Raw genomic sequence first — 70,745 nt, forward strand, 5'->3', positions numbered from 1 at the left:
CACTGAACTTTACCTCCAGTCCTCCAAACTCCATGAAGGAAGGAAGTTTCACTCCCATTTTTATGAATGAGAACACTTTGGATGAGAGAAATTCGCTGACTTGCCCAAGGTCATACAGCTGGGTATTTGGGGACATGCGCAGGTCTTGAAAGCTGAGTCTAACTAAGTAAATCCCCTGTTCCTTCTACTCTAATAGTCTTTGGAGTTACCAAACCCAGGGATTCAAGAAATGTTCCTCCTGGGTCTGTGAGTAACATACTGATGATTTCCGTAACTAAGATTTCCCTTCTTAAACTTGATTCATTCATTCACGCAGCAACGATTGAGTTTCAGCTAGCTCTGGGCATTGTTCTAGAAGCTGGAGTTCACCTTCATGGGTGAAGGGTTCTCCTTCCATCTATGTCACATGGACGACTCCTTGATAGTCAATCTCAACTGCCCCTTTTCAGGGGGACAGTTGACCAGGCCACCTCAAGTGGCCCCTGGCATCCTTTCCTAGTGACTCTTGTCTAATTTTCCCATAATACATAAGACACCTGAAACAATGTAAGTCCTATCTTTATCCACTATTTTACTGCTTGTCTTCTCTCTAGGAGACCAGGTCTTTCAGAGCAAGGACCTTCTCTTATTCAAAGCTGTCTCTCCAATGCTTTGAACAGTTATTGCCCATAATAGATGCTCAATAAATGTCTCCAATAAACAACAATGAAAATCACAGAGAGCTTTTTCCAGTGCCTACTATATGTCCAAAGCAGTATGAAACTGTTTCCATCAATCATCCCATTTAATCAAGATAACACGTGCCAAAATAGAAAATATATGAAGAAGATAAGGTTTTAATAATGGCGGAGAAAGTGCTTGGAAGAATTAAAGCTCAGTTTGAAATGCCCGTACCCTGTACCACTTAATGCAAGAACAAGGGCCATCTTGTGACATTAAAAGGTAACAAATTTAAAATGAATAAAAGGAAATACTTTTTAAAACAGCATATAATCCACCTGTGGAATTCACTGCCGCAGGATATTATTGAGGCAAATAGTCTAGCAAGATTCAAGAAAGGATTAGACATTTATATGAATAGGAATAATATTGGCAGTTACACTAACTAGGTTAAAAAGTTACAAGGCATGTCCGTCCTGGGCTCCAGGGCATAACTGCTCACCAGCTGGAGTGAGGAAGGAATTTCCCCCCCGTGATAGAACATTGCATAATTGGCCAGATGCACAATGGCTGGTATTTTTGCAGTCTTCTGTAACAGAGGTAGAGACCGCTGCCCAGGGGAAGTTTCTGGAGAAGTCAGACCGATGACCTCTTAACATGGTTATTTCTGTCTTCGTGTTGTACAATCCTAAATAGAAGGTAGAGAGGACACATAAATTTGGGGGGATTTGTACCTGAAAATTATTCAACAGCAGAAAGGGTAAAAATAATTTTCTTCTTCCTGATGATGAAAATATTTCACAGAATGAAATCATACTCTAGCTGTAATCTTATTAGCAGCATAGCCAATAGTTCCAGGAGGCTACCTGTGCAATTCCAAACCTCAGCATGCTAAAGTCCTGGGAAAATCTTATATAAGGGCATCATCCATCCATCTTTCATGTCCATCTAACACTATGCCTTCTGCATGTGCACTTAACAAATATGTGTTTAATGAAAGTGCATTTTTGCAGGTGTGGCAAGCAAAGCTGCTCATAATGCAGTCCACTCACATTTTGAAGCTTTTCTCTTTGTTATAGAGTCAGGCACTTCCTTTGATTCTTAGTGATGCATATCCTCCTTTTTTTTCTTCATCCCAACACGGAAAACCAGAAAGGCAGTTGTTAGCCACACATCGGAATACAAGCGTCCATAATAACATGTGAACATATTAAAGAAAACATCAAAACTAAATTATTCATTATACTAATTTACTTTACAAACCTTAGTTATCCAAGTGTAGATAAGACTCTGAGGAAACTGTATCAGTGTTTGAACGATTTAGGAAAGAATATCCCCCCAAATTGTGGGACAAAGAACACTATGAGAGCCAAAACATAAAGGGGAATTTTAATTTAAATCCTCAAACCATCAATGAACCCAAAAGAATTCAAATTAGATTAAAAGTAGATAGATATGCAATAAAATGTTGTATAAATACGATGGGCTCTTGTTAACCACGGATTCCTCATCTGAATGTTCAACCAACCAAAATTGGATCCGCAGTTGGATGAATCTGTGGATTCGGAACCTGCCGCTAGGGAAGGCCAATTGTACTACATCATTTATACAAGGGACTTGAGCATCCGTGGACTTTGGTATCCTCGGAGGTCCAGGAAGCAATCCCAGATGGGTACTGAGAAATGACTGGAGAGAGAGAAACAGAGACAGACCATAGTTATCATTAGTATTTTCAAATATGTTCTCACACAAAGTAAGTTAAGAACCACTGGTCTAGGACCCAGTCCACCAGAAAATTCTCAATTCACCCTGGACAGAGTCTTTTCCATCTACGTACAAGAATTGCTCTCATTAAGATTTGCTTCTTTAGGGACTTCCCTGGTGGCGCAGTGGTTGAGAGTTCGCCTGCCAATGCAGGGGACACGGGTTCGAGCCCTGGTCCGGGAAGATCCCACATGCTGCGGGGCAACTAAGCCCCTGTGCCACAACTACTGAGCCTGCGCTCTAGAGCCCGTGAGCCACAACTACTAAGCCCGCGTGCCACAACTACTGAAGCCCATGCGCCTAGAGCCTGTGCTCTGCAACAAGAGAAGCCACTGCAGTAAGAAGCCCACATACCGCAATGAAGAGTAGCCCCCACTTGCCGCAACTAGAGAAAGCCCGTGTGCAGCAACGGAGACCCAACACAGCCAAAAAACCAAAAAATAAATAAATAAATTTAAATAAATAAATAAAAACACTTGCTCTGAAGAAAATGTAAATGAATATTTAAAAAAAAAAAAAGATTTGCTTCTTTAAGTTGGCAGAATAATATTACTTAGATTCTCTTAGTAAAAGATCAGACATGTCGAGGGGATATGGGGATATATGTATAGGAATAGCTGATTCACTTTGTTATACAGCAGAACCTAACACACCATTGTAAAGCAATTATACTCCAACAAAGATGTTAAAAAAAAAAAAAATGTAGGATCTAATTCCCATCCAGAGGAAAGACCTTAAACATTTAAGTGTTGTTTCAGATAGCTACCTGTCATTTTATTAACTGGTGGAAGATGAGTCTTTTCAAGTTTGGCTGTTTTCTCTTGGTTTAAGCTTTCCTATTTACTTTTCCATGTGATTATCATAAGAATAGAGCTTGTCAGATGTTTGTTTATTGGTGTTGGGTTGCTTTTAGTTTGGGGTGCTTTTCTCTTTCTTTCTTTCTTCTTTTGTGGTTGATGATTGTTTTTTTACTCAAAATTAACCACATAGCATGAGGAATTGCGTGTTGTGTAAGGCCTGTCATCAACCAGGATGGGGTTCAAATTTCACCCTAGCAGTGTTACTCTAGATAAACCAATTCCTGTGACTCTCTTTCCTCATCGGTAAAATGGAGATATAATAAATTTGGCTTAATCTGGTAAGCAGATTAAAGGAGAAATGACTATAAAACATTTGACACATTGCCTTTTATATATTAAGCAGAAAATAAATTTTATCTATTATTATAATTCTGCATATTTTGCCTGTGTATTTGTAATCATTAAGAGTGCATATCCTATTTCAATATTATTACAGCAGCTGCATAACAATGAATATCAAGAAAATATTTTATACTTGCATTTCCTGTTCTAACTATTATAAGCAATAGTTTGATGAACATTTTAGAGCATAATCTTTTTGGTACTGAGAATGGATTCCTAGAAGTAAAAATTAGTTGGTCATGGGTTATAAAAAAATCTCATGGCTCTTGATACACATGGTGAAATGAGTTTCCAAAAGGGTTTTGCCAACGTACCCTCATCTCAGCTATACAGAGTATCAGTTTCACTGCTCTTTGGTGAATAATGGGAATTCCTATTTACCAGTAATAAAAAGAAAAAAATTTAAAATAATGAAAAGACTCTGTACAAGTAAGCCATTGTGTTTTCAGATCTAGGAAAAAAACATTCTTTGAATGGTACACATTTCCATTCCTTCAACATCAGCAAGTTTCCGTCCAAGTGTTTTCTCAAACTGTTATATTCAACCTCTCAGGAACTTTTCATCCTACAGTCACACACCTTGTAGTTTTCTGGCTGAGCGAAGTCACAGAAGGGAAGGAGAAGTTTCCTGGTTTCCTGCCAGCTGTCCAGTTGTCCCATGAAGACCAGCGATTCACTGCCTGCCGCTGGCATGAAAACACTTCACACAGGACCATTCCCAGAGGAAATGGGACCTAATGAGACTCATACATAAATATTTTCTTGCAAAGTGGAATACTATAGAATGACACAGCCCACATCAGACCACAAAGCATGGAAGGTATAACCCAAGGAGGCATATCACCTGAGCCCTGAAAGGGATAATCTGAGGAGGAACAGTTGGTTTGTGCCGCTTTGCAAGAGACCTAAATAAGAGCTGGTTTTGTGGCAAGAGAGAAAAAAAAAAAAAGGAAAGAAAAGAAAGAGAATACTTTGGCCTTTGGTAGTGAATTTACTACACGTGAGAGGTGAGGGATTGACAATGTTGAAATGGAAATTTTCTAACTCGAGGTGACCAAGTAGAAGCTTTTTCTTCCCTTTCCACATCAATGTCCTGCTGACCCCCTCTTTCTCTTTAAAAAAATCTTGAGGAGCCCAAGAATTTCATTTGAAATCTACGTGGGCATTGTTCTAATAAGAAAGCATCTGACCACCCTCCACACCAAACTGTCCGATGAGAAGTCTCTTTTAAGATGCTATCACTTAGAAGGCTAGTTCAACGGCTTCTCCTGGCTCAGTTACAATGCAGTATTCACATAAGGCGCAAATCACAGTTGGGCTCTTTTGACATTTATGGATGGTGTAGCATTATTTATTAAATTCCAGAATCTGGTGTTGGTTAAATAGGCTAAAATGATTAGTGACTCCAAAGATGGAGACCATTGGCATGACATTTTATCCTGGCTCCATGGATGTCTGCACATGTGGGTATGAAGCACACCTAAAAGCAGGCAACAGGGTAGAAGGGATAAAGACTCAGCCTCCTATCGCTACTACCTGTGTGACCCTAATCAAGCAATGAACCTCTCTGGGCCTTTGCTGCTACTCTGTTAAATGGAGATAGTAACACCTGCCTTGCAGAGTTATGTGAGGAAAGCGCCAGTTCCCAGCACAGCGGAGATTCACTGTTGTGGCCTCTTCCGTTGCGGAGCACAGGCTCCGGACGCGCAGGCTCAGCGGCCATGGCTCACGGGCCCAGCTGCTCCGCGGCATGTGGGATCTTCCCGGACCGGGGCACGAACCCGTGTCCCCTGCATCGGCAGGCGGACTCTCAACCACTGCGCCACCAGGGAAGTCCCCAGGGAAGATTTTTACGTCTACACACATGAGCGCACACACACGCATATGTGAATATGTGTGCGTGCACTTGAGTTTTTGAAAATCAATTACACCTCTCCATTTTTATAGCTCACAAGGTGAGTTTTGAAAAGTCAATCAAGAAAGGAAGGAAAGAAACAGATTTTCCTTTCCAACAAGAAAAAGCAATTAAACGTCAAATATGAACTGTTCCTGGGAGTAAATTTTTTTAATGGGTTAAAGGCTTGGCCATTATAGACCTCCAATATGTAATTTCTAAGAAAGGACCAGGTAATATATATTTTTTTTTAATTAAGTGGAAGATAAAACGCTAGAACCAGTGGATCCATTCAGAAACCACTTTTTTAGCCATTTTCCAGAGCTTCCTGATTGCATCATGCCTTTTAAGAGGCCCGATTTATTTAACAGCACTTTATTTTAAACCTTCATTTGTGAAAAGCATTGATTTATGATGGGCTGATTAAAGCAATGGTATCAAGCAATAATTATTTCAATTATTGGACTTTCACCAACATGCATTATTCTGGCTTGCTCTCCATTCTTTCCCCATTTTGATTCACTATAAGAGAATATGGTAGGTGACTTAATTTTGAAAAATTCCTGTACAAATGTAACATGAGAAAGAAAGGTATAGAGAGATGGACCACTGTACCCTTTTTGATGATGTGAGGGTATGGTATTTTAATATGCTCTGACAAACTTGAACAAGTCCCTGATGGGCTCCTACTCAATATCATTTGGATTATTCAGAGCTCCAAGCCTGCTCTAATTCTCCCTGGAGCACAGAGGAGTCATAGGAATGTACATACTAAAGATGACCCCTCGAAGCCTAGTACTTAGAATCTTGCCTTCTCTTTTCATGGACCTGGAGAAAACAGTTAAGCTCGCACTCAGATCTTTAACTCAATTCAAAATTAGCACTGTTATAATGCAGACCAGATATTCTCTCCTGATCTGAGAGCCTGTCCCGTGGACCAGGCTGGTAAATAAAACAGTGAAATTGGCCTGGAGTCATATGCTAGGGAATAGTGGCAACTTGGAAGGGACACTGTATAATGGGGGCAGCTGCTTCTGGGCCCCAGCTAATTGTCACCAGCTGTGGCCCAAACGGTCCCACATCTTTAGATTTTTCAAAAGAATCCAGAAATCCATACTGTTGTGTGAAGTTGAAGTTTCTCAGTTTCTAAAGTTTAGAAAAGCACTGGCCAAATTTAGCCGGTAGGCCACCTCTGCTCTACTCCCTAGTTGGTGCACAAGTGGTCAATTCATCTAGTTATTGGGGAGAAGATATGCCACACATTTTTTAAATTAACAAAGTATTTTTATTCCGCTATTTCACGAACATTTAATGGAAATATATTATGTGCTAAGAACTACATGCTGGGCACTGGAAAAGCAAAAAGAAAGTAACACCTAGTATCTGCCATCAAGGAATTGACAGTCTAGCTTTTATGTATATGAACTATGAAGGACTTGGGGTTTAAAATCTTAAGAGGAAAAGCAACCTAACATTGGGGCTCAATCTATCACATTGCTTTTTTTACATAGCTCCTTTGTTATCCTTCAGGTAAGTTAGTTTGTCCCTATGTTCTGCTTTGAAGCTCTCTTTTAATTTCAGGACTACTCCCATGAATATTAAAGTCCACGTCACGCACATTCCCATTAAAACCCCCAACAGCAATTGGAAGGGAAAATTCCATTTGTACCTTGACAGTTTATCTCCATCAAATCAACTTTACAGATTTCTTAGTTTGGTGCTATTAACTAGACTCTTGCATGATTTGAATCTAGTTATTCTATGCTGCTGTAGTTTTTATAAGAGCTGATCAGCAAATGCTTTATGTATTAATCCCTCTGGAAAATCACCTTAATAACTTTTTTAACTTTTGGGGGGGAATTATAGAAGTCCCAAGACACAAATGAAAGCGTTTGGGTCCAGCCATTAGAATTTTCAGTTTAACACTTGAAAAATGATGCACCTAATTGCTTTACAGAAAAAAATCAGATCAAAGTTAAGATTCTTTCTTCTTAAACTCTGTAATTATTTCTCAGACTCCTACTTGAAGTGCCTTAAAGTACTTCCATTGAAATGTATATGGGCTTTTTCCCTCTTCCTTTTAAATATGCCTTGACTTTGCTGGGTCGCTTTTCATTGCCCTCTTTGATGGCACGACCTGAAAGGAAAGTCCTCAAACATCACCATCACTTGCATGGTATAGAAACAGACAAAACAGGTGGGGTGCAGTGCTAAGAGCCAGGCATTGCACCAATTTAAAAACAGCATTTGATACAGTCTGCAGCTCAAAAACAGGCAATTACAGGTGGTCTCATTTCCTTCTTTGCGTACAGTTCCCAGTCAACCCTTTGCATATAGATCCCCTTCCCATCCTCTTTTTCCCAGCCCATCCCCATAGCAAGCTCATGTATGGCTTCTCAGGGAGCATTGAATCATGGGTAACATGCTCTGACCGCTGTGGGTACTGGATGTTGGGGGACATTTGACGCTTCTCGTTTGCTTAACACAGCAGGCAATTCTTACAAGGTCACTGACTTTCTTAGTTGAAGCTACTGTGCTGATTCATTGCCAAACCCAGTATTTGACAGATGAAGGAGAAGAGACTGAGAGAAGGCAGGTGACTTGCCTGGGGTCACACAGCTGGCCACAGTGACTTCCGTCTAGCTCTCTCCCCGCTGCCACTCACGGCCACGGTACTGTACAAACCTCGCTTCAAACAGAATTTTACTTAGGCTTCACAATAAAAACTAATGGATGATAAAAGCACAGATGGGCTCCTGTTTTGTGCCAGAGCCTGCCCATCACCAGAGACTCAACAATGAATGGGAAGCAGCCTAACCCTGATTCAATCACCTGCTGATGATTTGTCCCCCCTGAATTGATGAACAGAGGGATCAGTGACTGAACACTGCCTAGATTGTAAAAGGAGGAACCTTAGAACTTTCTTCCCAACTTTTGTTTTACAGAGGAGGAAACTGAGGCCCTTAAAAACCTTAAAAGCTAATTCACACCAGAGGCAGGTCTAGAACCCATGATGCTGATCACTGAGCCATGTTCTCTTCACTTCCGTGCATCCATCTAATTCCTAATGCAACCTGACTTGGGGGTCCAGCCTATCACATGGATCCCAGACATCTCCTTTGTTATCCTTCAGGTAAGTTAGTTTGTCAAGTGCTCTGCTTTGAAGCTCCTTTTTAATTTGAGAACTAGTCCCATGAATACTAGAGTTCATGTAAGGTACATTCCATCAAAATCCCCAACAATTGGACAATGGTTCCTGGGACCCAGAGTTTAGCATGCAGTGACTGGCACAGTACACATGGGTCCCAAGGGGCAGAGATTGGGGACATCTCAGTAAAGAGGGGCAGGTCATGAATAGAGCCTCCATTCCCAGCTAGGGGCTCTTGGGTTCTGCCAAGCTCTGGGCTTAAACGTGAAAACTTTAAGTACACAGAACAGCACGTACCCATAGCTCTGACATATTCAAGACAAACCCAGAGAAGTGGAGTGATAAGCCAATGTCCACTGAGACCCTGGGGTTAGTGTTTGTACCTTTACCAGACTAATGGGCTTTTTAGGCTTCCCATAGTTATATTTAAAATAGTAGCTGCAGTTTATATATATTTTCAATGACCTTGTAAATCAACAGTATTCAGTAATCTTAGCTGAAACTATAAATGGCTGCTGGACCCATTAAAGAAGAAGTAAGTTAGATCTTCTATTTTTTTTAATATGGTCTTCCAGGAAGCTGCCTCTGGACATAAGTACAGAAAATTAACACAATAAGTAAAGCATTATAGAACAGCTATTAACAGATTACACTAATAAAAACCAAATGGGGGCCTTAATGCTGCCCCTCTGGGAGAGAAGGACAGATAAAATAAACAACAGGAAAAGAATATGGAATAAAGGAAATTGATTTTAAACACTAATAATACAGAAACCTCCCACCACGTTAAAAAAAAAAAAATTAGATCTCCAGCTTCACTTTGGGAAAGATAGAAGGAAATTTTCACTCTGCCTTGGTAAGACTTAAGTTTGATACTAATAAGCGTGTTCTCCAGGCTAACAAATTGGAAAAATGAAGACGTGCTGACAAGGAAGTTCTTAAATGCCAGGCACATGGCCACAAGGACTATTTACTGTAATATCAAAATGAGAAGCCCTTCCGGTCTCCTTCAGCAGAAGAGGAAATCTAAACATTTGGAGCTCATGGTCCGTCACGGTAGGACGAAAAGTCGGTTCCAATGATACTTGGCATTCACAGCAAAGGCCACGCCACACAGAGGAGTAAGAGTTTCTATCTCCTTGGGAGGTGTTCATGGGGGTGTGTAGTTTAGAACTGCACACACACACACACACACACACACACACACACACACCCCAGGTACTGCACTGCCTGTTGGCTAAATCCTAAAATCCTTGAGCGTGCTCGGGGTTAACTCTATGTAGAAATTTATAGTAGAGAAGGGTCTCTTCTTTCCATTTTGTTACCTATAACATGGCCCATATCCCTACCTTCAAACCTAGCCGGAAGCTAACAGTTCGTCTTTGTGAGTGCCTGCTAGTTGCCAAGTGTCCTCCAATATGCCTTACACATGTCTCTCATTCCTGTATTTTGCTTGCAAGGCAGGTAATGATCCACAATCAGAGTTGAAGAAATGAAGGGTCAGTGTGATCCAGAGACTAGTTCCATTTCCCACCTTGTAGACACTCACCCTTCTTCCTTCCCATAGGTAACCCCGGCAGGATCCCTAACTGTCGCTGTTACTCTTTTCCTCACCCTGTCTTCACATATTGTTCTAACCAGCTGAACCCATGGAGCCAATCCTTTTTTGCATGGCATATGCAAAATCCCGGGTTATTTTTACTTTTCACTGGCAAAAAGTCAGCAAATTCAAATGAAATTTCTATGTGAGAAAAATAGTTTAGCATTTTCTTAAAATGCAAACTTAAAAAAAAAAATCTTACACAAGACTCTAACTTTTAACTTGGCAGAAAATAGCCCAGTGGTTTCGTGGGATACACTAAGTAAAACAATAGTAGTTTAAATGTGTTGGTCTGAGAATTGAAGGTGAGCTTTACCACAGTGAAATGTGGGTGTTTCAACTAGAAAAGAAGCGTCGGTAGGTAAGAGATGGGGTTGTCTGTATGGAGATAGACCACTCGTGTATTAAAAGGGGATGACTTGTTCAATACTGGGCAGAGAGGGGCTGGGAGGTATACAAGGGAACCAGTGAACAGAAGGTTCAGGAAGGGAGATTGAAATTTGAAGCTTTGAACACATTCTAAAAGCTGCAGCCCTGCAAAAATACATTGTATTCAGGCCACCACACATGGTAGTAAAATATTGGAGTCATTCCGAATAAAGAATATTTTAAATAATGTGGAAGTTTACTCTTTGGTAATAAGACAGGGAAAAAATGAAGAAATTATATAATTTGAAGGAAAGGGACAAAATTATCATTATCTACAGATGATAAGATTTAATTAGATAGCTCAAAAGAATCCACTGGCAAACTCTTTGAATAAGAAACCAGTAAAGTGGGAAAATACAAAATAAAAAAGCAAAAAATACAAAATAAAAATCACTTTCCTCAGAAAACAGTTATAAGATTTAATAGGGAAACTGTATTCACAATAGCAATGAATAAATTTGACACCATGCACATTGAAAAATACATGAAGAAACTACAAATTTAATAGGAGTTCATACGAAAAAATAAATTAGAAGGCATGCTTTATTCTAAATGAGAAAACTCAGTATTAAAGACCTCAACTCCTCACACAGTAATGTATCAATTGTCTTTTCTTACATTTTGAACTTGATGAGTTCTTATGGGATAACAAATAAGGAGGCATAACCCAGAAAACTAATTGTAAGGAGAAAAAAAAAAACTTGCATTACTGGATATGAAAGCATATTCTTAAATTGTGATAATAAAAATGGAGGGTTTTGGCAAAAAAAGTGATGAAGACAGAAAGATAATGAATAAAATTTTAAAATACAGAGATAAGCCCAAAAGCATACAACATTTAGATCAGTGAGGAAATAGATTCTTACCACACAGACCAAATATGCGACAGATTTAAATCCTTTAAAAAGAGCCACAAAAGCACTAGTAGAAAATATAGGTTAACATTTCTCTGACCCTGGGATGTGCCTTTCTAAACATAAAAGTAGAGGAAGAAAAGTAGAGGCCTTTCTGAACATAAAAGTAGAGGAAGAAAGACTGAATGAAAATAATTATGTATTTAAATTCATAAACATATACATTAAAAATCCATTAACAATTAAAAATTAAGTGACAAAATGAAGAAATGCTTGCAATGGGCAATAGTGAAAGGGTTAACAAATTTAATAGGCAAAGAACTTTTACAACTTTATATGCAAAGAACTAACACAACTGAAAAATTGAATAGAACTTCTACAATTTTAAATAAATAGAAATTAGAATAACAGACAAATAACATACACACAAGACAGCCAAGAAACATGAAGAAGCTAGAATCACAATCAAGGAAATACGAATCACAGTAGGTTCTAAGTTTCTTATCTTAGTTTGGAAAGAATTAATGATGGTTTGTGAATTCTGTATTCTCATTCACTGCAGGTGGGAATATAAACTGGCATAAATACGTTGGAGGGCAACTCTGCAAATTTTAGCCCCAAAAAGACTTTGACCCAGGAATTTCGCTCACAGTAATTTCCAGAGGGAACAGAGATGCACACAAACATTTTAAAAAGGCAAAAAGTTATGTGAATATCTAACTAGAGGTCAAATGAATTATGATACCTTCAAATAAGGAAATATGATGCCAACATAAAAATCATGTTTTATAATAGTTTTAACAACATGAGCAAATATATATAAGGACTTGTCAGATGGGAAAACCGGATTCCAAAATAGTGGATGACAGCAAGGCGTCAGTCTTACTTTTCCAACATACAAATATATGCGTGTAAAAAAGGAGAGGAAAAAGATGAGAAAATGCATATCAACACGTTGACAATGATTATATACAAGCGGTGGGACTAGCAATTTGTATTGACTTCTTTGTGCTTTTCCATAATTTCCAAATGCTCTGCGATGAACGTGTATTATTTTTGCAATCAAGAAAAACATTGTTTCATGTGTGTTTTAAATCCTAGCTGGCTGGAAGCGTGGAACTGTGAGGTAGGCTGTCCAGAGAGAATGCTGCAGGAGTATAAAGGGAACTTCTCAACCCTGTGAGTCTATGCCTTTACCTTATCCTGGCTTTTTTTTTTGCTCTTTTTTGTCAGTTCTCGGAAAGTTTGCAGCTTCCAGCACCATTTTGCATGCTCCTCCTGTGACTGACAGAGCAGTGTCCCAACAATACTTAATGTATTTTGGGTCAGGGGCCCGTGGGTCAGCAAGGTTATTAATAAACATCGCCTCTTGTTCTAATTTGGGTCCCTTCTCTCCTTCTTGTCTCTCCTCCTGCCCTGCTTTTCCTTTCACATCTCTTTCTGTCTGACCCTTTTCCCCTTCTCCCTGATCTCAAAGATTCGGCCTTCATTTTAGCTCGACTTCTGGCACTTTTACCGTAACACTTTTCTGATGTATTTGTTGGTCCTGTTAAGTTTTCATAGGGAATTTCATTTTTGAGGAAAGATTTCGTGTCCTAAATCGATTTGACGTGGGCTGATATGATTCTCTGATCTGACATGCCTGGGAGGTGGGGGGATAAGTCAAATTGAGGCAAATGTGGATGAGCAGGGGAAGGACCTTGTTTTTGAAAAAGAATTTTTGTTAAACAATATTCACTGACCACAGAATTAGCCAGATTTAAGAGGCCACTACTACGATCAGCTCTACACAAAAAGAAGAGAGCTGGAAGGCAGAAGTCAGCTTAATTTTATTATTATTTTTTCTATTACCTTTGATGAGACAAAAAGAATTTAAAGAATTTATCCTTAATTACTCATACTTTTCAAATTTACCTATTGCACTTTTTCCTGTTCAAGAACACCTTCTTTTTTAAATGTGACCTAGACTACCCTTTTTAGAATGACTGGAAGTCTTTTAGAGTGATATAATTTTTTAACACATGATTAACATGATTAATTCTACTATAAACTAGGGTCCTCATATTGAAAAAACTGAAAAAAAAAAATGAAGAAATGGCGAGGAAGCTAAATTTATCCAGAAGAAAGATAGTTTTCTATACCTAAACTTATTAGCATGAAACATACTAGTTTTGTTGCATTACCAGAATTGCACCTGAGTTTGGTCTTTCACAAACTAAGACAATCTATGTGAACTTTGAATGAATTATGCATTCCGCTTCTTAATATGGTCACCCCTCACCACTGTACATTAACAGTCAGACAGGCAGGGATCCTGAACTCGGTTCAAATCACCATTGGAAGTAGCCATTAATCAGACTTGACTAAATGTCTAATTTGGTTACTTGCTTACTCTTTAGTTTTTGATTTTCCTTTTGAATAGATTATTCTTATCTGTTCTGTAACAACTATCAAAGGATGAGAATAGCTTTAAATGTGCTCTGTTACATGTGTGGCCATTTGTCACACATGGGATAATATTTATTTTCTTTAAATGCCGTATTTTTCTTAATAGACCTAGGTTTGCATGAGCAGTAACTTATTAGGCTGTCTTGGGTAAGAAGAGAGGAAAAAGAAGGAGGAGGAAGCTTTCCTTGAGTGCCTACTATGTACCATACAGCATGACATGTGCATCCATCCATTCGATGGAGCTTTTACGTTGTGCTAAGTGTTTCACACATCTTTTCTGGTATTGCCTGCACAGCATCACAGTGAAGAAGAAATTGTTAACCTCAGGATACAGATGAGAAAATTGGGGCTTAGAGATGTTAAGCCACATGTCTAAGACACACAATTAGGGTGACATGAAGCACGGATTAGCACCCAGGCCCTGCTCGCCAAACTATGGCACTTTCACTGATTATGAATAGACTTCATTGTCTGCAGTGGCAAGGGCTCAGAATACAGATTAAACCCTGGAGTTTATTGCAGGCTGGGCTTGAGGTCAATGACACCTGATCACTTATAAGGTATGACTTGGGGTTGTCTGAAAAGCCAAGAAAGACCTTCCAAAGAATTACATTAGATAACATGGCAAAAACGTTATGAAAGGACTAAAAATAAATTCTCATATTAGTATGAAAAATATATATTATAACACCCATGACACCGTCTGACTCAGACTAGTGGCTTTCAAGAGGTGGGCATCTAAAAAAAAAAAAAAAAAAAAGAGGTGGGCATCTATGTACCTTTGTTGTACCTATTTTAAATATTCTCTATTTAAAGAGGGTCACTGGTTCCAAGATGTTCCTCGAAATTTTGATAAATAAATGTTCTGAGGATCATCTATGTATGGGGAATTTTTCCCTCACATAATCAGGTTGGATGCAAAGCACAGTTTTATGCCCTGTAATAGGCCTTTTTTTTTTTTTTCCTGATCTCTCTGTTTCGGCTGCTTCCAAGTCCCAGGCTGGGATCCGCAGGCTGTGGGATGAGGGTGGTGTGGCAGGTGTTAGGCTACAGTTCTTCATGCTCTAGAGGTAAGATTTCTTGTGAAAACAGACAGCTTTTTTGTTCTTCTTCAGCCTTTTTAACACACAGCCACATCTCTGGCTGCGCCTGCTGTGGTTGTGACTGTACTGAGCTAAATTTATGCTGCTGACAACTCGCACTGAAGTACATCGGTAGCACAGAGTCAGTGGGAGTTGTGTGAATATAAACTCGGGCAGCCCTTGGCCCGCTGAGTGTAATAGCATCTCTGCCTTGGTAGATTATGGGTATGATACGGGTGATGCGTAATGGATGGGGCAGTCTGTGTACAAATTTCCAGTGACTTGCTACACCCCTTTACGATGGTGGCTGTCAAAAGTGTTAGCAAGGCTGCCCTGGTGGCGCAGTGGTTGAGAGTCCGCCTGCCGACGCGGGGTACACGTGCCCCGGTCCCGGAAGATCCCACATGCAGCGGAGCGGCTGGGCCCGTGAGCCATGGCCGCTGAGCCTGCGCGTCCGGAGACTGCTCCGCAACGGCAGAGGCCACAACAGTGAGAGGCTCGCGTACAGAAAAAAAAAAAAAAAAGTGTTAGCACTTTACACCCACAACAACCACGGATCCTATTACCTACCGGTGGCCCCTGCGCTCACAGACCGCCTCTTCCTCTGCTTCTAGTAGGTAATTGCTGCAGGGGTACCTATCGAACATATACAAAGAAGGAAACACGGGTGAATTTTCTTCCTTGAGCTCCACTGTATTAATAGAGAAGGAGGAAAATACGGAAAGTGTTTGAATTAGCCTGGACGGAAGTTCAAAGGGAATTCCATGTAAAAGATATCTCTGAAAGATTTCACATACAGAAACTGAACCAAGGCGGGCATTATGTTGCTATGCACTTAAATCAAGACCTACCCTGATGTCAGCGCTTCATTTGGGGTGTTAATGGAAAGGTACACAGATGTGGAAACTTCCACGCTGTGGATGATGTTTAAAACATTTAAATTGTTTATCATGTCTTTTTGAATGAGTCTGACGATGGCTGGGGAATCTACAAAAGTTTAAACATGAAGATCTGACTAAGGAACGCTAGCATTCTTGGGTTAAGAGACTTTTCATGCTAAAAATAGACAGTGTCACCTCTCAGATTGGGGCAGGCAAACTAAGCTGTATCCTTGCTCTTTTTCTGAGCTGAGACTAAACTTCGTAGTGTGATTTTTCTGGTCTTCCAAGCTAAACTGAGACATAACAGATTAGCATCAATAAAAACACTGGTGACAATGATGATCGTTCCTAGAAAAATTAGGGGCAAAATAACCATCCCGATGATGGCCTGAGATTGAATGTGGACAACTTCTTTTTTATAATAGTATTGAAAATCTGTTAGCATTGGAAATCATAGCATTGATTATATTATCTGTCTGCATCTAGCATCTAGAACACTATGGAAACTCACTCATCCATATACTCAATTTACTAGCCCTAAATATATTCCAGGCACAGTGCTAGTCTCTGGAGACACAGATACAAACGTGAGACTGTCCTTGTCCTTAGGGACCCTGTCTTGATTTATTTTCATTGTATAATAAATAGTGTATGCTATGTACCTGTCACTCGTCTAAGTGCTTTACATATATTAACTCATTTAATCATCAAAACAATCATAGGTATAGTTATATTATTATCCCCCATTTCACAGATGAGGAAACTGAGGTACTAAATCAGCAGGCCCAAGGCCACACACCTGGTATGTCAGCAGACCCAGGATTTAAATCCAGGCAAATCTAGTTCCCAGAGACCTTACTATTAATGGTTGCTTAGGGGCTAATTAAAGAAATAAAGCTTTAACTATTTTCAGCATAACTACTAGTGACATCAAAGAGCCTAGAAACCCCATAAATCCTGGCTTCTGCAATATTCAGATCAATGATTGGGCAAAACTGTAAGAGACATGCTAATGCAATTTGTAAAGGAACAAAAGATGAGAGAGATAGACTCTAAAAGCCACCAAAAGCCAAAACAAAATGCAGTTTAATGGGGATAAACATGAGACGTTCTTAAATGCAATAAATCCCCCATACAAGCCGTAGATGACTGAAGTCTGACTCCACAGTATGGGGGCTCCTCCCTGACCAGGGCTCTGATTAAAGTCACGTGATCTGATAGAGAGCACTGGTCACGAGACTTCTGAATATTTTATTTTTTTCTGGATTCTTCTTAAGAGACTCTGGCAAACTAAGGCCAACGCAGGAAGACAAAACTTCTGTGTCCGTGTCATATGGGGCACTGGGGAACTTAGCCAATAAAACAAAAGCAGTGGCTTGAAGGGGTGGGGGAGAATGAAAGTTACCTTCAAGGTTTTGAAAGTCTGCCATATGATGTAGGGATGAGGTGTTTCAACTCTGTTGCTTCTGAGGACAGACTCCAACTCTGTAGAAAGATGCTCCAGGGACACCGTTCTGGTTCCCACAGAAGGAAAAAAACTTTCTAAAAACAAAGCTCCCAATAGTGGTAGCCTGGGGGAAAGGGAACCCTATCCTTCCCATCTGTCTTAGGTGGCTGGCCAGGGCTAACTGGCAACCTTCGCCCAGACCTTCACATATTTACATTACCTGCCTTGAATTTACAACTCCTGAAAATGCTGAATCGGTGTCTGCCTGACCATCTGCCCATTTCCAGACCTCTGGCTTCAGTGGGAAGTTGGACCAGTGTCCTCCAAGCTTCCTTCCAAGGGAGCCGTTCATGACTTCTTGATTCCATTATGGAGCCTTGAATTCCACAATGTTTTAGAAACCGGTTATCCCTGTTATATAGATGAAGAAATATCAGAGGGCTTAGTAACCAGCAGAGTGAGAGGCAGATAACATCTCCCCCTCACACATAGATTCCTGCTCACACTTGAATAGCTACTTCTACACAACCAACCTTAGCATTGTTACAGAGCAACTTAGCCCTAACCTTATTCTAGAAAATTGGTCTGGTCCCCAGTGGCCACTATATCATTTAGCTGAGAGCTTACTATCATTTCTAAGTTAATTTGTGAGTTAATTGTAAATGTCAGGAAGCTCTGACACTGCCAAAAATGGTAAATTATTGAGATAGACCAGGGTCAGAAGAATCCAAAATTGAATAAATTTGGTTGTTGATCAGTTTTTATCAAAAAAATATGTTGACATCCAAGGGGACTGGAATGCCCTCAGATATGAGTTGCCTCAGAAGACAGCCCTCCATGAAGTGGACCCTGGATTACGGGGTAAAAAATGTTTTCCAAAACAAAACAAAATGTTTTCTGATCCTAAGATTCCCATAATACTCCACAATCACAATGCCAATCACGTTTTCATCTAAATGACTGTCCAACCTATAGAACTTTAAAAAGAGCTCAGCCCCTGCCTCTGGATACATCCAGTTTGATGGTCTAAATGTGGTATTGAAAGTGGTTAAATTCTAAACCTCTGAACACGTGCATTCGGCCATTGGTAAAATAATGACTCGTCTTTTCCACACCACTGGGTTTGGCAGGTCTGTGCTTCAGGAATAGATATGCCTCCCATTCTTCTTGCCTTCTGACCTCTGTGGTTCCTTTTCCCCCGGCAAGGTCAAGCCCTTAACATCAGGATTATGTTGAAAGAAAGACGAATATTTTCCCCAAACTTCTGGAATTATCAGGGTTATATAAAGTGGAGGCTGGCCTCCTTAGTAAAGGGAGAAAACGAAATCTCATTCCCAAATGATTCTGACCCGTATTGGCCTCCAAGTTTTGGCCAAATGATGCCTCTTTTTCTCCTACATGGCTGTATGTACCATAATCTGTGTCTCTCCATTCTCAGCAGTACAGTCCTCATGGTAGTGATGCCACTAACTCCCATTTGTTACTGATTAATCCACAGCATATTGGAAAACGGAGTTAAACTGGAATGCAATGGTAATTAAGCAAAAGATGTCAGAGAGCCTTTACTTTTAACTTCTTTTGCAAAAATTGTTTTTGAGGAGTGGCAAACTGAAAAACCACATCCTGACACAGCATCCACAATTAGCCCCTTCCTTGAGTGAGAAAATGCACGCTTTCCTTGCAGAGGATCTGTGTTAAACATCTTACCTGGAAGACAACATTCAGTTCCCCATTCATTGACATTTTAAGGCAAGTAACAACAGGGTTTTTCTAGCTGCTTTTCTCTACCCTCAGACACACAGGTCAAAAGAGAAGGCAATGTTAGGCTGAAATTTCTGTAATTTACAATCTCCAGCTTGTGGGCCAGAGCCAAAGGGCTCTTGGCTACAAAGTGTAAACAGAGCATTGTTGCCTCTTAATCTGGGTAATTGGTCCCAAATGCTGTTGCCACTTTTCAGATCAGATGCTTTACATACTTTTTAAAGAACCTGGAACTTTTCTCCTTTGGCAGAGAAAAGTTTGGTGCATTAACTCAGTCTTTTCATCAGCACTAAGACTCCTATAAACAGCCATGTGATTTCATTTGGGGGCCTGTAAACACAGGAGACTGGGGGCCCGCTTGGAGAGTTCCAGTCCATGTTTGAATGTTCATCCATCTATCCTTTGCTCCCCCATCCAAGCCAACTTCAGAGTGTTTACTTAATATACATAGCTTCTGCAAAAGTTGAGCAGACAGGCCACCTCCTAGAGGGTGCCCCCAGTTATCAGAAGCCAGGTTATGTCCCATTCCAGCAGAACGTGTTCTTATCAGTACATGCCTTAAGTGTGATGCACCGCAGTAAATTTGGCCTAAAACCAGTTGTTCTATGACATCATCTTCTGGGAGAAGTCCTGGGGATGCTGTGGGAGAGAAGACAGTGTATGGTGTTCTGGGAGGAGACGAGGCTTGGGACGATGCAGGGGGACCACAGGCTGCATGACCCTGGGCAGGTAACACAACCTCCCTGAGCCTCGGTTTTCATATCTACAAAATGGAGCTAATAATATAAACTTCACAAACTCATTATGAGAATTAAATGAGAAAGTGAATATAAAGGTTATGGGGGCATTCCACATACTATTATGATGTAAAGTAATTTTAAAGCCATATGGCTTAAAAAATACTTTACATCATAATAGTATATATATTAATAATAGTATAGTATATATATTACTATCATATAGTAATATATGTAATAGTATATATTATATATATATATGTGTATCTATCTATATGTATAATATATATGCCTATCTTTCTGCTTCAACCTACACAAGGCAGGGAACATATTTTTGTTTTCCTGTGAAATCTCTGATTTAGGCTTCAGTATTCCAAGAAAATATAGCTTTCATTACTGGTCTTGCAAGAAAATGACAAAATCTGAGTTCCCTTAATTTGTTTTTCTCTTAGACCTTCCTCTTTACCTATTTCCAATCTCCCTGGTGACATTTGTAGGCCTTCATTTTTCTTCTAAATATTTCTAGAGTGCTATTGAGTTCTATATTAACTATTGCTTCTCCAAGTTTCCCTTATTTGGTTCTTCTGATCTTTCCTCCCAAGTCAATCTCTCACCCTGTCATTTTTGTACTTTTTTTCTTTGAATTCCAGTCCATTTATCTCTATCTCTTTGGCATTAAGGTATTCTACATATGTAGCATTCCAAGTAGACACTCAGCAAAGACTTCAGGGAGATTTGGGACTTCGACTCCCTTCCTACTTCTGGGTTAAGAAGATTAGACAAGAATGAGCTTTCTCGACCTTGGTTTCTGCCATTACATTTACTTCTGTTCTCGGCAGTTAAAAATGGGAAAATAGGGGCTTCCCTGGTGGCACAGTGGTTGGGAGTCCGCCTGCTGATGCAGGGGACACGGGTTCGTGCCCCGGTCCGGGAAGATCCCACGTGCCGCGGAGCGGCTGGGCCCGTAAGCCATGGCTGCTGAGCATGCGTGTCCGGAGCCTGTGCTCCGCAACAGGAGAGACCACAACAGTAAGAGGCCCGCATACGGAAAAAAAAAAAAAAAAAAGAAAAAAAAAAGGGAAAATACTTCTCCTGTGTATACTCTGTAGCAGTTTGTTTTCCAAACAACATTGCAATTATATTTTCTCTAGGGAGGCAGTATAGCATTGTGCTTAAGTACAGAGATTCCAGAACCAGGCATCCTGGCGTTCAAATCCCTTTTAGGAGCAGTGTAACCTTGGGCAAGTTATGTAATTTCCCTGTGCCTAGTCTTTCTTATCTGCAAAATGGAGATAATTGTGTTTGTTTGGTACTGTTATGGTCAACTAAGTTGAGTTAATACATGCAAAGTACTTAAAATTGTGCCTGGTTACAGAAAGCACTCAAGAAATGTTGGTTACGGACATTTCATTTAGATTCTCCTTTTTAAAAAAATCGTATGCATATTTAACTGTCAGTTTCCCCTCTGGTCTCTCATATGTGGTCACATTTCCACATATATCATTGAAAATGGGCTTCATATACTGTTCTTCCCTACTTCAGAATGTTACAGGAAATACAAAATAGAATAGGACAAAACAGCAATTCCCAAAACATCTAGCTCTCTTCCCCAGCCCATCATCTCTTCATCATTAGCTAAAGTGGGATGAAAGTTTTATTATGAACCCAAAACACAACTGTAGTTTACCCCAAAGTGAGTGAATCTGGGTTAGCTTTAGGAAAATCTGGTTTGAATTTTAGGTGAACCTCCTTTTTACTCTCAAATGCCGAAAGAGGATTTACAGTTTCAGGTGGATACCAAATGAAATTTGGTAAGTTCATCTGAGTTTTACTTTGGGTTTGTCATTTGAATGAACTCAAATTTCATGCAGCCTTAATCCTTATATTTATGGTTTTCCTGCCATTTTCACCTCAGTTGATAAAAAACATTTTTAAATAAAAATTGAGACATGCTGTTCAATATTTCAGCAAATTGCAATATTTTAGAGCATATACATTTCTTTGTCTCAATAATATATAACTATGAGGAAAATACAGTTTTGGTAATATATGCTTTAATGAGTCATGTTATTTTTGCAAATATTCTTCTTTACTTCATACTGTGTTTATTAGCCACAAAATTCCAAGTTGACCAGACATTAATTAACAAGATTATCTATTTCTGTCAACATTTAAAGATCTGCAGCTGCACCAATTTTTAATCCCTGGCTCAGGTAAACCGTGACTTTAAAATCAAATTTGTATAATATAAGCTTTCTCCATTTTTACATATCTTCCCCCCAGAAGTCAGAAGCCCAGACTTTAGCTAATTTCCTCAAATTATATGCTAGAGGTTTGAGGAGATTTAAGGATAGATCTTTTATGTCAAAATGATAGGTTCACAGTTTGTGACTGATGATCTTGGACATATAAATGATATATGCCCATTAAATAAAGAGGCCTTTGGGATGAGAAGATTAGGCAAAAGTGAGTTTAGGGAAATTTCCAAATCCTACATTTGCAGAGATATGGGCAACATGCTTACAGTTTCTGTTTTATTATAAGGCAAAATAATCTTAAATAACTTATATATTGAGACTAATATATCAATGAGATTAAAAAGATGATTTGCCTAGAAGTGCATTTTTCACTCCAATAGTTAAGTAGAAGCTTTGCAGTTACATTACTTTGAATACCTACTTTTTTAATGGAACTAAACAAAGTTACTCTGGGATTTAAAAATAAAAAAATTCTCTTAAGAAATGTGCATTGGATAAAATTTCTCCCAAATACTACCGATACTTTTTCATAAATTAACCACACTTTATATTATTTAAAAAATTAAAACCTGAAAACACACACAAAAAATGTCACACGTTTTTTCTTCTAATCTGTAGTCCCCAAATGACTGGCAATAAAAATAAACTTTACAACATCTTTGAGAATACCAAAGAACCCCAGTCAAGATTATTTTGGCTAGAAAAGAAAGCAATTTTTATATTCAAAAATGTGGCCTTCGGACATATATACGCTACCAAACGTAAAATAGATAGCTAGTGGGAAGCAGCCACATAGCACAGGGAAATCAGCTTGGTGCTTTGTGACCACCTAGAGGGGTGGGATAGGGAGGGTGGAGGGAAGGAGATGCAAGAGGGAAGAGATATGGGGATGTATGTATATGTATAACTGATTCACTTTGTTATAACACAAAAACTAACACAACATTGTAAACCAATTATACTCCAATAAAGATGTTTAAAAAAGTTTTTTTGGCCTTCCTTAGTCAATTCCCAAAAGGGAAAAAATCAGCTAATCTTAGAAAGGTGGTAAATTTAAGTGATTCTGTAATCCAAGTTAGTCCTCAATCATGTTTTGAAATATGATGAAACAGTAAGGACTGGGAAAAGACATAGAAAGTTTCAAAAGTAACTCCAAATAGAAACACCGAGCATTTCTTTAAGAGGCTTTCGGCTTCTAAATTAGAGGATGAATAGCGTCTAACTGGAAAATAGCAGCAAGTTTGTGCTAGCGTGCCCGCTTCATGGTATTCATGGCAACCAAAAAAGAAGAAAAATACTCTTAACGTATTCTATTACCGGATCATTTAAATCAGCATGAAACATATTTTTGTCGGTCACGTATTCCAGGTATCACCCTAGACAGCAAGTCAGCTAAATATGGACACATCCATACACAGGTTCTAACACTCATACAACAAACAACTGGGCATGCACGTACACTGGCATACGCATGCGCACACACAAACATATACGTCCGAAACCTGCCCAGGCTTCCCTCTGGGTCCTTGAAAACTCTGGCATATTGTAAACCCAGGAAAGAATTTTAATCTACATGGTTTGAAAATAGGAGCCTTTTAAATATGCTGCATACAATTTGTGATGGTCATCTCTAAAATGCTGCTCCATTATCCTTTTCCATTTGGAATGAATGAGGCTAATTAATTTCAGGCCATACTTGATGAGGTCAGCACCATACGAGGGGTGCGTGCTAGACATTGCTAATCTCTTTCAGCTGAGAGTGATGAATTAAAGATGAAGCATGCCTTTGCAGGCCTAATTTAGAATGTATATCAAAAAACCTACAGCCAATAATACTATACCCTACAACAAAGAAAAACTGGTTCACTCAAACTCCCTGAGTTGTGTTGATTTTAAAGACATTTTCAGTCCTCTTTCGAATTCCATCTGTGGATGGGTGAACCATATCAAGAAAATCAAGCCATCTCTCACACATAGCCATGTGGACAAAAAGTGGGATTAAAGGAAAGAAAGAAAGAAAACAGAAACAAAATACAACAATCAGGGTTTGATCCCTTATGTATTAAAATTCCACCTACACATTAGACTTTTTTTTTTTTCTAGAGCTACCGGACTGACAAAGATCCCAAATTAGCAATACCTGTATTCAAGCAATGACCACCCAGCTCTGCTGAGACATTTCAAAGCAACATGCTAAATGAGGCAGCCTGTTGTTTTTAAAGCAGGTGTCTTAATGAAGCTTATTAGGTTTTTCCATGTCTCTATTTTGAAAGCCAATAGAGATTGACCAGGTAGATAATGTGATACCTTTTATAAAGCCAAGAAAGAAATTGTAATACTGATGCCTCCAGGCCAAAATGTACTTATGAAGTTAATGCTAAGCCAACTTCCGAGTTGTGAAAATGGAGATACTCGCTGATCTAAACTCTAAAGAGAAGAAGGAATTAGTCTAAATTTCTCAAAGGTAACTACTCCCAGTCCCTAAGGGTGGCAAGAAAGGTGGTTCAGCCCAGAGAGTAGAGAATACACCTTGAAAAAAGTATTTCAACATACCTAGCAAGAGAAATCCTGACATTCTAATGAGTGGGCATTTCCAACTGGTGGCCACAATAACTCCTGCCTCTGTATCTCGGTAGCCTTCACTAGAAAAAAAGCTGCTTCGAATTAGGTCCAATCTACATGCTGAATCAATCTTTCATCCCTTTGATTGCTTCTGAAAATATTTATATTTCTTAATAATGCACATTTTGTCTTGCAACTTCTGATTAAACCCAGACGGGGTTTCCCAAAGCAGCCAATGTATGTGGAAGGGTGATTTGGGACAGGAAAAGGAAGATAAAAAACACAGGTTTTTCCCATTGGGGAACCATTAGAGAATATAAATCTAGCAATTTTGGTTATGTAAGCATAAGAGGAGGGTTGTAATAAATACAGATTGGAATATTACAGTGACCTAATGGAGATTACAGAATATTTTTATTATTGTGTGATTCTTCATTGCAGCTTAAACTCTTCGGCTGGTTAGCTTAACAGATTTTATGAAAAATTATTGTGGGAGAGATTTAGGAAGATTTCATATTACAACCGGTAATAACCCACACAAATTATCATATCAAAATAATTAGAGCAGCAAAATAGTTAAAATAGGGACACGACGAGATCATCTAAAATTTTTTTTTTTTTTTGATGAATAAGGAGCATAGTTTGGAAGATATTGGGGGAGGGAGGGTGGATTCCTGGTTTGGAGCCCAAGAGAAAAGGGGTCTAATTTCAACCCTGTCACCAATCAGCTGGGAGAACTTACAGAAGTCACCCAACCTCTCCAGACCTCAGGTTTTTCTTCTTGCTTTTATCTGGGAAATAAGGGAGGTAAATTTCTCCTTGTAAGTTTTAAATTCTATGGTTTTGTAAAGAACTATCCTTGTCCTTAAGCATTCCGTGCTCTCTGAAAGCAGAGAGGAAGAAAAGAGACTTCGTTCAATGCTGTGTCCCCAATGCCAGTCTCTGAGAGATGGCAGTCACAACTTCTCAAAGTACCTCATTTGTCACTGGTCCCTGCTCGCCTCCTCAGACATGGCTGTCACTTTTCTGTTCCTTACTTCTTCTCTCTTAGAGACCATGACAAAAGGAAGCACCCAAAAGCAATGCCCATAGTTTCATTTTACCCAACCACCCATTTTAGAGATGAAGAAAATAAAGGCCAAAGAAGTGAAGGTCACATACTTAGTAACTGGTAAAGCTAGAATTTAAATCCAGGTCTATTTCCAAACCAGGATCTATTCTGCTATGACACACTGCCTCAGAGTCTGAGGGATTTTTACATTCCACAGATAAGTGGGTTTCTTGTGACCACTCAGTGCAGTTGAAGACTCCTTGCAATTGGAAACGGGAACATAGGATAGGGAAGTGGCTTTGAATGTAGACTTCCTGGATTTGAATAACATGTCACCAACTTACTAGCAATGTGAGTTTCAGGCAAGTCCCTAACCTCCATAAGCCTTGGTTTGCTTTTTATTTTTCTCTTGGATAATGGAAAATAACACCAACATCTACCTCAGAATTGTATAAGAGATTAAATAAAGTACATGTGTATGTTTACCATAGTTCTGGTATATAGTCAATGTTGGCTGATGTTAGTATCACCACCCTTTTCTTCTTCATTTACATAGAGAAAAACCCTGAAAGGATCCTAGGAAACCTAGGTATGAATTCTGACTGTGCTCCTGTTAGTTCCATGGCCTCAGATAAGTCTTTGAGCCTCAGTTTACTCATCAGCAAAATGGGAATTTAAAATATCAACCTTGCAGGATTTTAGTAAAAACCAAATGAGTTATGCATGTGCGAATAACTTTCATAAATAGGTAGAGTCCTATAAAAATACAAGGGTTGATGGTTTTATTAAAATGTTATTATTCCTAGGTCAGAAAGCCTCTGGATGCTTAGAGCTGGTTAACAGATGATAAAAGAGATAACGCCACTGATTTGTTTCTCAAATAAATCACCTTAGAAATGAGATACATGCAACACCATGTAATCATAAAAGAATAAATGCGTTTCCTCAGTTATCACTGTTATCCATTTAATCCTATTCTACTGCTCTCTACCTAAACTTGCAATTCTCTCATAATTTTATCTTACCAGGGAATTAGAAGATGATTAGGTTGCAGGAACAGGGTTTAGAACAGGAAAACAGCACTCTCTTCTTTGCCTTCCAAGTAATTAGAGAAAGAAATATCTCAAAGTAAAGAAAACACACTTTATGAAATATTCAATGACAGCTTCCAAGAAGTCTTCATACCTTGTTAAAATACTGTCAGACTTTGCCATTGACTAGCTGTCCATTGCACGTGAACTTAAAAATATATACATTATTGAGATACAACTTTTTTTAAGCTAAAGAAGCATCATGGGACGGGAATTGTTTTCTGAGTAGGATTAGTAAAGAGTTGGGGCCTAAAGGTGTATGTCTATTTTAAAAAGAAATTTTCTGATTGCAGATAACTTCTCAATTTGATTTAGTGTCGAACGATAGTGATGGGGTTGATAAGTGAGCATTCATCGGTAATTCATCTTGTGCTGGTAGAAATTTACAGCAAAGCAGTGCTTTCCCAACAGTGACAAGCCCTATTAATCTTCTTCAGACACATTTCAATAGGTGTTCCCATCTGTGGCCAGCATCTAAACATTCTGGCATCACTGGCGACTTGAAGACACCTTCATTTCAAGTTACACTCGTGAAAATGTGATACTAGATTGTACTCTATTTTTTAACCTAATTCTCTCTCCTCATTCAATTAGCCTTTCTTGCCTAGATTTTCTGCTCATGTGTAACATTATTTCCCAGGGAGAGCTCTCAAAGATTTGGTTTCTCAGAGATGCACAATCTCCCCCAAGGTTAACAACTAACAACTTTTTTACAAATTAAAATTGCATAGATTCCTGTTCTGGCAGTCACTGGCCTCAGATTGCATATGTCCTTAGAAAGTAGAACCTGCTCAAATACAGCATTGAGAGGCCTGAGGAAAAGAGGAAGGCTAGAAATTCCATTGTGTTCATATTCGGAATGCAATTTATTATACTGAACTATGATGCTTAACTTCAGTGCAGGGGAATGCCGGGAAAAGGAGAAGCAATTAGGAAAACCGAAAAAAAATGAAACAGCAGCCAAGTGTTCAAGACAGCCACATGTACTCAACATAGTCAGTCTATAGGATAAAACCCCTCTCCTGTTCCTTTGCATCTGCTGGAGGACCTCCAGTTAAGAAAAAAAAGACAATAAGCACTTTAGGGATAGCTTATTTCACTTAAATTGCCTTTATCTACAAGCAACATGCTCTATCTGGCTGCAAGGTTAGTCTAGGTGAAAAATCTGGAGGGGGTGTTTGATTTTGGATTGCACCTAAGTGCTTTTTTGTGCCATTTCATCCTCATAATGGATTTGGTCTTGCAAGGTGGATTTGAACAGCATTTTTCTTGTTTACTTTAGAAATCATTCAAAAGAGAAAACTGGCTTACACATTCTTAGTTTGGAAAGGTTAGATCTACCTGCATAATGAATGGATATTTTTAACTTTATTGAACTTTTTTGTTTGCACGTGATCTGACATGTATGTGTGTTACTAGTATGTGTGTATGTATATATGCATATGTATGTGTGTATATGTATATATACATATATGTAATAAAGATATTCATTCTCAGAAAGATCTCCTGCCTTCACACAAACTATTTTTCACAATAATCATCTGAGTTTGTTACAGATCTCAAAAACCTTATTGTAGGTGGCAAGTTTAAATGTGCCATATTAATAACTTGTTACCCAAGACAAATTAAGTCCTTATATGTCAAAAGCACTTGGCACTGTATTATCTACAAGACAAGTATTTATTGAATAAATGTTGAAACCAATTTCATTTTAATGTGACTGACTGTATGTTTCAGCCTCTTAGAGATAAAAACACTCAGACCCATAACTGTGTTGCAACATTACACCTAACTTGTCTATTTCTATTATTGTTTCCTAACTTAGAATATGGAAAGAAGGTTTTTTTTGTTTTTTTGGGTTTTTTTGGTTGTTGTTCTGAAGAGCAAGGGGAGAGATAGAAAAACGGCTGGCAGTCAGCCTAAAGAGAAATCATTGAAACAAATTAATCCTATGCCGTTTAAATTGACGTGGTAATCCATCATCAGAGAAGGCAAACTCTGAAAGCAATCTAGAATCTGCCCTGTTCTTTCACTAGCCCTGGAGGCACAAAGATGGATAGTAAAGGAAAGTGGGGGGGGGGAATCATAAAAGTTAGCGATGCCTTAGAAAATAATAAAATTGGTTATATCAGCTTTCACTGTCGTGCCTCTGAAAACCTTCTTTGGAAAGGAGAGGTTAACTTTCAACAGTTGCTTTCCAAACTTTACCTCAAAGTGGTAGGTCATCTGCAGTTGAGCTCAGAGAATCTGCCTCCTTCTTGAGGCTGCCAGGCTATGGACTAGAGTCTAACCACTGCAGGACCCACAGTTACACAGAAACTTTCCCTATAAGTGGTAAGGGTGGGGGTTAGGATTGGGGTTTCTTTGGGGTTTTGTTGTTGTTTTGTTTTTTGGTGGCGGAGAGTCTTTTCTTCTTTTTTCTCCTATAATTATCTTGGTCTGCACCCAATGAAAAAGCATGTTATTGTAATTTTTAAAGTAAAACTTCTGTAACATCCCTAAAAACGGAGGCAAGCCATCATGCCCTGTCACTTATCTGTGTGTTTTTTTTTATTCTGGAGGCTTATTTTTCAAATTTTCTTCACTTCAAAAAGCCTGTGATATGTTGTTAAAACTTGCTCAAAATTCAAAAATTATACAAAACTGAAGCGTCCCATCTTGGTAGATAAGATGAAAAAAGCCTTGTAAAGAGCTCCATTGTAAAAACAATGATTCTGTATTTCCAACACACTGAAGCCTAAGGTTTTTGTTTTTGATTTTGTTTTCCTCTTTAGCTTGTATATGTAGTGATGTTTTATTTTTTGTTATTAGGGTTTTTTTGGGGGGTAGTGCAGAAACTCACCTCTTTACTATTGTCTGGACATAGAAATTTGAACACAGAAGTGAATATTATTTTCCAATTTAATAATGCATTGAGCTATAAAGGCAAGACAATTTGAAAATATTTTTTAATCTCAAAATCTGCTAACAATAGACAGTACGTGAAGACAAAAACCCAGATACCTTAGTGCCAAAGGCAAGAAGGCAGAAGTACACGAATATAAACCATACCCAATAGCTGCCCTATTTAAATTTATCTAGGATAGAGTTTCTTCTAGTTTATTAAAACTTTACATGTTTCTGAAACTTCAGAGTAAACATCACACCTTTTCTCTGTAATTAGAATTTTATTCACTTTTTTTTAAAGGGGATGAATAATTCTCACATATGGACTAACACTTTTTTAAAAAGTATTTAAGCATAAAAGACAAATTAGAGGCATTTCCCTGCTAAACAAGAAGAGAACAAAAGGCTCGTATATAAAATATTCATCCACAGCCATGCCAGTTGCAATTTTAAGAGTTGTTTGGAAAGAATAGATTCAGGTGTTTGTAAGTGTGTTTGTTTTTAATGGAACCTGGGAAATTTAAATAGTAGCTCTTCAATAATTGAACATTCAATTGCACTTTCTGAGAAAGATCTGATGCCTTTGAATTTGTTTTCATTGTATAAACAATGACTTCAGCACAATACTATATGATTTTAAAAGCTATTAAATTAATCAAAATCATATGAAAAAAGTCAATGAGTAACTAAGCATAATTATTGAAGACTATAAAGAAAAACATTGTTTAATATTTTTTAAACCCCATCCCCCCTCGCTTAAATTTCACTTCTTTCTATTTGGATGGCAATATGGCAACAAAGTATATGCAAAATAAAAAATTCCACCATAACTTTTGTAGTCTGTAAATACATTATTAACATGCATTCTGCAAGAAATAGGGTTGCCTAAATTTTTAACTTCTCCCTGACATGCCATGTAATGTGGTCCTGTCAATAAATACCCAATGTGACATTTATCACTGAAGTCAATATTTTCTTCCTTCTACATTTTCACTTTTGCTTTAAACTATTTTAAGTGATATCATCTCAGTCAATTTACCTCAGTCAAGCACATTGTACTCCCTTTGATAAGGTTGATTAATTTATTATAAATTGTAATGTAGGGATAGGAAAGGTACCTTTCTGTGTCCTGTATTCAAAATAAAAAAGATCAGTGTAAATTTTATTTAAACATTACACTTTGTAAAGCCTCAAGTTGATACTTCCTATGGTCAAAAAAACTGAATATTATGTTAGCCTCCTCTCACTTTTGCACAGAAGTCCTTTATTTTTAATGTGTACGTTCAACATTTCAAGAAACCATCCATTTAAGAAGAGAAGTGCAGTTGATAGTTAATTAATTATGTTTTCTAAATTCATACATTATGTTTTTCTATTATGGCAGTATATCTGTCTTTGTCCATTTACTTACTTCTCTAATTATATGCTTTATATTGAAACTGGGGTTTTTCAGCCTTCTAAATACCAACAGAATGGAAATTAGCCCTGTTTTCTCCTTCTGAAATTCACCTTGAGTTTGTGGCTAAAGAAAATTAAACAAGATAAATCCCCTTTGTTGTTCTGTTTGTATTTTCTTTAAGTACACTGATGCAGCTAATTAACAACATAAATTTATCTGGATATTTGCCTTACTAACACCTGCACATTTAAATGACTGGCACTTGATACCATTTGAGTAATGCCTTTTTTGACATACCAAAAATGAACTGTCATTTTAAAGGTTTCATTACCAGTCTCCTAGGAGAAAAAAATACAGAATCAGACAACCTTTCCTCACCCTGTCCACTTCTAAATAAGAACTGATGTCCACATGGCTTTAGATATCTTTAAAACTTTCTCAGCTGGAGTTGCCTTGCAATATAATATTAAAAGCATATACAGCCCACATCAGACTTAGTTAAATGGGCAACAAATCCCTTATGCTAGCATCTATAGCTAGAGCCTATTCTCTTTTAATTCTTCAATTCATTGAAAAGTAAAATAAACAGAGTAGCATATTGTTGAATTTTAAAATAAATATATTAGGCAAAAGATGTTCACCTCTTGTTTAAATGCCCTGCCAAAGCTACCAAACTGAAAACTGACGTTTTTACCTTGAAGTATCTTTCCATGATTCTGCAAGGCACAACAGCTTTACCATTACTAAGTTGCTTCAGCTTGTATTTCAACAATAGAGATTCCAAGGAACTCATTCAAAACTCTTTTTTTGCACTGTTTTCTGCCAGACCCCCAGCATGTACACATGAGTGACAGCCTCTATCTAGTGCTTGAGTATATAAACCTTTAATCTATCATGGAACTTCTACCACCATAAGAATATATACACACCCATGTGCATATACCTTCATTCACATAACTATTATATAACTACTCATTAAAAATGCCACCAGGTGTGAAAACAGCAGAATGGATTTTCCTAATCTCATCTAGATTTCATGGCTATAATTTGGCTACTGACAAGATTCTAAATTAGCTTTTACTTAAATGAAAGAAGGTAAAACGTATATTAGGATTTGTATTTTTTTTAAAAACCTCTCCCACAATAATTAATTGTTGCATATATGTTAGAATTATTTTTCAAGTGAACTGGGTGGTCAGTTAAATAGAAGAAAATATTTCACTACATTGTGTTTTCTTATTCCCTAAAGTCCATCTCCGTGGAGTGAGCTGTCTTGATGGATGAAACTGTTGTCTCTCAGAATGGAAACCCGCTTTCGTAGGAAGGGTGGGGGTGGGGGAGGACCAGTGAAAGAGCTCTAAAATCCTTGCAACTAGAGTGAATTTACCTCCCCTCCCTCCCCTTCTTCCCTTTCACCCTTCCTTCCTTTTCTGCTACAGCCCGTTTGGTACATTAGTGTAGTTAACCTTCGCTCTGGCCGAGACCAAGAAGGGTTAATGGAGACCCGGCTTCTGACAGCCTCCAGGTCAGCGATGCTCTCGAGCTTCCATCGCAGGAATTAGAGGATTACCGAGGAATGAATTCGAGGCACCAATCGCCTCACACCTGAACACATCACTCCAAGCCATTGGGATTCATACTTAAAAAAAAAAAAAAAAATTCTCCCTTCTGAAAAACGGTTAATTAGATCTGCAGTTATATTTCCTGTTGCACCGAGGAGCCAAATAGGGCAGCCTGAACTGAATTCCTCAATCTGCCAAGGAAATCGAGCAATTTGGGGAGAGGGAAAATAAATAAATAAATAAATAAATAAATAATAAAGCCAGCAAGCTATCGGTTTCTTCAGCAAGGGCAGATTTTTAGGAAAAGGTTAAGAGCGAGAAAGGGAAGAAGAAACGAAAAAAATTCTTCCCTTTCCTCACCTTCCGTCTCCCCTTTTCCCCCCGAAATTAGTGCCTTCTTATTTGCAGCTGTTTCGAACCTCAAGGTTTGTTCACAGCAGCGACCGATGCCTCCCGCTTCCAGAAGTGAAAAGCCATTTTCGCGCCAGGACTTTGCTGCTTGAGTTTGGGGAGAAGGTTTTCTTCTCCTTCCTAGCAAACTCCACCCAAAGCCTTAATAACTTCAGCGAGCCCCGCAAGCCTTTGCGCCCTCGCACTTTAGGCTTCTGCACCCAGCCTTGGGGCCACAGAACCATTTCCCTCGCTGGACTGTCGCTTGAGACCCCCAAAAGCTGATTTCCCGCCCTGGAAAGGACGGGGACATCCAGGGGGCGTCGTTGGTGTGTGTCACCCTGCCTCTGCCTTCCTGCTCCCCCTCAGACTTCCTCCCACCTGCCTAGGAGCCCCGAACCTGGAATCCACTTGCCCTGCGGTCCGCAGCGGGTTCCGCCACCCGGCGGCCGCCCTTGACACTGGGTGGGTGGGATGGAGAGGCAGCCCGCTGGGCTGGGCTGGGCCGCTGCGTCCTCTCTGGAACACTAGGGGAGACGAGGGGGCAGAGGTGCATCCGGGAGAAAGTTCGGGGATGCTGCGTGGCGCGCCGGGGGAAAATGCAACCCGTTTGGGCCACGTCGTTACTCCGGGAAGCTGCCTGAAGAGCCCGCGCTGTGCGGGAACCTGCCAGCATCTCCACGCCGGGCCTGCGATCCACTTCCGTGGCCACCTGACCACTGGCACTCGCGACGTAGAGCCCCGTGGCGCCCAAGCGCTCTGCCCCGCGGCGGCCCGCGCAACTCTCACCCAGCGCCAGCCCAGCCGCGCCGGGACGCGGCGGACTCCCTGCCGCTGGCTGCGCCCTCGCGTCTCCCGTCGAGGAGGGAGGGACACAGGCTTGCCCCCGGATGCTCCCTGGCGGTGGTCGGATCGCCCCCCTCGAGGCTCGCTCCCCCCTCTCAGCCTCGCCAAATCCCTGAAAGCTCCGGCCCCCTTCGTCACCCCGGGGGCTTCTAATCACTCCGTATCGATTTCCCTAACTCTTTTCATCCAGTTGAAGACACATCTTAAAACACTCCAGCCCGGAGTGTGCTCTGGGCTTTATCCACACTAATAAAATGATTTACCCTTCTCTCTGCGCTCTCCTCACCGAGGAAAATCGTTCGAGCCCCGGCTATTTGTGTGTGATCAGTAAATATTTAGTGCGGTGACATCCTCAGCTAGGCTTCTTATCGATTCGGGGCCCACCGGGAGGTGCGCACGGTCAGGGCGGGGCCGCGCCGAGCCCGCCGAGGGGGCTCCTCCCGCCCTCGCCGCTGGCCGCTGATTTACGGCCTCTGCAACCAGCAAAGGGGGGCGAAAGCGCGCCGGGAAAATTGGCTTTTCAACCTTTTCACTTTTGACATTCAGCTGCCTCCCCAGGCTCTAATTCTCGCCCTACTCCCCCCTCCTCACCCCAACCAAGGGCGCCCAGTGCGCCCTGCGCGCCCTTCCTGCGGCAGCGCGCTGCGCTCGCGCCCCCGAGGCCCGGGGACCACCTAGCACAAGCCTACGCCTCGACGCGGGGAGGCCCAGTCCCCTGCCCTGGGAGTCGTCGCCTTCGGGGCGAAATGCACTCTGCCCGCCCACACCTCAGAGGGTGGAGGGGTTGTGGAGAAGCCGAGAGCTGCGGTGGCCCAGAAGGGGAGCCACTGTCCTCGTTACCTTTTCTCCGACCCTCAGTCTTTTCCCCACTTCTGTGGCTGGTCCTCGACGCCCCTTGGGCCGGATGGCGTCGGGCGGAACTTTACTTTCCTCGCAGAGAAGCTCCCGTTTCCTTAGAAGCGGAAAAAGCGCTTAGCTTGGAGGAGTTGGAAGGGGGCCTCCTACCCTGATCTTGGCTGCCAGAGGGTTGCGGCCGCGGCAGTGAGAGTGTCCTCACCCCCACTGGCCTCCCCGAGGTGCACACTCCTTCCTTATTTCAGGGCCGCGCCCTGAATCTAGACACCAGGCAATGGGCCGACCTGGAGTAAGGCATGACACGCTCTCGCCCCCTCCTACAGACCCACCACCTCGGGCCGCTGCCTTGTCAGAGGAGGAAGATGTGAAAGATACTAACCCCCTGCGCTCCACCGCTCTGCAGTCGGGGGCACGGGCCTGAAAAACTCCAACACTGTCGCCCACCTGTTAGCGGCCCTGATCCCCTCTCACCTGAGGCCGAGGCTTCTGCAATTCCCCCCGGGTCCAGGGAGGGAGGTGAGCCACATCGCTGGTTCATGCACCCCTCCCCAGCGCTAGCACCCTCTCCTTTGTCGCACACGTGATTTTCTAAACCACTTTATCTGCAGACTATATCTTTATACTAATGCATACTTAATTGGTCCGTCTTGACTGTCCATATAAAACAATTTAATTAGGGTGCTTTCTTGCTTTGGAAAGCAAAGAAAAAAATCTGCCCAGTGCTTATTGTATTTAGCACCAATACAGGCAGAAAATGTAGCACAAGTTTTTGGTTGAAAGAGCACCTCTGTGCCCATTGAAGGGCGTTGATCCGAAAAGACAGAAAGGACAAGTAAAATCGATTTGAAGCGACCCTCTCTGTCCCTTTCACACCATTCAGAAACTCCATTCCTTGTAAGACAAAGACCAGCGCCTTGGGAATTCTCAGGGAAAAAGAGGACTCCAGTCCCACAAGCCTAGGGCACTTTTTAAAAACCTTCAATATTGCACTTAAAACCCGCTCTCGGTTCTGTGCCCCCCGCATGCGGGTTTCACTGGCACCCTCTCCAAAGCGTCAGGCGGTGTGGCTGACAAGCCCCCACTCCTCTGCGGGCTCGGCCTTCTGGCCAGGCCAGACCAGGCTTTTAGGGTTAGTGCAGCCCTCACCTTTGACCCCCAAGATCGAAGTGGCTGCCACACTGCAGAGTGCAAAGCTACAACCCAGGCCAGAGTTAAAACAAAACAGCAAAATATTTCTCTACTCTCAAACCCAGGGAAACCAGTTCTGGTTCAGCTGCCTGAGCCACCTTACCCAGTAATACCTCACTCAACTTTTTTTTTTTTCTTCTTCTTTTGCAATGAACTGCCCTAGCCACCTCTAAAGCAGGGAACTTGGGTTGTCAGGGCTGCATCGCTGGGTAGCGGTGAGTTGTCCTCCATTAGGAACCCAAACACCAGGTTATCCGACAGGCGCCCTGGCTGGGGAAGGCAGTCATCGATCAGACCTGGCAGGAAAGGGAGGGAGAGGAGGAGAGAGGAGGACGAGGGGAGGGGAGGAAACAGGCTGAGCTGTGATCACCTTCACCTGCCCTGAGCCCGGCCCCCCTGTTCAACTATCCCTCGACCTTCTGCTGGGGTTAAAGGGGGGGGGGTGAAAGGGAGGGGGGCATCCCCAGTTACACAAGTGGCCTCCTTCTATAAGAGAATGAGTTCATCACCTCCCCAGAGAAGCCTCACCATCCATCCACTCGTATAACTGATGAGACAAACCACAAGGAAAAACTTCTGTAGCCCATATTTATGGTATTAATGAATAGTTAAAAAAAGATTTACACTTCTTATGATCAATATTCTGAGTTATTTCCCTCAAAGTATATAATTACAGTGTCTTCAGAGTTTTCATCATTGTTTGAGGTGGCAAAACTATTTGTAATTTTCATTAGCCAGTAAACATGTAATTAACATTCAGCACTGTGTTTAACTTAATTCCTGTTTAAGACAAGGACAAGAAGCAGCCGAAGAGGGTTAGTTCCATTTGTCAAGTCTGACATACATCTTACCATAACAGTTTCCTAAAATAAAAGATCCGTGTTTCCCCATTATTCTTCTCTTAAAACAAAACAAAAAAATTCCATTAGTTAAAACTGTATTAAACTGCGAGGGGAAGCATAGTTTATTCTCAATTTTTGCTAGTTACTGTATTCCTGCTTCCTTTATTCATTTTGGGAGGTGGATGTAGGGAGGGGGTGAATTAAGCATGCATTATCTGAAGACAGAAAGTGGGGAAACCCCTCCCCCCAAAGAAATAGGTTTCCTCTTCAGGAAAGTTCTAGAAGGGGAACTGGGAAGCGGGGACATGAATCTGCAGGGGAGAAGGAAAAATCACTTGGGGGGGTTGAGTTAAAAGTAGAAAATGAGGATTTCAATGGATTCCTAGGAAAGATGTTGCCCTCCTGTTTCAAGTTCTATCTTTGATCTAGGGTGAGGGGAGCCTGTCTGCCAGTCTGCGAGGCTGCTGCTTTTTTCCCCTCCTCTCCCACCTCTGTTTTTTTCCAACTTGCTTTAGGATTAGCCTCCATCCCTCTCGACCCCAAACAGTGGAATTTGGCTGTGCCTTGGGTCGTCTTTGCTCTGCAATATCGCCTATAGTTGTTGGCGGTTTTCTGCTGAGGCTGAGCCGTTAGCTCCAGCCTCCGACTAAACTCATTAAGTTGGGAGATTTTTTTCAATTGGACGGGTGTTTTTAAAGTCTCGTCTTTCCAGCCCCAAACAAGGTGTAACAACGCACTCTTCCTTCTAAGGAATGAGATGAGAGACAAGGATCACTCCAGACATCTCCTACCTACGGTTTGGGGTTTTTTTTCTTAAAGGCGAGGCTTGCATTCCTCAGCAGCTATGTACAAAGCTCCCTGAAACCTCGTCTCTCTAAAGTTACTGTGCAGGGCTTTCCAAGGCTGAGAGCGCCTAATACATGGGGAAGCACTTCCCTGAGGTGGAAGATCTCTCCCTTCACCTTTCCTCTTTTTCCCTGCAGGCTAGTGCCTACTTTTTATCAGTTTGCACAATCGCTTAGATAAACACCGAGGAGGAGATTCTCTTTAATTATCAAAGACACATCTTTTCAGGGGGCCAACAAAGCATTTATTTCACCCGCCAAACTAAAGGAGAGTTATTCCAGTTTAGAAGGAAGATGCAAGCGGTTTGGGACCTTGAACAAGGCAAATATGGTTTTGGTATGTTTACTTACAGTATTTTTTTTCTCTCTCTCTCTCTCCTTTCTCACTTTCCTCCTTGTGCTGTGTGGGGTTGGGGATGACTTGGGGATTTTCAAAAAATCGGATTGCTAACGTGTATGAAATGCCTAGGACTGTGGTTTAAGGTGTTCGGGGAAGGGGGGACAGTCAATTCAATGCCTTGCCATATTTTATTACATGTGTGCGGTAGGAGAGGTGGTGGGGGGCGGGGAGAAGGGGAAAATACAATTGCGAAGCTGCCAAAATATGATTAAACCGAAGCGTAAAGACTGCGGTGCCTCCCATCTCCTCAAACTCATTTCCTTCGCTAGAGCAAACTAAAAACCAGTCCTATGAGTGTGTTTTTCCAAGCAATAGACGACTCGGTTTTCTAGCAAAGGAGCTGCTAGGCTCGCACTAAGCGTCAGAATTTACTGTTCGATCTGCCTCTGCGCTGTATTTTGCAACCTTGTGCAACTGACATCCAGCCAGGCAGGGAGGGAGAAAAGCTCTGCCCGGCGCCCTCGGCCGCGGCTCGGGGAGCAGAGCGCTCGGTTAAGCTAGGAGAATCGCAACGAGAAGGGTACTCACCATCGGGCGGGGTAGTGGAGCTGGCGTGCGGATTTCAGGCAAACGTTTACCTTTTTGCTGTCTATTACAACCGTGTCGGGCTGACTTAAGCAATTCTGTGCTCTGTCCAGAACGTTCAAGGAACGGTTCCTCATTTTTAAAAAGCCAGCGAGAGAGACGACAGAGACAGAGAAAGAAAAAAGAGAGGAGGGGGTGAGGGGGACGCGCATAAACCCAGTTCAGAAAAAAAAAAAAAAAAAAAAATCATCACCTCTCCGGCAGTGACTCAGGAAGCGCAGAGGTGGCGAGATAGGAGTCCGGTCCAACCAAGCCAGAGCCAATTAATTTTAAACCCTGAAGAATTATTCAGATTAAAATGTACAGAAGTTTCATTCTGCTATGCCTACGTGAGCTCAAAGTCGTTTCCCTTTAAGAGCTCTTTTCTTTTAAAGTTGCGTTTTAGGCAGCGAGGACTCTTACACTAGGGGGCAGACAGATACTGTACTTGCTCCAATCTTAAGCAATTTTTTCCCTCCCAGCATATGCTCTGATTTAGCACTGTAAATTTTTCAGAGGACCCAACTCTGACAGCCCCTGGTGATTTTCAAAGTACCACAAGCCAGTGGTTAAAAATTGCATTGACTTGGAAGTTCAGAGAGACACAATGGAAGCCCCTTTCTCTATTCATGGAGCTCCAGTGTGGTGGAAGAGAAAAACACACACGGACTAGATTGAGGGGAAGGAGGAATTCAATGAATCCTGGTGGACAGAACTGGTTTCTACTGAGTTCAGAGTTAATCTCGACATTTGCTGAGGTCTGTATTCATATTATGATTTAATTTGTGGAGAATTACGGCCACTTTCTGGAAGAAAATCATATTCCTGGGTGGCTTCTTTTCCCCCTACAGTAAAACAAATGTTTTTTCAATTTTCTCCGGCCAAATTAAAGCTTGCCATTCTTCTCATTAAAATAAATTTACATCTACAATAAAAGACTGGGCTGGATTTTCTTAAAAAAAAAAAAACAGTAACAACATATTGATATTTATCTTTTAGCCTTAGAGCTGTTTTAATCAAGGAATATGAGCATCTCAGAAGAAGACATTTTAAAATATTTTCTCCTTGTTTTTCTTCTCAGTCTGCAGTCTTCTCTCTTTTCTATACAATAAATTAACTACAATTGAAATGGTCATTTTTTTTTGGTTTTGTTTTTTGGCTTTTTAATAGCACCCCCATAACTGAATGAGTCCTAAAATACAGAGTAAAACACCTCTGACTTATTGGCAGCCCTGTGGTTGTATGCCTATCAGGATCCAGAGCTGTAGGAGATGGTTGGGAAATCCTTCATTTTAAATCTGAAGCCATCAGAGCGTACTTCAAATACCAAAAATCTCAAAGTGTCCTGGAGAAGCTCTTCTTCCTCAAAAATTTCCGACTGCATGTTTGTAAAAGGTGATCTTGCCATGGAAGTGTCTGCACCCAAGAGGCGAGTTTAGGATTTCCTTATAATCAGTTATATCTTCTATTAAATTGAGATGGGGATGCCCATTAGATTTTCTATCTCAACCCCAGCCCTACCACATCTCTGCTGAGTTTGCCCCTAATCTACTGACATTTGTAGCATTAGGAAATTCCTCAAATCATAGAGGTTGAAAAGAAAAAGAGTAAAAAAAAAAAAAAAAAAAGCACAGCCTTCTCCGAAATGATTTCTTTTCCATCCTTCTCGTCCTCTTTAGGAGAAAGTTATATTGTGTCTCTAATCAACCTGAAATTTTCTGCCTGGCTTTGCTCTATGGCAATCTCATTACACACCAGTTTTATGATAGCTCAGTGTCCACTATAGTTCTTTTTTTTTTTTTTTTTTTAACAACTTCCAAATAATCCCAGCACCTGCAGCCTTAGTGAAATATGTGATTTCAGCGGAGGAAGGGTGAGGGCTAAGGAGGTTTCAAGAATGAAGCATAAGGAGAATCTTTCCTTCCCTATAAACTAGTGCCTATCTGCCTACATCTTCATTTAGTTCCTACCTCGTATTCTCCCCATGTGTGTAAAGGGTATTGAGTGCAAAGTGCAATCTATACATGTCAGTTATATGTATGGTTTATTATTTTTTAAACCTTCATCACTCCGATTTTTTAAACTATCACGGATGCTTTCCTATGGTCATTAATTTACTCTTTGTGTTCATGTTTCCTGAAGCTCAACATGTTTTGTGTAAAATATCTTAATTGTTCATAAACCTGGTTGCATTACCAGTCTACAGTTTTTTCTTGCTGCAAAGAGTGTATGATGGAGTCACAGTTTTGTTCTATAAATTTTGAATAATCATAATCCACTAACTGGTCAAAATCCAACAGACAGGTTACTGATTTGGAATACAGTGTGTTCTGAGGGGCAATTCTAGATGTTTGATGTTTAAAACCAAAAGCCCTGGAATTCAGAGACATAACTGGCTTGATGATTTTAGCACATTGAGCAGAATGGCACAGGAGATGAAGTTGTTCTCATTGCAGTGAATCTCCTGAGGAAGAATATGGCTTGTGCGTGATTCCTGTGAGTTGTACTTGTTATGATTCCCAATTTGGGGCAGAATCTCTGGGTGTGTTTTAATGACTGTATGAATGCTTAAAAGGAACTTGAGGAACAATGAAGTCGTACTCAACTGTTCTATTACCTAGAAGCATAGTCGCTGAAGCCTTTGTCTGTGTACATTGACAAATGCGCATCTGATATATGTGCGCTTACATATGTGTACAGAGGGTATGCACAGGGGATGCTGGGAGGCTGCCTCCGCTTGTCCATCAGCGGGCAGAAAGATCTTTTCACCTCTCACCACGACTGGGTGTGTGGCAGGACGTGGGCTTGGGAGTTAGCTAAAACTAACGAGAGAGGATAAAGTTGAAGAAAATTGATTTTAATTGCATCATGACAATGAGATGAAGTCTATTTCTGCTTCTCAGCATCCGAGATGCTTTATTTGAGCAATTAAAATGTCAGGCCACATTCCTGTGAAATGTTAACCCTACAAGGAAAACACAGCCACTGACGGCTCCTTTTCTCTAAAAAAACGAAAGAGAGAGAGAGAAAGAAAGGAAGGAAGGAAGGAAGGAAGAAAAGAAAGAAAGGAAGAAAGAAAGAAAGGAAGAAAAGAAAGAAAGAAAGAAAGAAAAAGAAAGAAAGAAAGAAAGGAAGAAAGGAAGGATGGAAGAAAAAAAATAGCCACCAAACCAAGCAAGTGATCAGAGTAGACTAAGGGAAGGGTCTACCATCACCCGGATTTGACCAAATGTTTCGTTTGGAAAATGCCTGCAAGCTCGGCTCGAGGCACCTTCCCATCCTCACCCACTACCCCTCTGCAAAGAAACCGGGGAACTTTTCTCTTTCTCTGGTACTGTGGGCATAAAGATGCGCTGGGAGTCCCGGGTGGTGCGCGAACGACGGATTTGGTGGCATCGCCAAGTTGCGAGAGTCGAAGTCCTCGATTCCATCCAAAGTCTCTCGCGGAGCCTTTAAGAGGCGTTGTGTGTGCGCGCCGCGGTCCTCTCCCCTCTGGAGCGGAAACCTCGGGTGCGGGGTGCGGAGAGAGCCGTGGCCGCGCGCCCGGGGCCAGTGTGGGCCCATCCCTCGCTTGGCAGTGGCGGCGGCACAGCCGCCCCCTCCCCGCCCCCCTTCGCCCCCCGCGCCCGGGCCGCGACACTGCTCGCGCTAGGACCGGGCTGAGCCCGCGGCCGCCATGGCGGGGCCGCCGCGCTCCGGCCAATGACGGCGAGGGGGCGGTGCGCGCGCGCCTGGCCAGGCCAACCCCGGCTGCTGCCTTATAAGGCGCGCCGTCGCCATGGCAACGTGCGCTAAGTTGCAGCAGTCGTGTCAAAGTTCACTATATAGAGAGCTCAGTGAGCTGATCGCGGAGAAGCCACTTCTGCCAGCCCCGGCGCCTATAAATCGCATTCCCTCCCGCGCCCCCCTTTTTAGCATATTTGATCACTTTGATTCTCTGTTCTTTTCTCTCCGCGGTGTGTGTGTGCGTGCGCGCGTGTGTGTTTTCTTCTCCTCCTCCTCCTCTCCCCGAGTTGTCTTCTTTCTCCGGGTGCCGTGCTGCCTTTTTTCCCCTCTTTCATTCTTTCTCTCCGTCTTTTCCTCCCCCCTCTGCGCACGAAGGATGTGCTTCTAGGTGGTGATCTGCCCTCCTCTCTCTCTTTTATCATTTCTCCCCCGCCGCCGGCGAGTTGACTCTTTCCCTATGTGTGTGAGGCGGCGGCGGCGGCAGCAGCAGCAGCAGCGGCTCCGGCGGCGGCAGCAGCGGCAGCAGCGGCTTCAGCGGCGGCGGCGGCGCTAGACGCGGCGGCTCCGGGCCCGACCCGGCGGCTTCGGCGGCGGCGGCGGCGGCTCCAGCGGCGGCGGCGGCCCAGGCGGCCCGCAGGGAGCGGCGAGCGGCCTCTATCCGGCGAAAGCGGGCGGCGGCGGCCGGAGCAAGCGAGGCGCGCGCCGGGCGCCTGTGGCAGGCGGCGGCGGCGGCCCAGCGCCAGGACGACGCCGCGCAGCGCCCGACGCGGACCACTTTCATGCTGATTCCCCCGGACCCGGGCAGCGCTCCGGCCACTCCGTGGGCCGCCGGCCTCCGCCCCGGCCTGCCTGGCTCTCTGGGTGCGCCCGAGACCGGCGCCTCTGCTCTCCTAGTCCTCCTGATTTCGATGGCTTTCCTGAATGGCTGACTGTGGGCTGCCCTGGACTTGGCCCCCGGACAGTCGCCTCTCCTCCTCCACCTCCTCCTCCTCCTCCTCTTCCTCCTCCTCCTCCAACTCCTCGGCTGCACACCAGCTCTGAGAGCGAGAGAGTGAACGAGAGAGGGAGGGAGAGAGTGAGAGCGAGGGAGATCTTTGGAGAGATTTTTTTTTTTTTTTTTTTTGCCTCTTACTTCTGTCTTTAAGCCAGACAATCGACTTGCAGCTCTCCCTCCCCTCCCTCTCTCTCCACGTTCTGCTCCCACTTGCTCTCCCCCGGCCCCATCCCCTCCCGGCGGAAAGCCCCCCGAAAGCAACAAAGCTGAGCCGAGAGAAACAAACAAAACAAACACACCGGGCCAGACAAGCAATCGACAAAACTTTGCAAAGCAGAAACAAAAAAGGAAAAACTAACCAACCTCAACCAACCAGACCCCGAGCCACCCGGGGCGCCCTCTCGCACCCTTGCACACACAAAAGGCGGCGCGCCGGAGCCCGAGACCCGGGAGCCGCCGCCGCCAGCAGCCAGGGGAGCAGGAAGTCCGGACGCGGCCCCCATAGATATGGCAATGGTAGTCAGCACGTGGCGCGACCCCCAGGACGAGGTGCCCGGCTCTCAGGGCAGCCAGGCCTCGCAGGCGCCGCCCGTGCCCGGCCCGCCGCCCGGCGCCCCGCACACGCCACAGACGCCCGGCCAAGGGGGCCCGGCCAGCACGCCGGCCCAGACAGCGGCCGGCGGCCAGGGCGGCCCTGGCGGTCCGGGCGGTGACAAGCAGCAGCAGCAGCAGCACATCGAGTGCGTGGTGTGCGGGGACAAGTCGAGCGGCAAGCACTACGGCCAGTTCACGTGCGAGGGCTGCAAGAGCTTCTTCAAGCGCAGCGTGCGGAGGAACCTGAGCTACACGTGCCGCGCCAACCGGAACTGTCCCATCGACCAGCACCACCGCAACCAGTGCCAGTACTGCCGCCTCAAAAAGTGCCTCAAAGTGGGCATGAGACGGGAAGGTATTGGCCTCTCATTTCTACCCCCCTCGCCTGGGGTCCCGGGGCCCTGGGTGCGTTTGGCTAGCCTGCTCTGGGTAAGGACACGGAAGCCCCAAGCTCTTCTCTTCGTATTGCAGCTGAAAGGGGTTTTATACTAGAAGCAAGTTCTGCATTGGAACCCAGATTCCCAAATCCGCATGCTTTGGCCGACTGATTTCCTCTTCTACTCTCTCTTCGGGCTCTTTTAATTTTCTTTGCATTGACTGCCAGTTCATTCGAGTTCGCCTTTCTGCAAGTGATGGGGTGTTGTTTGTTGTTGTTTTAAAGCCTGGTTTACTTCTCTCTCTTTCCTCTCAGTTTTTTTTTTCTCTCTCCTTGTTTTTCCTGCATGTTCAACACATGTCCCTCCTCCCCACCCCTCTCCCCAGCCCCCACCCGCTCAAAAAGAAAAAAAAACCAAAAAAAAAAACCCCAACAACCTGAGATTGTACTTTTGTACAGGAGGTTCAAATTACAAATGGCAATTTTACGCACTTCGCCGTATTAACGCTGCCGCCCGGGCAGCACTCATGTGACCCTCCGTGGATTAACATTCGGCTGGAAAAAAAAAACCTCTGTTTTCTTTTTTCCTTTCACTTTTGAAAGGAGGAGAGCGCGATAGGGAGTAGGGGAAGGGTGGGCGAGGGGCCCTGGGCGGCTGCTTTCGCTCTGAGCGAGTTGGGTCTTTGTGATATGAAATTCGCCGAGCGCCGCAAGCCGTGCTCGGCCAATGGCGCGCTCGGCGCCGGGCGCGGGCGCCGGGCGCGGGCTCCGGGTTGGGGCGAGCGAACGCCGCGGTTTCTTTGTGTTTCTGCGAGAGCGACTCTCCCCGTCCGGCGTCAGATAACAGCTCGTGCCCGAGCCTGGCCGGCTTTTCCCGGCCCTCCCCGGGCTGCGCCGGCCGCCCGCTCCCCGCCTCTCCCCGGCTTCCTCTCGCCTCGGCCGGCCTGTCTCTCCGCCCTCTCCCTCCGTCTCTCTTCCTCCGAGCACACCGATTAGGCTGCCGCCAGACCTCGGTTCTCAGCTTGTCTCTCACCGGGGGTGGCCCGCGGGGCTGGGGTTGCGGGGCTGGGGGAAAGCGGTTCCGGGGTGGCCACAGGCCGTCCGGGGTGCAGCTTGATGTCTTTTGCAAAAGCGTCTCACCCTCCCCCCAGCCTCGCCCCTCCCGCTCCCTCTCCTCCAATCAATAAAAAATATCAGCCGTTTAGCAGTAAGGAAGAAAGATGCCCCCAGAATGCTCCATCCCTCCCATCGTGCCGGGGACCGCGAGGCAAAGCGGCCAATTCTGGGTCCTCGGCCGCCCAGCCCGGAGTGGGCCTCCGAGGCCAGTGTGCCGCCCTGGCCGCCAGAGCTTGCCTGGGTGGTGATTTGAGAGGAGTGCAGCCGGGCTCCCGGCGACTCCCAGGTCTGTGGCCCTAGCGCTCTGGTGAGAGGGGCAGGCCTGCCTATTCCTGCGCCCCGCGGGGTCTGGGTCAGGTGGGGGTCGGGCTGGGGCAAACCCTGACGGGGGAGCAGGGGAACGAAGCTGGTCATTAACTGCGGAGTGTCTCCTTTCCTCCCTGCAGCGGTGCAGAGGGGCAGGATGCCGCCCACCCAGCCGACCCACGGGCAGTTTGCGCTGACCAACGGGGACCCCCTCAACTGCCACTCGTACCTGTCCGGATATATTTCTCTGCTGCTGCGCGCCGAACCCTATCCCACGTCGCGCTTCGGCAGCCAGTGCATGCAGCCCAACAACATCATGGGCATCGAGAACATTTGCGAACTGGCCGCGCGGATGCTCTTCAGCGCCGTCGAGTGGGCCCGGAACATCCCCTTCTTCCCTGACCTGCAGATCACCGACCAGGTGGCCCTGCTTCGCCTCACCTGGAGCGAGCTGTTCGTGCTGAACGCGGCACAGTGCTCCATGCCCCTCCACGTCGCCCCGCTACTGGCCGCCGCCGGCCTACACGCCTCGCCCATGTCCGCCGACCGGGTGGTCGCCTTTATGGACCACATACGGATCTTCCAAGAGCAAGTGGAGAAGCTCAAAGCGCTGCACGTCGACTCCGCCGAGTACAGCTGCCTCAAGGCCATAGTCCTGTTCACCTCAGGTAGGAAGGAGCCCTGCCCTCTTATGCCCACGCGCTCCTAGCTCAGAGTTAGGGCCTGAACTCTTCGGAGCCCCCAGAACTAGCCCAGCCTCCCCCTTAAAAAGCCAAATTGTGCAACTTGGAATGGGAACTTTGCATAGCTGTTGGGGCCCCACCAGGCCTGTCCTGGGGAGAGGGAAGAGGAGAGGAAGGCTGGGTTGCAAGAAGGATGCTTCAGACACAGACTCTCAAAATAGGCCATGGGGAAGCCTCTCGGGCCTGTTCCCCTCCCACCAGACTAGGATGCATGCTTCTGCTCCGTCCCTTAGCTCAGGCCTTCTGGGCCAGCTGAGCCTGTGGAATCTCCTCTACCCCATGGCTTTCTCTGTCACCCTGGCTGAACCTCTAGAAGATGCCCCTAGGCACTGGAGCAGTCTTGGAATCATCCCTGCAGGGGAAAGTTTGCCCCTGCAGGGGAAAAGTTTGCCTGCTAATTCAGTAGGAGTTGGAGCTCCAGGCACATCCAACCTGAGGGCAGCAATTTTCAAAATCATATTTTTATTAAAACAATGCAGACTGCCAGGAGAGGGGAAAGAGCTGTCAGAAAGGGGCCATCATAACTCTTCAGAATGCCTGTAGGGGGTTGAAGACTCTGGCCTGTCGCTTCCCCTGCCCAGGCAAACAGTTAAAGCAATTTTCAAATAACCCAAAGTGTATGCCAACTTGGGCTGGGTATGAGTATTGCTGGAGATATAAAACCATCATTGACTGCATTATGAAATCTAATTAGTTTGCAGGTAGTTTAACCTGTGTGAGTAATAGACCTAATATTAATTAACTCTTGAGGCCAAACGATTGTTGAAGGTGTCTGGCTTACCACTTTGGGCCACACCTGAGCCTTTTGGCTGCCTCCAGGCTGAGTTCAGCAGAGCCCAGGTGGGTGGAAATCACCCCTTCCACATTCCTGTTCTAAGTTGTCAGCTGATCCCTTTGTCACGGCTGAGAGGGGAAGGGGTTCCCAGTTCAGGATAACAAACATCTGGACCTGGGTAGGGCTTGGAACCTAGTCACCCACTGCAGGTTTTGCAGCTTGTAATCAGGACACGAGGAGAGCTGTGGAATTCCTGTGGCAGACAAAAAGATCCACGGTCTCTTCCTTACTGTTCCAAGGAATTCTGGGGGCCCAAGTCATTAGCTGAATCTATTGCAGGTTCTGAGTCCTTAACCCACTGTCTTTTACATATTGCTGCTCTTCACATAAAATCCACCGCCTCCACTGCCACCCCAAATTCTGCCTTTGAAAGTCCTTAGGTAATCAATTAAAGGACAATGTCTGGGCAAGGAAGAGCTGTATGCAGAGGCTTGGATCTGGATTATTTTTCTCGGGGGACCTGTCATAACTAGAACATTTGCCTGATGCAGAGGTACAGGCAGGATCTTCCCCTAGCCTATAGCCACCTTCACCCCTTCCCAAAACCCTAACCCAGCCCAAGTTCCCAGACCATCTGGGTGGTGGTTCATTTCTTGATAACCTTGTTAGCTCTTAGACTTATCCTTGGTCTTCCAAGGAAAGAAATGTCTGATACTGTCGTAACAGTTTAATTTATTACTATTTGCAAAATGTAGAGGCCTGTGTGGAGAATGCAAATCACCTCACAAAGAGATAAAGGTTCCTGTTATCTGATTCTGAGACAGTCCGCTGTAAGAAGGAGTCCTATGCAAACAGATCTTTTAATTCCTGATCACAGACACCAATGCATTCTGTATACATGCAAAGTCCTAGATCCACACATGAGGAGATTGTATGTGTGTTCTGATTCTTGGGGTGGACATGGTGGCAGCTCTTTTTGAATATCTGCTTTAAGAATTCACAGTATGCATGTGTTAGCCCTCGTCTTGCCTGGGGAGCCCCCAAAGGTCAGGTCACAACCTGCACCGCCTTCACTGAGAAGCCTCTCATTTCAAAGGCACTTATTGTATTTTCACGTATCCGAAAAAGAAAAGTGTTTTCCTGAAGATAACGGGGAGGGGTCTCTTCTTGCAGGGACTTGGGTGTAAAAAAAAAATAATAATAAGAGGGGGTGGTAGTAGGAGAAAAAGAGAGAGAGAAGAAAAGGAGGGAAAAGAAACAGCTCAAATGAACAGAGAGATCACAGTTTGCATGGCTGCCCTTCAATAGGCTAAACTGACAAGATCAGTTTTAAAGGGCCACTTAAATCAGTTTCAAAGACTGGAGAAAAATGAGTCGCCCTCTTTGGGGAGAATCTGAGGCTGGGTCGTGGGCGCCATTACCCGGGGCTGGGCCAGGTTGTTGCCCCCCTGCCCCACACACTGTATAATTATAAGCCAAACTATTATTTACAGAGGAGGAGGGGGCAGAGCACTGGCAGTTTTGGTTTCATCTGTTTGTCTATCTGTTTACTGACCTGGGCCAGATTTACCCAATGCACTTTGCTTGGGCCTCCCAGTGACCAAGCCTGAGGACTCGGACAGGGAAAGCCTGCAACACATTGAGCTGTGTTTTTATTTTAAAGCAAATACCCCAGGACCATCTCTTGCGGTCCCCAACCCCCAACCCCCCCCATCCCAGTTTTCAGTATGTAGGCATTTGCTCCAACTCCGGTTGGGGCAGTTTGACAGAGCACTGTACACACACCTCATGTGACCCATTTCAGACCTCTTAATCTGATGACTGAATTCTTCATCTTCTTCTCCTTTTTTTTTTTAAACTTTCTTCCAGATGCCTGTGGTCTCTCTGATGTAGCCCATGTGGAAAGCTTGCAGGAAAAGTCCCAGTGTGCTTTGGAAGAATACGTTAGGAGCCAGTACCCCAACCAACCAACGCGATTCGGAAAGCTTTTGCTTCGTCTCCCTTCCCTCCGCACGGTCTCCTCCTCAGTCATAGAGCAATTGTTTTTCGTCCGTTTGGTAGGTAAAACCCCCATCGAAACCCTCATCCGGGATATGTTACTGTCCGGCAGCAGTTTTAACTGGCCGTATATGGCAATTCAATAAATAAATAAATCAAGATAAGAAGGGGGAGTGAAACAGAGAGAAAGAAAAGGCAAAAGACTGGTTTGTTTGCTTAAATTCCTTCTATTAAGAAAGGATATAAAAGGATGTTACAAGTTTGCTAAAAGAAGAGAGGGGAAGAATTTAATGGACTGTGAATTTCCAAAAAAAAAAAGACTGTCAAATGAACTTTTACAGAATGCATTAAAAAAACAAACAAACTCCTGTGTCGGTCAGAACAACTTGCTACTTATCATTTTTGTATAAAAAGGAAATTAGTCTTTTTCTTTTTTTGGTAAATTTTGGAAAAATATTGCTAAAAGTGCATTTAAGGAGATTGGGAGAAAATTAGCAGAATGGAGAAAGTAAGTCTTTTTTTTTCCAAATTATTAATTGTCCTGTGTCTATGTACCTCTAGCTGTTCTTTTTTGTACTTTTCTGGTTCCAAACCAGTTTATTCTGTGGTTCTATAATAAGTTTTGATATAATCTTGGCTTCTTAAAAACTGTGTATCCTTAAAATATATGTTCTGCAAGAATTAAAACTCAGTCCATGAAAATATCATAGGAAGACATAAAACTTTAAAAGGCAACTCAAAGATGATGGAAACGCACTTACAAGTGGTGACCAAAAATTTTAGGTGAAGTTGAGCACTCTAATTTGAGAACTGGAGGAACCACATACAACACTTAACTTCCCCTACCCTGCCCACCCCCCCAAAAAAAAGATACCATGACAAACCTAGCTTTTTAAAAATATTTTAAGAAAGAGAATGAACTGTGGAATTTATTGGCAGCCAAGGAATGTGTCCAAGACACATGCTGAGGTTTTGAATAAAAAGTGAACTTTTGTAATTTGAATTGGGTCCCGCTTACTTCTTGAATTGTTATGAAAATCCTATATCTGTTTGTATATTTGCAAACCCTTTGTATTATAATTGTTGATATTTTCCCTTTTTAAAAAATACCATTGAAATCAGCATGACAAAATAACACTGTTGGCACTTATAGGTAACGTGATTGATTCAGTATCTTAGAGTTTACAGTTTGTGTTTTAAAAAAACTGAAGGTTTTTTTTAAGTGCAACATTTCTGTATACTGTAAAAGTTATAATAACTGAACTGTTTGGTCGAGTCTTTGTGTGTTATATTCCAAGGAAAATTGAAAGTATTCAGAAATTAAAATATTATTTGATATCTGAAACCTGTTTGGCTGTCCCCACTCACTGTCTTTCCTTCGAGAAGCCCCTGTGAGCTCTCACTGAGCTGGGCCGGGGGCTCTATTTGTTTACTCCCCTCAGCCAGTTTGTTCAAAGGTAGACTAGTGTATTTGCCTGTTTAATTTGGGTGTGTGGGGGCGGGGAGCTGAAGTTAATGGTTTATCTATGGTTTAGGAAGTGCCATACTGATATAGTAAACCACCCCCATTCACCTAATCCTTCTTTTAATTAAAAATGGATTTTCCAGGAAAAAAAAAGGCCCTTATATTTGTCACACTTAAGTGCCTGCTTAGGGAAGGTATTGTGAAAAGTATTAGAAATCTTGAGATCAGTATCTATTTTATGATCAGGAAAAAATACTGTTTTGTACATTTCTGACAGTTACGCAGAAGACCGTTCAAGCAGGCTATCACAGCCTTGTAAATAGAAGGCAGTTGTTTGCAATGAGTTTTTCCTTAAGTAGGTGTGATTTTTAAAAATATTCTGTGGTTCTCATCTAGTGTGGTTGTTGAGAGGATTTCAAATTCAGTGGTATAGCTTAGAGCGGCTGAAGGGTTTATTTTTAATGTATATATGATAACTTGCAGTTGGCCTTCCCCTCCCCCCGTACGTTCATTCTGTGAGAGCATGACCACAGGTCAAGGGAATCTTTTCCATTGGAGTTCTGTACATAAAAACACATCGACATTTTGACATTTCAGATTGTGTAGATGCAGTCTGTACTGCTCTTGGGATCCTTTGTCCTTAAAAGCCAAATTAAGAAAAGGAAGAGAAAGAAAGAAAAAGAGAAAGAAAGAAGGAAACTTTACAGGGTGTGCGGATTTGGAAGTATCTTGTTTTGGAGTCTTTTCCTCTTTCTCTTTTCCTGGTTCGGAGGAAGCTCGGTGTGTGGGAGCTTTTGCAATTTTTGTTCCTATTGAGGCTTTGCAGCAGCCCCACCACTATCCCGTGCCGTGGTTTGATTTTAAAAGGGGGTGGTGGGTAAGAGGATGTGAAAGAAAAGGGATCATTTTGTAAAGTGTATTAAACTTTGATACTCAGTTCCAGTCAATACATGTAGACCAGAAAAATCTGTCTGATTTGTGCATTTGAGCGGAGTTCTCCATCTGACCCTCAGCTTCTTTCTGTAGATATATACATACATAAATATAAGTATGTTCTTATGGCAGAGCATCGCTGACCTCTAGATCGAGGTTTTGTAGGTTGTTGTTTTTTTTTCTCCTCTTGCAAGTGCTATCCATGTGAGTGTGTGAAGTTTCTCTAATAAGTAAAACACAGGCCCTTTTCCTTGTTTGTTTTGTGTTAGTTTATTGTAAACAGCCATTTGTTGTAAATTATTATTGGCATTAAATTATAATTTATGATTTTCAAAGCAAAAGACAGTCCCTGTTTTATTATGCTTTAAGCATGTGTTCTAGACGTTGGAAATCTCTCTCTCACTCTCTCTAAGTTTCAGCAGTGAGCTTGGGGTCTGCGAGGCAGAAAAACAGGACCCAAAATTTTTCAAAAGGTTAAAACAAAACCCCTTGTATATGTTTAGAGTGGCCGGAGGAGGATCTGTTTAGAGTCTTGAGTTTGGTTTAAGTTTATTGCATTTAAAGAAAGTTTTTCTTTTCACGCTGAGTTAGAACAAAAGATCTTTGCTGCGACTGAATTGGACAAAAGACGAGGGCTGGGACCCAGCGAGTGCGTTCTGTGTGAAATTGACGAGATCTTTAAAAAAGCTGCTAAACATGGCGACTCTTTCCCTTTAAGTGTCTCTTTTTCCTTGCTGGTGTTTTTTTTTTTTTTTTTCCTCCATCTGATCTGAGCTCGCTTTATTTCTTTTCCCAACCCCGCTCCCCCTCCTCCTGTTGGTGCTCGGGGGAGTGAGAGAACCCAGTTAGAGGCGAGATGCAACAATAGTCTGAGGAGGGAGAGAGAGAGAGAGAGAGAGGGAGAGGGTCGGTCGCTGCTTCTCAACACTTTCAAACAAACCTGGGGGAAGACTAAGCTGGGGTGGGGGGACGGTGAATTCTAGCCTGTTCGCTCGGCTCGCGGTCGTCCTGCCTCGGCCTTTTACCAAGAGTTCTCTCTGGGCCGCCAGGGACTGGGGCTCAAAGTTAGCGGGCGACGTCCGGGGCTGGTTCCGCGGAGACCGCTGGGTTAGCATCCGGCCGGCTGCGGGGACGGGAGCCTGGAGTTGGCAGCAGCTGCTGAGAAGTGCCTGCCCCCCAGCCCCCGCCCCCCACTTACGTGCGGCGGAATTCCGCCCGCGCCCCCGGAAAGTCCGGGGTGCCGGGCGCGCGGAGCTGCACTCCTGGGATGTGCATTAAGCGGCGACGGGCGGGGGGCGATCAGGGGGAGCTCGAGCGTGTGAAACTCTGCCTCGAAGCTCGCTTTTGACTTGGTCCTATGAGCTGAGCCAACATGGCGTCTCCCATTGCACCGCGAGCGCCGGGCTGCCAGGCACGGCAGGGCCGGGTAATAGAAAACACATTGGTTACCAAAAAGAAAAAAAAGGGGTGGGGGCGGCTAAAGGCCATTCCATCTGCAGGCAGAAAACCCTCTTTTAAACTCTCTGGCGAGTGAGTGCGGTCCTCGATTATTCTGTAATTAAAGCAGCAGAATTACTAGGGAACATATTGGTGACACAGTATCCCCTTCTCTGTTCGCCCCCTCCCCCTTATAATCCGGAGAGTTTATTTCAGGCCTCCCCTCCCAACAAGAACCAAATGAGAAAAAGTCTGTATCCTCAACCGTGATCTTAAATGTTTGAATGGTATAGGGGGAGGGGGCGAGGCCAGTATTAACAGACCTCTGTCAGTTCTCGCGCTCATTAATGCAGGGGCTGCGCCGGGGGGTTGTGCCGGGGCCTCCTCCGAGCTGGGGGTTGGGGACCGGGCTGCGATCCCCGCCGGACGTGGGCACAACTTGCTGCTTGCATGGCAAACTTAGAGGAAAGCTGGCTTTCTGGGCGGAGGGCTGACTTGGGGGTGCGCAGGGGCCGAGGGCGGGTTCCGGGCGGGCGGTCGCAGGCGCTAGAAATGTGTGAGCCGGCGTGGACGGCGCCCCTGACAGGAGCACTTCACAGCGGGGGATCCCCTTTATCTAATAGGTTTGAGAGGAGGCGAGGTCGGCCGTGGGACAGACCTGGCCGCCCAGAGAGGGTCTTCTGAGAGCCTCTGGAGAGACAGTGGCTTGGCCCGGGCTGAGCCTTCAGTCGACGGGGGAATCGTTCCTTACGTCCAACTGCAACTCCAGCCCAGGCCTGGAGACCCTTACCCTCAGCCGCCTGGGAGGGGAGTGAGGTACTCTGAATTCTGGGCCGCGTCAAGATTTATTGAAGTTAGGTTTAAAAAACGTGCTTCAGATGATTTTTCCCATTTTCTCAGATTTCAAAGGCTCCCTGCAGTGCGACTGCCTAATTAATGGTGAAATTCAACTAAATCTAATTATGCAGTAATTTTAAAGCAGTTAGTGCTGGGCGTTGGTTTGTAATAGGACCCCAGTTTTTTAAAGTTTGCTTACTCTGTTGGTTTAGGGGAAGGCTATCTTTTGTAAGGCAAAGGAAGACGTGGAAATAGTTCTACTGCGTGAACTGGATGGCTGAGAACGGCCCCCACCCCGTCCATTTCCATCCCCACTTCTATCTCCCTTCCCCTCTCTCTCTCTCTCTTCTTTTTTCCTCTCTCAAACTCACGCTCAAAAACTGAGCGAGGTGCTAACCCAGACAGGGGACCCGGTTTCATAGCCAAAGGGGAAAGAGAATTTTTCATAAGGGACACAAAGGGACTTGGTATCTGCCCTCTTGGACGCATCTATAAATGCCCGAAAACAGGGAAGGGACTCTCATCTCTTCTAATAGAGAACAGATTTCCTCTCCTTAACATCCATTGTCATTAAGGGGAAAAGCTGACTCTTGGAGTTATAAATCTTATCGTCCTTCTGATAACACACTTGTAATAAGCGTCTTATTCAAAGTGAATTGTAAAACTGCCTCATTTAATATGGCATCTGTGTCATTAAAACTTTTCATTCCCCCCCCCCCCCGCCCGCCCTTTGCGTCTTGCAGGCTTGGCATTCGAGCAAGTCCCTAGGTGCCATGTGGGCCTCTGGGGTAGGACCAAGGGAGAGAGAGGTGTAAGAGATGGGCTACCCGGATTTAGCCTGTGGATCTTAGTCTGGGGTGAGAGACCCCTGAGGCAGAGAGGGCCTGGCGAGGGGGGGTGCTGTGTCCCCCTTTCCCATCCCCCGGAGCAGCCCCCTCTAAATGACGTTCCTTGAAAGAAACATGCTTGTGATTAGCTAAGCAAACACATCTGCTTTCGGAGTTGGGCCTTCGTTAATTAGCTGAACAAAGGGCCGTTTTGCTTTTTACCTTTTGCTGGGGGAGAGGGTGTTATTTCAGGAGTGTCGCGGGCCCTCCTCTTTTCAATTGCAGCCACGACGTTAATTTTATTGGGATTACTGATGGGAAATGAGGTGGCGCAGGCTTCCGAGAGGAAAAGCTTGATCATTACCCCCTTTGGAACTATATTTTTCCACCCAACCTCCTGCTCGCGAGGAGGGGGTGGGGGGCGAACTACGTAGCAAGTTCGGAGCAATTGGAATCAGGTTCGCCGTCCGCTGATATCGGGTGACAGAGCGTGTGTTGAAGCTGAACTCTATAATTTGCGCCTCTGTTTCTTTATTAGGCCTGGACAACGAACTAATGAGCTTTGGCCCAGCACAGTGTCACTTGTATTTATTTTCTTATGGCAACTTTGAGATAGCGGAAGTGTTCCTTACCAGGAGCCAGAGAGGGCCCGGAGTCCTGACTCAGGCTGTCCCCGGCCGGGGTTGGTGGCTGCGTCCCCGGGGAGCGAGGGCCTGCGCAGAACTGACGGAGCCCGGAGACTGGGCCTTTAGGTGAGGCCCTCGGGCGCTCAGGAAGGGGTTAGGCCCTTTGTAGGCCCAGACATTCCCGCAGGCCCAGCTCCCTGAGGTTGAGGTCGAGGGGCGCGGGGCTAGCCTAGGGCAGGTCCCCAGGCAGGATGATGGTCGGAGGTGCAAAGGTGGCTTGGCTCCCTCCTGGCGCCGGGAGGAGGAGGGATCCACAAGCAGAGCGTGTCGGGCCAAAAACCCTTGGAGCGAGCGGGACTATCCCACCCCGAGGCCAAAGCGTCTGTCTGCTTTGTGTTGAGGGAGGCCTGGCTCAGCTCTCTGGTTAACTGGTTTGGGGGGTGGATGGGGGAGAGGATGCTTTAAAGGAGCTCTCGGGGTCCTGAAGTGCGGAGGCTTCCCTTCCCTCTCTCCCTAGTTTGCTCCAAAGAGTCTCAGTTGGAGAGGCCTGAAATAAAGTAAAGGAGGAGCTGGGGGGTGGGGACCGAAAAGGGTCAGCGGAGGCAGCACGAATACCCCTTGTGCTGTGGCAGAGAATACGAGCCCCCCACGCGGAAGGGGGGTGGGGTGCAGGGAAAGGGGAAGCCCAGGGAACTGCGAGGCGAGCCAGGACTTCTCCGCTCCGCAGCAGTCGGAGACTTCCCGCGGCTGCCGCCTTGCTCCCCACCAGGCAGCCCTGGTTAATAACGCCCAGGCTCTGTGTTCCCGCCCGCCCCATCTCTCCTAGCTCCATCCCTCTGCCTTACTAGCCCCCTCCCCACCTCTTCCTTCCTTCCTGCAAATGGGTGTTAACGTAGGTCTTTATGTTCTGTCTATAACTAGGATGTAATCACGCGCCCCATGCCTCTCTCTAAAAGCATTTAATAAATGTCTATTAAAGCGCTACAAATGTAAGATGAATTTAGTGGCGCGGCTGCCTCCCTGAATCCGAACGGTAATGATGGATTTATCAACGGGGATTCGCCTTCAGCCCAGCAAGGGACGTTTACTCAGCAAATATGTCGTTGAGCACCCACCCAAATACAACCATTTGACCCCCTGCAGGCGTTACCCACCTCACCCCTTCCGACCCCTGCCTGGTGGGCCAGGGTTGCCCCGGGGCCAGCGACGGCCCGAGGACCAGAGGGGCACCGCCCCTCTCCTGGCCTCTCGCCCCCTCCTCTGCCTCCTCTCGGCCTGCGGGTCTCATCTTTTGGCGAGTGGGGGACCTGGCTTGAAGGTTTAGATGTGGGCAGTGGGTGATAGCAATATTAGAGCACACGACGAAGCGTGGGCTGTCTTGGTGTTGCCGACTCACATCAGTGGGCGCCTTCGCGCTCCTCTTGGTTTTTAGGGGGTAGCAGTTGTTCCTGAGAGTGGGCTCTTGAGCACTCAGGCTTTGACCAAATCTTAGGTTGTGGGATCCTCGCTGGGCCCCCAGCCCATCCCTGGGCAGCATTCTAGACGAGACGGCTCGAGGACAGAGGCCTCGGCCCCCAGGCCCTCCAAGGGCCCTAAGTGTGTCCAGAGTGGGTGCCTCTAGTGCCCACATTCTCCAGGCTCCCCGGACCCGGCCAACCAAACTAGAGGCGGCTATTTTCCAAGGTTAGGGTGTAGCCCCCAAGGCAGAGGACAAAACTTCCAAGTCTCTTCCCCTAAACAGATCTGGCCTCTCTCCCACCTGCCCTGGCAGGACCCACCGGCCATTTTAAAGTTTCTGTGGCTGTGGATTTTATAGAATTTGGTTTGGACTGTGATTATTAACGCGCACAAACCCCAGTGACCACCACTTCTTTCTTTTTGTCTTTTATCTTTCTTTGCGAGGGGGAGGAAAGTGCTGGCCTGTTCCATCAAGCCCAGTTTGCATTTGCTTTGGCCTCTGATTTCTTTCTTCTTTGGAAATTTCATTGAGATGTCTCTGTACTTCGCTTGTCAGTTATCTTTGTTCCTTTTAAATAAAGGGCTTTTAAATGGACTTATTGCTCCCAGCGTGGGTTCCTCTCTCTAAATGTTAGAAAATTGTGCCATCTACCCGCTATGCTGAGTACTGTCACACTCGGAGACCTCGGGGACCTCCGGGCCGGCTTCAATGCAGCGGTGTCAGGGGCCGCGGGCGGCAGGAGGAGGGGTGGCTCACGTGGATTTTTTACAGATCTCCGCCTGCAGTCGGCCCGCGTGGCCACGGCAGGGCACGGCCAGCAACGCGCGCAGCCGCCGGCTTGATGGCGGCCGCGAACTTGGCGGCTGCGGCTGATCCGGCACCACATCACAGGCGTGGCTGGGACTCTTCCCTTCTCAGAGATGCCCCGGGCCGCGAAGGGGAGCGCCGGGGCTGCTTTTAGACCCGAACAGCCGCTGGGGGTTGGGGATAACAGTGGACAATGTGGGGGGAGGCTACCAGGGAGGGGCCGAGGGGGGGAGTTGGCCACGCCGCTTTGGAGCGCTCCTACCCGCCTCCAGCCCTGCTGTCTCCCTCGGGGAAGCCGGGCCGAGGCCTGCGGAGAGTCACAGCCGCCAACTGGCTTCCCAGCCTGGGTGAGCGAGTGGAGGGCTCGGGCCAGGCAGTTCGGTTGCAACTTTCAGCTCTGTCTTCTGGAAGGCCACAACTTTCTTTGCTTTAGGGGAGTGTAGTTTAGTTGGACCAAGTTTGAACGAATCAGAGGTGTGACGTGGCGTCTGCTCGCCCCGACCCCTTCTCTGCAAAACATCCCACCCGCAACCGCAGGTTCTTTTTGAATGAGTTAGAATGGATTAACAGTTCCGATTTTATTATGTGGCTACCCTTCTCAGATGCCTTTCATTTTTTTAAAAAAACCCATTAAAAGTATTAGCTAAGATCTTCAAGTGTCATTTGGGTATTTATGCTTGTGTGTGGGAGGGGGTGGGGAAATCTCCGATACGGTTTATGACTTTTATTACATGTTTCACACTGTTCGAGAAATGGAGTTTTAAACAACATACAATTAAATCTATATTGCTCTTTGGAGAAGGGCCAAGGAACTCGACAGTCAATTAGTTTAGATCTTTTGATACTTGTTGCTAAAATCAAAGTGTGAAACTACAACCCCAATGTAGAGCTGCTTCCCCATTTTTCCTAAGGTCGTGGAGCTACCACATAAGAAATGGCAGTGGCTTTTTTCCACCCCGGGTTGTTTTTCCTGATAATTCTGCACAGATTAGTCTTTTAAAAAATCAGACTATTTTCTATGTTTTTCCCCCATTTCTCTCTCTTACTGCAATTTCTCATCTCCTGACTTTATCAGCCCGATTTAGTTTTTAAAAATACATTTACTTTTAATTTGTATTATTTGAAAGTGAATTTTCCATTCACCCTCTCTCTCATCCCTCCTCTCCTTGCTTGACAGTAAGAAGGGAAGTCAGGTTGTTTAATAACCACAATAATACAGTGGTTTCCAGACAAAGGCAAAATTAAATTCTTTATAACCACAACAGGACGAGAATCGGGGATTCATTCTCTACCCCCACCCCCCCACCCCCGCTTTCTCTCATCTCTGTCTCTTTCAATAAGCAGTTTAGGAAATAATCTGCATTGAACAGAAACTTCTTCCTCCTTGAAAATGTCACCGTTCCCACCTCCCTGACTCTCTCTGGGCCAATCCCCTTGACTGCCTGGTGGCAGTCTGCCTGTCCTTGGCCCGAGCAGGGGCTGATGGGGGTGGGGGCGCCTATGGAGACAGAGCATCACGAGAAAGCGGTGGGGTCCAGCTCGCCTGTACCGGGCCGCTGAGGCAGGGCTGCTAGCAAGTTCCAAAGAGGGGCTTGCTAATTGATTAGATAATTCTTACTTCCCCTCAGCATCTTCTCCCTATAGACACCCAGGTTTTCAAAATGAGGGGGAGGGGTCTGAGGTCTCATATCTGTCCCCCCATTTTCTTCTCCATTTTCCAGGCTGGGTTGCCCTTTCATCACTGATTTTAATACCCTGTGGCTTTGGGACTGAACAGGCCAGTCATTGAACTGTCATCTCCACCAGGTTAGAACATCCAGAACCTCCTCTCTTCTCCAAAAGAAAGGTTCTGAACCGAGTGAAGTGATTGGGTGGAATGTCATTAGCCTCTCTCCAGAAGCCTTCCTTTTCCTCCCAGGGAATGAGGACTCCCGGGTGGGGAGGAACTTTGCCTCCACCAGTGCTGTGGCCTTGCAGGGTCTGGGCCTCGAGTTTCCACCCCGTCTTGTGCCCATCCCTATGCTGTGGCCCTAATTGTAAGGAAGGTCTGGGAAACATTTTCTCTGCTAATTTTATATTTCCCCTTTCCCCCTTGCAACATTAAACATAATTTTGCGCTGTCACTGTCACTAAGATTGTGGTTTGTTGATGTCTCTACTTGGAAACATGACCCCTTCGCCTCCAACAGGGAGTCCTCCCCGTGCAGCTTCTGGGAGGCCCCTTCTCCATCCGGGACTTCAGGGTTTCTAGAAAGCCCTGAGAGAGAGAGAGAGAGAGCGAGCACGGGAGAGAACTGCAACAAAGGCCAGAAGGGTCCCTACCAGAACCCCACAATCATTTCAAATCCCCTTTCCCTATGACAGCAGGGGCCAATGTGTTTTTGATGTGTGTTTGGTTGTTGGCTTGTTTGTTTAATAAAATCTGTGTGTGTGTGTGTGTGTGTGTGTGTGTGTGTGTGTGTTTTAATGTCTCAGTGTCTGTGATGTGTAACCATAGCCACTCCACTTTAAAAATTTCCCTTCAAATATCTTTTTTGCTTGTTTGTTTTTGTGTCTGTCCTCTTCAACCTCTCTCTGTTCTTTATCCCTCCACGCCCATATATTTTCTTTGCCTAAGCAATAATCCCCTGGCCCAGTGACCACGTTCCTGGAGATAAAATCCATTTATCCCTTGTGTTGCCTCACCAACACCCAGTTATCCGGGGCATTTGGTGACAGACGGGAGCGAGAGAGATGAAGATATTTTTTATTTTGCAGGCCCTGCTCCTTTCTTTAATGTGCCAGCCTGGAGGGGCTTGGGAGTTAAGCAAATGCACCAGTGTCTATGGGTTTGCTCTCTGTGCCTGGTTGTGGTTCTCATCTGTTTTCCTTTGCTTTGGAAGAGCTGCTAGCTACTCTGCACTCTCCACAACAGTGTTTCAGAGCCTGTGTGCACCAAGGCTGGTGAGTTTCAGGGCGATTATCTCATTTCGCTTGTGCAGAGTGAAGCGGCTTGCAGCCCCTGGGTCAGGCATTCAGCGGAGGGCCCATGTCACAGACCCAACCCGAAGGTTAATTTTCCCTCATTAGCATGTCCATAGTTTGCTTCTAGCCCAGGATCTCAGGTCCTTGCTGTGTCACCTCCCTGCTCCCCTCTCAAAGTCCCTGGTATATTCTCTGTCTCTCCTGGACCCTTGTTCACAATCTTACATTCTGCCAGGTTTCTACTGGGTTCATAGACTCTAATCACTGAAAACCCATTTTATCAATTTTCAGTTTGTCTATTTTTATTCTAGAGCCTCTTTCCTCCATCCACCTCTCTCTCTCTCTCTCTCTCCTCCATGCACTTCATTTACAAAGTATTCTGCTTTATTTGAATTAGTTCACTTCTCCTCTTTTACTTTCTCTCCACCCCCACCCCTTATCCTTTCATTCACTGCTAGTAAAAGCAAAAGATACAAAATGGCCAAGTTCAGCTGCATGTGCATGGGGGGAGCCAACCATCCCAGCCACCTAAAGTGAAGCTGGAGGTTTCTAATGACAGGAGAAACAACAAAGAAAAGAGAATTGCTTAAGTGGGGGCGAGTGTGTTTGTGTGTCTATATCTGTGTGTTTTTAAGATTTTTTTAAACTGCTTTTGTGCTGACTTGACAGAGGCATTTGCCGAAGCTAGTCACAGTATAGGAACTTTGAGTTAACCTCTTATATCAAATGAATCTTCTCATTTAGAGACCAATAAATCTCAATCTCTAGCTACGTTGTGTAGACCCAGCCTGAGCTCAATGATACAAGACTGAGGCTTATAATAAAGGCCAGATAAAGTTTGCCAAAGTTATTTTTTCCCCTCCATCCTTTTTTAACTAATCGAAAAAATTCCCCCATCTAACAAATAAAAGTTCGAGGAAGTAGCAGCTTTTCCTCAGTGAGCAGAAGGTTGGGGATTTCTTTACCTTTTCACAGCAAGCCTGTTGACTGAAGTGGTTTTCCAAGCTCAGACGCTGAGATGATTTATAGTTTTTCAACGTCATTATTTTGGTGTGTTGTTTAGGTGGGGCTGAGACAATCTAATAATCAATGTAAGGCTGGGGGGAGGGGATTGTCTGTGACCAAGAGGAGAGTTAACACCAGAAACATGAAAGCCAGTCCGGTCTCCAGGGATGGAATTTGGGAAAGAGCCTGCACACGTCTGCTCCTGGGCTATAAAGAAATACATTGTTAACAACAACAAAACAGACAATGCCCTGAGCTCTGCCTTGATTCAGAGCTGAACTACTTTCAAGATTTTTTAGCAGCACTGTTCATTTTGATGGGGTTTCTGGGCCATTTGAAATTCAACCTTTAGCCAGCCTGCTCATGGGGTATGGTTACAGAATTCATTTTCTGATTTACTACCCCTCCTCCTATATTTTCTTTATTTCCTGATGGCCTCCCATGAGGCTAATTTTTTTCCTTTCTTTTATATTTTCCAGTTTTGTTCTCCCCACAAACGACTCAGTGTTTTTCCTGTTTCTACTGATCACTCATTTGCTTCCTTTCTTTCCTTCCTCAAGAGACAGAGGAAAATAAAAAGCATGGGAGGGGGATTTCCAAATCGTTCCTCTCTAAGTGTTATTAATTACTGTTACAAGGCAGGCGATTCTTAACTAATAACAAAGTTGTAAATTATCCCTGACTTTCAAATATTTGTCAGCTCTGATTGATTTGATTAATATTCCGTTCTTTGAGATAATTTTAGCCACACTTACAATCAGCTCTACTCATGAAGCACTGAGCAGATCATCACCCCTGCACAGGACCCTGTCCCTCTGGTTTTACTTTTCAAGTGAAGTGTTGGTTTTCATCCTGAGGTCCATGATTCTGCCTGCAAAGCAGTGCTGGAAAGGCTCACGGGTAGTTAAACTGCAGAAATTGAGTGGATGGGGTACCTGCGTATGTTCAGTGATTATATGTAATTTTGAAAACATTGTTGGGGAAATTAATTGTATTGAAAGAACCAAAAAACTTCATTTCCTAGGTCTCCTAAACATTTTTTCCCCCCAGATTCAAGGCTGAAGGAATGGATGTTTAAAGGATGCCTAATCCCGGGACATTCACCCAAGCTAAGACCTATTTCTCCTTATTCTCCTCCATACCATTTCTAAGAAAGAGCTGGTCTACTCCTAGCTCACCTAATCAGAGATGGGAATTACTGATGGGGAAAAAAGGTGTATGTTGGGAGTGGGGGGCAGAAAAGGTCAAAAGGGCTCCCGAGACAGGAGCACTCTGAAAACCCCACCTTTGGGAAAGGGGGGTTATATTTTCCAAAGGTCTTTTTCCCTTGCACCATCATATCCAGAATGCAATTTTTGAAGCTATCAATACCTGCTGCCTCCAATACCTCTGGAGTTGTAATCTTAATTATATTATTAAGTGAAGTACTGCGCTGTCAAGGAATTGAACATGATTTATGACGTCTGCCTATTAAAGAATCGATTGTGAATATCGCTACCATCATCTGTCAATATTCTTAGGCCGGGGGTATTTCTCGCTCCACGGTTGTTATTTGTAATACCGAAATGATAGACTGCAGGATAAGGCTATTTCTTCTTCGCAGGACTAGCTTTCCAGGTGCGGCGGGGAGTGAGCGTGCGGAGACAGGAAACTCCGCGCGGCCCACCACTTCTCTCACCCAGGGAGAGTTTTAAGTTTGTTTTTTTTTTTCTTAATGTGAAAACCAGTGAATTCTCCTTCGGGCGCGTAGTAGAAGAAGGAAAGCCGGAGTCGTTTTTAGGGAAAGAAATAACCTCTGCAGGTCGATATCAGGAGCGAGCATTTCCGAGCTGCCAGGTGATTTGCAATGAGACCAGAAGCAAAAAAACAGCGACGAGGGAGCCCCTTTATAGGAGAATGGCTGGATGGGGGCTGGTGGGGCGGGCTAGGGCAGATACCCGGGTCGTGGCTATGCCCTTGGACTCGGAGGTGTTCAATTTCTGGGATCAATCAAGGCTCTCTACTACGAGCCACCCCTACCACGACACTTCCACCTGCTCCCGGATGCTCTGCATAGGTGGAGGCGGGTGCGAAACGCGCAGCGGCCGAGCCCGGAGGAGCCTGAGCGCGGAGGCCTTTTGTCTCCAGACAGAGAGCAGCGCCTGCTTTTTTCCACCCTCGCGGGGCACGGCACGGGGTCATCGGCGAGTCTCAGCCCCTGTTTCAGGGGGATGGGAGGGAGAGGCCATGCATGGCGCCAAAGTCCGGTTCCCGGAGAGGCCTCGGAGCGGAGGCTGGAGCACCCGTGCGGGGTGGGGCGTGGAGAGCAGCCCGAGCGCGACCAGGGGGCGGCACGGCCTGCGCCCCGCTCCTGCCCTGGGGCCCGCACCGGGCGGCGAGGGCTGCGGAGGCCCCGGAGCGGGTGCAGTGTCCCCGGCCCCGCGAGGGAGGCGCACCTCGCCTGGAGCAGCGCCGTCGCGCCCTGGGCCTGGGCGGGAGGAGGAAGCGCGGAACACGGGGCCTCGGGCTTGGCTGTGGGCCTGGTCTCGGCGCGCCCAGCACTCGCCCCGACCCTCGCCTGGCCTTCGCCGTCCTCACGGCCCAGTCGACTTGCCTCCAGAGTTCCAGCGGGAACAAATGAGCACATCACTGAAACTGTTGGTATTCCTTTTCCCCGACCAGAGATTTGGGGCCCACACCGTGCGTGGCCACGCGGGGCAGGCCGGATATGGGAAGAGGACCACAGACAGGGAGGGAGGATGCCATGACCCGGCTCCTGGCAGCCCGCAGTGCCCCCTTCTCACCGGGCAGAAAACGGGTTGCGGGGCAGAAACCTCTATCCTCAGCCATGGGATCCCACCTAACTGGCTACCTGCCTGCTCCCTCCCGGCTTCCCTGCTCTGAGGCTTATCCTTGGCCACGATGGTGTGTATCCTCGGCCAAGGGTAGACCTCCCTGGGGGGATGGACACGACGTCTGGTACATAGTAAGCACTCGATAAATGTTAGCTGTGGTTCTTATTATTATGAGGCTCGTCCGGTTTCCTCCGTGAGCATCTCCTCTCTCCTACACATTGATCCCAGATCAACCACAGCATAGCTGCGGTCCCCAAGCCCCCAACACATGCCTAGGTGTCCACCAGCTGCTTCTGCCCCCTCTAAGCCCCAAAGGCACAGCCCTCCACCCCTAACATACGGGGAGAAAACCCGAGGCCCCTGCCCTTCCTCCCCCAGCGTGTTTGTTCAGGCCTGGACCACCGTGAATGGAAGACACTGAGGCCTGAAGCAAGTGTTAGCAGGTTTCTAATGCACCCTGCCCCGGTCAGCGCCAAGGGAAGGGAATTTCTGTTAAATAAGAACTTCCTGGGAAAGGGGGTGGTGGTTTGTTTTTTAAAAGCAAACAAGAAAAAAGAAAAGACACTTCAGTGTGGGGTTTGGGAGGAGCAGGGGCAGGCCGAGACAGGGGGAGCAATAGTAGCTGGGTCAGAAGCATCGGAATGACACCTTTTTCTTTCAGAAACAAGTTCTTGGGTAAGCCTTTAATCGGCCTAGGCAGAGGGGAATAAGTTGTCAGAGACAGGCCACTAAATATACATAGGACGCCTTGAGGCCGGAATTTATCTTAAGACCTCAAATAAATATCACCCCGCCTTCTAGATTCTTCTTATTATCAGTAATACTCCTAATATTGTCGTTATTGTTTTGCAAACGACGTTTCCGTCCCAGACAGCCCCTGAAGCCTCAGCAGGAGCCACGCCCAGGACGGCGATCACCTGCAGCGCTGGGGCTGGGACTTTGCCCCCATCATCGTCCCTGCCCTCCTCCTCACTCCCCTTAGGCTGATAGATATTCTTGGATGTGGACCCCTTTGAAAAGGACAAATGTCTTGTCAGTACAGACCATCCATCCCCTCTTGCTTTCTAATTGTGTGTCGGAGCGAGGAGGGACCCAGGCGCAGGCCCAGCGGCGCGTGTTACGCGGCCTGCGTTGTACTGTAATCGCCAAAACCTTGGCCTAATTTACAGCTAATAGATCTCGAGCTAGGGAGTCGGGAAGAAATCAGTGGCCCAAGGAGCTGATTTAAGCTTTGGAAGGATCGGAAATTAAGGAACTGGAAGGAGGATGTGATTCATATTATTCTCTCCCCCTCCCCCTCCCACACAGGACCAGGCGTCTCCCGGCTCGGCTTTTGGGGATGCAGCCCTTAGCTCTCCGCGGCCTGTGTCCCTGTCGCTCGCTTCCCTCGATCGGGACCACTGTGCGTCTGGGGCGCCCTTCCGTGCGCTCAGACCCCGCGCCCTCCGCCTGGCTTCTCCCAGCCCCCGAGAGGAGGCGCTGGCGCCCGGGTCGGCCTCTGATCCCTCCCAGCCGGCGTCCCGGAGCCCCCATTCACAAAGCCCCGCTTGGAGGAGACGACACACACACACACACACACGCACGCACGCACGCACACAGCGAAGAGGGGAGCTTGATCTTGTCTCATTGGTGTCTCGGGCCTGAAAGGAAAATCGTTTGGGTAAACAGCCAAGCTTCCAGGCTTAACGCCCGGCTCCCGCCTCCGCCCCCTCCCCCTCCCCCCTCCGCCTCCCCCACTCCCCTTCCACCCCACCCGCCACCCACACTCCGCGCCGCAGCCGGGCCCCGAGCGAGCTCTGCGCGGCGGGCCGGGAGCCCAGGGCTCCCGTGTTCAAAGGGCCGCGGCCCTGAGGGGATGCCCTTCTCGCTGTGCCCCGGGGGGCAGAAGCAGACTGCAGGGCGGTGGGACCGGCCCGGGCCACGGTAGGAACCGCGAAACCTCCCGCTTCCCTAAGTAGAGCTGGTCCCGCGGGAGGGCGCCGGGGAGTTCGGAGCCCGGAGGGACCTTTTCGCCAAGACCAAGCGGAGGCCGACCCCCGGGCCCAAGCTGGGCCTGGGCGGCCCCGGCGGGTACCCTGAGCCCCATCAGGCGTTCCCAGGCAGGTGTGCAAGTGTGTGCATGACCGCGGGCGGGGGCGGTGACCCTCTGCAGGCCGCGTGGCGCTCCGCACACCCCGGGGTGATTACCGGGTCCCCACCTCCCTCCAAACGGGGAGGCTCCTGGAAAAGCCTTTAATCTGATATGAAGCGTTTTCCGAAGTTAGATTCTTTCCGAAAGGAGAGTTCTTCACTTAACTGACTGTAAACATAATGAATAGTTATTAACATGCAAAAAAAAAAAAGCAACCTTTGTGGTGTTTAAAAGGTTACTGCTCTCTCCCTAGCTCATACTCTCAAGCGTGGAAAGAACCTTGAAATCTGAAAATATTCTGATTAGATTATTAGACTTGATTATACGGTGACCCCCCCTTCTTCTAATGAAATTCCTCTCTTCTTTCCTCTCTCTCTCTCTCTCTCTCTCTCTCTCTCTCTCTCTCTCTCGTTCTCGCTCTCTCTTTCTCCTTCTCCCAGTCTCAATCTTGCTCTAATCCAGGAGTCATTAGCAACACCCTCTGGCTACATGTTTTGCATCAGTGAAACATTGTGACATAGTTGTAATACAAACTCTGTCGCCTTGCACTGCATCTTGCGGTAGGAAGTGTAATAGCAATAAAAATCATTTTTCATCTCCAGGCATTATTCGGTGGAAAAAACAAACCCCAGAAAATCTTAATGTGAGAAGTGGAGGGGGTGGAGGAGAGAGAAATGAAGGGAGGGAAGAGGAGGGAGGGAGAAAGAGAGAGAGAGAAGAAAAACCTTTCCAATTTAGACTGCTCAAAACTAGAGGCACATCGATTCAAGCATATTATTTTCTCTGCTTTCCTCTTCTCTGGTTTTGTCCCTGGTCCCCATGGCTGTCCCTCAGTGGACCCCTGGACCCTCTCAGGAATTGCCTCTTAGTTCCCAGGATGTCTCAGCAACTCCCTTCTCCCCCAGCACAGCATCCCTTTGGGCGAGAAAGCCCCAGGACTCCCAGGGTCTGGGCCACCCCTTCTCAACTGTCTGGGGTAAGGAATCCTTATTGAAATCCTGCTAAGAAATTGGGGCCTCTTTCCTGTATGGTATCTCAGGAATGTTTCCTAGCCTGATGAAGAAGGGACAAACCACCCGGCAAGTCAACCTGTCTATTTTCCTGGCGGAGCCCTATAATTTCTGAGCAAGGGCTCTCTGAGAGCCTCCTAATCTTCAGTGAGGAGTACTGCCTCCTTTGCCTGCTGGTCCTTTGGGAACTCACCCTGCCAACTCAGGGAGGGCAGAGTTTCAGAGAAATGGTCTCTATGTTGGATTTGCTCAGGCAGGGAAATGCAGGGGCTTACACACCACCACGTGCACACTCCCCACCCCCCCACACCATAGTTCCCAGTTCAGCATTCCATATGGGATACACCGAGTTCCTTTAAACAAAAACAAACTTGCAGTCAAAACTAAATTAGAAAAAGTTTCTGTACCTGCCTGAAAACAAAGAAAACACACAAAGTTTATCAACATAAAGTATACACTCTATTTTTAACAGGAAAAATCTTTTTTGTGTGTGAAAATATTTTACTATAACCCTATCTCTGGGACAGTGCACTTTGAAAACAAATTGAAAAATTCACATATGAGTTAAATTTTCTGTATATTTTTAGTCTTGTGGGTTTAAGAGTAGGGCAAAACTCCTAAGTTACCAACTGGATAAAATAGGGTCAAACTTGCACCTTAGAGAGAAATGCTGTGTGATTTGTAACTCTTGCCGTTCCTGTTTTCACTGGCCCACAGGTGTACAAGTTAGGGGCTGTATTTTGTGGTTATTTTGTCAGCAGAGCCAAGGGCTGCAGGGAACAAGTCCCAGTAGGCTGGCGACTGGCATGGCGCAGCCCCCCGATGTCCGTCTGATCAGAATGAGTGGATTTCGGTGGAACTCGTAATTGGGAAGGGATGACTTCATAAGCACCCGCCTCATGGGAGATATCTGCATTGGCCACAGCTGAGTGGCCCGAAACACACGGCGGCCCGAACCCGTGGCAACCCGTGGCCTCCGAGATGACATCGCTCATTTATTTTATCTTTTCTATGAAAGCAGCATCACAATTTAGACTTGGAGATATTGTACCTATATATTTGTTCCTCTTTCTCCTGTTATTTGCCCTTTATCCCAGTGCAGACATTACGGGATATGTCGGTCACAGATCACGGGTTTTAATTGGTGGGAAGAAGGCCTGCGCGTTTCGGCTTCTCTTAAGGTTTAGATGAAGGAAAAACTCCGGTGACGGTCAAGTCAGGCAGGAGGCTGGGCGGCATGTCCGCGTAATTCCAGTTTCCGCAGCGAGGTGGCGCTCCAGGGTACGGCAGCGCGCCGGGCTGTCCGGCGCCGAGCGCCGCGGCCGCGTTCCCGCAGTGAGGCGGCGGCCACCGAGCATCGTTCACGCCGGCTTCCTTTCGCCTCGGCGTCAAAAGTCGGGGAGCGCTCAGGCCCGCTAGGCCGACCTGTCCTCGGGGTGGGCGAAGGCCCGAGGCCACGACGGGGAAGCTGGCGGCGGCAGGGAACGCGGCGGGACCCAGGCCGGGGCACATTCCGGACGCCTTGGCTCCGGAGAATCTCTGAAGTCCATATTCGCGGTGGGACCCGGGCGGGGCCGGTGCAAGGGTACGGGGCCCGCAAAGCCCGAGGACCGCGCGCGGGGTCAGCCTTGGTCCAGTCGTGGAAGGCCGAACCCAAACACACCGAGGGAGTCGCCCAGCTCCGTCTCCCCGGGCTCGGGAGACTTCGCTTTTTTTTCTCCCCCCCCTTTTTTTAAATTAATATAAAATAAAGGAAAGAAAATCTAATGCATTCGTTATTGGTTTGTCCCCAAACTAGGTAGTTTTTCAGTTTGATAGGTTTTTCTTTTTCCTTTCCTTTCCTTCTCGTTCTTTACATTTTTCCCTTTCGTTCCCCCCCCCCCCCCGTTTTTCTTTCTTTTCTTTCTTTATTCTTTTTAAAACCTACTTCTGAGAGCTGGTACCTTGTGGGTGGGTGGGTGAGAGAGAGGAAGAGAGAGAGAGAGAGATTAACACCAGCCCTGGAATACCCAGCATTGGGCAAATGGCAGCGAAATTGAAGAAGAAACTATTTTGATTTATTGAACTACTTCCATACATGCGATTTCATTTTCACACAATTGCCTTCCGTGGGTATCTCACAAGCTGTAAGTCAAAGACGACTGGGAGGAAATGCCTTTCACCCTGCCACTCTCAACTTGTGGTTGTTGGGCCCATTACGACCAGTTTGGAAAAAATGCTAGAAATAATAATACTAATAAATAGTCACGATGAACAGCATTTCCATCCTGCATGAACTTTCTCCTACGTAGCTCTGTGCCTGGATCTCTGGGACCCGGGCCACACGCGCAGCCATTTAGGCTGGGCCCTCTTTTCAACAGTTTGATCCACTGGAGGGCCCTGCCCCGAGAGTTGCCCCCTTACCCGGTGGCTTTGGGTGGCCGGCCTGGGCCCTGGCCGCCACCGGGAAGCTTTCCTGAGGCTGCACCCGGTCGCTGACTTGTCACCAGCTGCACTTCTTCTTTTAGTCCGTACTTTTGGCCACCTCACCTTCCTTGAAGTTTCCTGGTATAAACGCAGGAAATTTCGGCATTAGGAGTCTGCAGAAACTCAGAGGGTCAGGTCATGAGGAATGTTAACGTGGCGACCAAGGATTATAAACATGATCTAAAAGTCTCTTCCAATTCATTTCTTTAAGTATTTATTTGAGTTAAGCGATGAAAAGTGACAGTTGTGAAATAGACAGCTTTTAAAAGTAATGAAGTCAGATGAGGCTTTAACCTGTCGATTGCTATAAATCAACTTTGAAAAAGACGAATTAAGAATATTACTTGGGCGCCTAACCGCCAGCATTCGCTGTGCAGGCTGCAGACCCTGAAATCTGCTTGTTATTGCCCTGGGAGCAGCGGCCCCTCAAGGCTCTGAGATTGGAGCTTGGCCCTTGGGTGACCGAGCGGTCCTGGGACTTGCGCTGCCTGAACGTGACATTTTGGCAGAGGTGGGTGTCCACTTCCCCTCGGACTTGGGCAGATTTGGGCCACCGCAGTGTGTCTTGGGCAGGTGACCCCAGCGCTCAGCACAGCTGGAAATTCAGAGGGGCCGCCACCCACAGTAAATGCCACGATATAGATGGGCGCTTAGCCCAGCTCCCCGCCCAG

General features: G+C 45.2%; 2 protein-coding genes across 8 annotated transcripts; one reads left to right on the forward strand and one right to left on the reverse strand.

Moving 5' to 3' along the window:
• Positions 1-583: 583 nt before the first annotated feature.
• Positions 584-39,141, reverse strand: LOC116749067. 5 transcript variants are annotated; one of them, XR_004348502.1, is made up of 6 exons: positions 38,611-39,141; positions 17,630-17,820; positions 15,652-15,717; positions 4,206-4,360; positions 1,713-2,346; positions 584-1,348 (listed from the first exon to the last, which is right to left on the reverse strand). XR_004348502.1 is itself a non-coding variant. In XM_032623021.1 (6 exons), exons 1-5 carry the CDS (start codon positions 38,817-38,819, stop codon positions 1,762-1,764), a joined length of 588 nt encoding a protein of 195 aa, XP_032478912.1. In that variant the 5' UTR covers positions 38,820-39,141; the 3' UTR covers positions 584-1,348; positions 1,713-1,761. The 5 variants fall into 5 exon arrangements, 3 of the variants coding, with proteins under 3 accessions (XP_032478912.1, XP_032478914.1, XP_032478913.1); XM_032623021.1 differs by lacking the exon at positions 17,630-17,820 and having other exon boundaries at positions 1,713-1,795; positions 2,189-2,346; positions 4,206-4,326; XR_004348501.1 differs by lacking the exon at positions 17,630-17,820 and having other exon boundaries at positions 4,206-4,326.
• Positions 37,664-50,623, forward strand: NR2F2 (nuclear receptor subfamily 2 group F member 2). Of its 3 annotated transcripts, none has more exons than XM_032623020.1 (3): positions 37,664-38,019; positions 45,899-46,426; positions 49,146-50,623. In XM_032623020.1, the coding sequence occupies exons 1-3, from the start codon at positions 37,977-37,979 to the stop codon at positions 49,418-49,420; spliced, it is 846 nt and encodes a 281-aa protein (XP_032478911.1). In that variant the 5' UTR covers positions 37,664-37,976; the 3' UTR covers positions 49,421-50,623. The 3 variants fall into 3 exon arrangements, with proteins under 3 accessions (XP_032478911.1, XP_032478909.1, XP_032478910.1); XM_032623018.1 differs by lacking the exon at positions 37,664-38,019 and adding an exon at positions 42,380-44,315; XM_032623019.1 differs by lacking the exon at positions 37,664-38,019 and adding an exon at positions 45,454-45,738.
• Positions 50,624-70,745: the final 20,122 nt, after the last annotated feature.

The sequence above is a fragment of the Phocoena sinus genome, chromosome 2, assembly GCF_008692025.1.
Source record: "Phocoena sinus isolate mPhoSin1 chromosome 2, mPhoSin1.pri, whole genome shotgun sequence".
NCBI classification, from domain to species: domain Eukaryota; kingdom Metazoa; phylum Chordata; class Mammalia; order Artiodactyla; family Phocoenidae; genus Phocoena; species Phocoena sinus.

Bases quoted from the DNA above. Each gene is read 5' to 3' on its own strand.
- LOC116749067 (XM_032623021.1), bottom strand. From the start codon at position 38,819: ATGCGCGTCCCCCTCACCCCCTCCTCTCTTTTTTCTTTCTCTGTCTCT. The intron at 4,327-15,651 runs GTAGGTAATAGG...TCCTGTGTGAAG, and splicing joins TGTGAGCGCAGGGGCCACCG to TGTTTTCATGCCAGCGGCAG. The intron at 1,796-2,188 runs GTTGGTTGAACA...TTTCCGTGTTGG, and splicing joins CAACTGCGGATCCAATTTTG to GATGAAGAAAAAAAAGGAGG.
- NR2F2 (XM_032623018.1), top strand. From the start codon at position 43,874: ATGGCAATGGTAGTCAGCACGTGGCGCGACCCCCAGGACGAGGTGCCC. The intron at 44,316-45,898 runs GTATTGGCCTCT...TCCTCCCTGCAG, and splicing joins AGTGGGCATGAGACGGGAAG to CGGTGCAGAGGGGCAGGATG. The intron at 46,427-49,145 runs GTAGGAAGGAGC...ACTTTCTTCCAG, and splicing joins CATAGTCCTGTTCACCTCAG to ATGCCTGTGGTCTCTCTGAT.